This window comes from Nicotiana tomentosiformis, chromosome 8 (genome assembly GCF_000390325.3).
Source record: "Nicotiana tomentosiformis chromosome 8, ASM39032v3, whole genome shotgun sequence".
Classification (NCBI taxonomy): Eukaryota; Viridiplantae; Streptophyta; class Magnoliopsida; order Solanales; family Solanaceae; genus Nicotiana; species Nicotiana tomentosiformis.
This window is the reverse complement of record NC_090819.1, coordinates 64837619-64909707: the sequence shown is the minus strand read 5'-3', so window position 1 is coordinate 64909707 and position 72089 is coordinate 64837619. Positions and strand designations below refer to the sequence as shown.

General features: G+C 40.7%; 1 non-coding gene across 1 annotated transcript; it reads right to left on the bottom strand.

The window, feature by feature from the left end:
• Window positions 1-28555: 28555 nt before the first annotated feature.
• Window positions 28556-28661, bottom strand: LOC117273818 (small nucleolar RNA R71). The gene has a single exon (XR_004503850.1). It is a non-coding gene; the product is annotated as a small nucleolar RNA R71 (small nucleolar RNA).
• Window positions 28662-72089: the final 43428 nt, after the last annotated feature.

Here is a 72089-nt window from a genome sequence, read left to right as displayed (position 1 = left end):
TTTTACTAGTCTAAATTCCTTAATATGAATTGCTTTACTATTTTTGTTGAATGATGTTATTAACAATATGTTTATGTTTCTTTAATTTTCTTATATGTGTATTAATGACTGTTAAGTAGTTTCTGCGATCATGAACTTCTTTAAGTTATTGAAATTAGACTTACATGCTGACATTGATATGCATCCGATGATTCATGATTACTGTTAACTTTGAAAGTGACTAAATAACTTCTTAATGTTCCTAATACCTAGTTTCAGACCACTTTAATAATTCTATTAGCACTATTCTGACTGTTATACTAATCTGCTTTGAATGTTGTTATTGAGATTCCCTTAATACTCCAAATGTAAATAAAGTATGAATCATTTAGTGTTGAGAACCAACTTGTTACCTTAGTTTAGAAATACTAACTCATGATCTTTAAGCTCGTTTTATCTCTTTATTATGCTCATGTGATTCTGTTAATTACTTGCTTTAACTCATGATTGTTTATGTAAACCTGTCCTAAGCTAGTTGGATCCTTGTATCACTTTTGTGTATGTTATGAGATTACTTTACGCTTAGTTTAAGCCATGAAGTAAGGATAAGATGTGTTTAACTTATGATGACATATATTTCTTTAGCTCAAATACCGCTGCTAAGTTCCATTATACCTGAAACCCTATCCCCGAGATGCTTAACATGTTTTCCCAATATGATGATACTCTTATCCTTTTCCTGAAGCTTATATGGTGAAACCATTAGTAATACTTTTATAATATGACCTCTGCTAGTTGTCCTTTGTGTGTGTTCTTGTGATCCTACACTCATTTTTGTTCTTCAGTGCTTCTGTTTGTCCTTCCTAATTTCACACATGCCCATATTATTTTGAAACTTCATTAAGCTCTCTTAAATGGATTAAACTCACCTGGTGAACTCTAAAAAGAGTCTCTTGGTTCTACTGCTTGGATGTAACAACATGGTCTGTTCTCAATGAGATTAGTGTGAAGTTGAAACTCTCAAAAAGAAGTGATTATGTCATTGATTTTAAAGTTAAGCAAGACTGATAGCTTAGAATTCTATTAATACTCTTATAAGTCCTAAGTGAAGCTGTGAATCTGTGATTTTGCTAATATCTTTTAGAAGTCCTAATTGCATTCTATTGATTTGTAATCCTGCTAACACCACCAGGAGTGCAAATTAAGGTTGTGAATCTTTGACCTTGTTAGTACTTTTAGAAGTTCTGTTTGTAGTTTGGTATCTCTGATAATAGCAGTGGAAGCTCTAATCACGGTTACTACTCTGAACCTCTGTTAACACTTTCTGAATGTTCTAATTGAAGTCATCAACTTGTGCCTCTTAATTAAGGTTATTGATATGTATCTCTATGTGAAACTGCTGACCTGTATTTGTATTGGCACTCTTTAGAAAGCATAAGTTATAGTAATTAACCTGTATTGCTTTTAATACTCTTCAGAAGTCTTACCTATAATTGTTAATCTGCCCTCTCCTAATCCCCCTTATAAGTTAATTGAGGCTGTTGGTCTATAATCTTTGTTAATACTTTTTTAGGAGTTTTAATTGGAATTGTTAACCTATGTGTGTACTGGAGAACAAGACCTAAGTTAAAACCAATCTATGATTAGTCTGATTGAATGTTGTTAAGGCACATGTGTTTGTGTTCATAATTATTGCAGACTTGGACTATATGATCTTTCTATCCTTAAGATATATGATCTCAGGTATTTGATTCTTTGATAGTAATGTGATAATGTTCCTGCCTCTATGTGTGTTTAAAGCTGATTTCTTTTGAACATGCTTAACATGTTACTCATAGTGAATCGTCCATTTTGCTTTGAAACATGGTTATAACAACGTGGATAGGTTGTCTTGTAGTCTTATAATGTTTTGCTTTAGCCATCATGGGAAGGGTAAATACTTTTGTGGTATGGTACCACTATGGTGTTGGGATTTATATTGAGAGTGCCTCATTGGCACTTAAACATGTGGGGAAGAGTGAATGTGAGTGGTTAGGGGTATTTGGGAGTAGAGTTTAGTTCTTGGTTGGGCTTTTCTCCCTGGCACAAGCACTGCCCTAGACCTTGAGACCCTTGGGAACTTTGAATGGTCAGGGATCCAAAGAGAGCCTTGACATTGAATAGAACTCTACCCTTAGCCTCTAATCTATTGACATTTATTACTCCTTTTAGGTTTAGTGTTTAATGACAACGAAAGATTTTAAATGTGGATCACTTTATCATATGTGACCCCACAGTAGTATAACTTTCATAACTCAAATTACTATTGGTTATTATAATTTGTTCAATTTATTTACTTATATTTTTCATGTATGATGGTACGTATAGAGTATTATATCTAATGACTTTTTTTTACAAGTACAACCACTGGGCCTGCCGAGTTCCTAAAAGAACTCAGGCCCAACTGTACCAGTGCGTTCTAGGAAGTTTGAAGCCAACCACTATCCGTTTTCTGCTATCTGTTGGGCCTGCCTATTTGAGGCCCAAAACCAGAGTCCATACTCTCCCTTTACTCCTCTATTATTTACTGCTTCACTGCCTTTGCTGCATATTTGTTGTTTTTATCTCACATGTATACAACAATTATCATATTGAATTGAATGTATTAGTTTACCTCTTAAATTATGTAAACAACTTAGGCAAGCCTTAAAAGTACATAGGATTAAAAGAAATATTAGGTTTAATAGTAGTTAGTTTTCATTCATTAATCATATGCTACTCACGCTATAAATCTCTTATGTTTCACTAACATTTTATGAAGATTTTGAAGCCAAAAATAGCTTAGCAAGGACGACAGTCCCTATTTTCAAAATCCAGAAATGGAATCCAAAATGGGCCTTCTAAAAAAAAGCGAATCTTAGTGCTGCCACCAACAAAAGGTTCTTAAAAGTTTCTTCAAAAATTAAGAATTGAAAGCTAAGGTACATCTTGGACTTATTTTCTTACAACACCCTTATTTCATTAGAGTTACACAAATAGCCACATCCTTTAAACATAAAGCGTTTTATAACTTAGCCATTTCTCACATGTTTCATAAATACAAACATCATGCACATATTTTTTTAAAACTCTTTCAATCCTATAAACCAACATTATTTTCTAAGCTCCTTTATAAACTCATATCCTTTTAAAACTACACATCCTCTTTGTAAATATCATGTTCTATTATATAGTAAGTCGTACCCCTTTAGCACTAGTTAAGCAGAATACAAACAACTAATCCTTTAACTTAGTCTAAGTCCTATAGATCTACCTAAGGTATCTTTTAAGGGGTACCAAACACCTTCCCCTAAGAACAACAATAACCCTTACCCACAATCTCACCGGTTAGCAGACCAATAAAGAGTATGACTTTAATAATCAAATAGGTACCCTAGTATACCTTTAAATATTAGGTGGCGACTGTCTTTCATCAACAACAAAGAAAGCAGAAGTTGAATCTTTTTTTGACTAGTGCAAAATAGGTGCAACAACATGGCGACTCTGATAGAGACTCACACTTAGGTTCTGACCTTAGCAGACTTAGACTAGACTTGGAACATAGATTTTGTTTGTACAATGCTTTAACTGTATTTAACTTGCAATTACCTGTTTACCTGCCTTACTTGCTCCTTATGCTTGCTTATTATCATGCTTGTTATTGTTACACTCATGTCAGTTACCACTTTATATATACTATCATCACACTTCTTCCTATCGACTTTTGGCCGTACACTATTACACCCAATGGCATGTGAGGGTTGTGTTTTACACCCCTCCGAACCTTCGTTTCAAAACTATTTAGTTTCAAAGAATGGCTTTGTTAGGTCAACTGACATAACTTCTCTTCAGTCCAATTCAAAAGTAGGAAACACTCTACTCTAGAAAACATAGGTCATATTGCATAAACCTTAGGCTATTCGGTCCTTGGCATCGACACACAATTAGGAAAGCCACCCTAATGTCAACGGGTCATGCACCCAATGACATGACTTCTGTGGAAAGACGAACGAACCTGATGAGACACCTAAAGATCCGAAGCAAACACTTACCAAATCCTTTCTTTACCCACTTTAGAAATGGAAATCAACCAAAATATCCCCGAGATCAATATGGTGATGGGAGCACCACACAAGTTGAACCAATGGTGGAAGAATATCCGCCAAGAGCACGGAGATGAAATTCGCACACACCTGGGGGAACTGACCGCTTTGCTAAACATCCGAGCAGACAAGGTGCTTACTCGCCTACTGATAGAATTCTGGGACACGGCCAAGATGGTGTTCAAGTTTGCTGATTGTGAGTTAGTGTCGACATTGGAAGAAGCTACCAGTTTCATGGAGCTGGCATTTATAGGAAGGAAACTGATATTACCAATCACCATGCCTGGTTATAGGTTTCTTGATGCTCTGGGTCTGGCAAATAGTCGAGGTTTGAGAAACATCGAGGACGGATGGGTGATCCTTGATCAACTGTTCGATAGGTTTGGACATTGTGAAAGCTATGAATGGTATTTGGGAGAATTTTAGTGTGATCAAGCAACGTGGGAGAGTCTCAGGTCCAACTTGTTACCCGTGGTTCTGGCAACATTCCGTGGCAACCTTCAAGATACTCTGGCACTGATGGTGTTAGTTGAGATTCTAAGGGCATTGTCTACATGTGCACGAGGGTATGATTTCTTTAAGAACTCTAATATTCTACTTCAGATCTGGGCCACATAGAATTTCTTCCAGAGAGAGGCCACAATTGACTACTTTGTGGGCATCAGCAACATGATCCGCAACCACAACGAGAGGATGAGACATTGGGTCTCCCCACATAGATGAGAAAAGTGGAGAGAAATGCTGACTAATCTAAGTGGAGAATGGGTCAATTGGAAGCTATCATGGTTAGGTGGGAGGGAAATCCTAAGGACTCCTCGGAAATACTTCATTAAGTTGATAGGACTTGAGGGCATCCAACCATACTCGCCCCTACCAGTTCTCAGACAGTTCGGGTTGATCCAGGATGTGCCTCTATGGACGTGGACAACGCTATATGGGGATGAGTACAACGGACAATTTCCAATACCGAGGATAAGAAGGCTCCAAGAAGAGTGGAATGATCTGGTCACAATGCCAATGGGTCAAAACTCGTGGTGCACTCTGGAGTATTATAGTTGGATCAACGAGGAAGACGAGCTTGCCCGACCAAGCAGATATGATATAGCATGCATGGAGGACGCAATGGATGCTTTGCAAATCTATTATGAGATCCTGCCATATTACCTTGTGACTACCTTGATTCACCATCAAGTGGTCCTAGGGTCCATTGATCACATGCTGCCACCTACTGAAGATGATAATCGAGTAGTAGAGTGCATCCAGATAGAATCCGATACAGAGATGGAGGAAGATCCAAAGGAAGAATCTGAGTTCAATGACGATAGAGAGCAATTTGAAGAAGATCCGAAGGAAGATCCGGAAGAGGAAGGGGAGATAGGGAATGATTCCGGGGATGGTTACTAGAAGTTGGTTGATTTCTCCTACTTCCCCACTTTGTATCTTTATCCCAGTTTTCTTATTTTTCCCTAAGGGCAAGTTGTTCAAGCCCATGTAGTTCTATGAATGCCATAAACAATGATGTAACCTCTGCTCCCACTTATCTCAATCCAAACATTGTCAATAAAAACAAAACTTGTTACGGATCTAAATTTGTTAAATTTGAATGTTTGTCAAATATTCGCGATTTAGGCTTACCTCCGGCAATGATTGGTCCCATGAATTCTACGAAAACGTGCTTGCCTAAATATGTGAACTAACTGCTCTGTGTGACCTTTTACTCGTATAAATGAAGAAAATGACTTTTGTTTCTTTTTCTTTTCTTTCGTTTCTTTCTTTATTATTATTCCCCCAAAAGAAATGTTGGTTTGTGTCGACCCAAAACCGGCAGAACCACCGTACAACCTAAGATCAAAGGGGAAGATGTCTTTTATAAATAACCTGACCAAACATGCTTTGGTAATAATCGATAACACGGGGTGCTCGGGAGAGAAGAACGATAAAAGGAATAATGAACATGTGGAAAGGATGTCCCAGGAGATGGAATCTTTAAGGGAGGAGGTATAACAGATCAACGAACTAGCAAATCTGGCCATGACAACGCTTTCACAACCACCTCATTTTCCCTCTCAAGATTCAATCTCTGGCCACTTTCCTTCTACCTCTCACCAGGCTAACAACACCCTGATTTCAGTCCCCACCACTCAAATCATACCTCAAGTAACCCATACAAACCCACCAAATCCTCCCATCCACATTCCCTACGTCCCACATTACATTCAAACGCCACAAAACCCACTTGTTACCGCCAACACAATTCACACCCCTCCTCATGACGGGGTCACTTTTACCACTCACCGAAATCAGCACATATATGTGGCACATATTGCTGCACATGAGCGATATGTTCCTCATATATTTGACATTTCTGAACCTATCATTACAATGCCTGTCACGGTCAGGGTGCCTTATGAGATTAACCAGTACACCGAGATGGAAAGGGAAGCTATGCATAAAGAGGAGAAGTCAGTGTCTGAGCAGTTACAAATCTTGAGAAAACAAATAAAAAACCTCCAAGTCACTCAAGGAAGTGAAAGTCTGGACTATGAGGATCTGTGTATCCATCCGGATATGGATATGCCAGTAGGGTACAAGCCTCCAAAGATTGATATCATTGATGGGACGGGTGATCCTCGTGCATATTTGAGGGCATATTGTGACAAGTTAGTTGGAGTAGGAAGAAACGAGAAGCTGAGGATGAAGTTGTTCATAAGAAGCCTAATAGGAGAAGCACTTACCTGATATACTTGACAAGATCCGCGAAACTGGAGGACATGGCAGGATATGGCAGAAGATTTCATGAATCGCTTTCGATTCAACACAGATATCACTCCCAGCAAGTTCGCATTGTTAAACTTGCAGAAGAAGCCGTCTGAGTCATTCCAAGAATTTGCACATCGATGGAGATCCGAAGCCTCCAAGGCACAACCTCCGTTGGACGATAGTGAATTGACTAAATGTTTCATCAGGGCCCAGGAAGGGATATACTTTGAGAAAATGATGGGTATGATGGGATAAAAATTCCCCAAACTGGTCAAAATGGGGGATTTCTTAGAAGAAGGTATAAAATTCGGTAAAGTACAATCCATGACTGCACTGCAAGCAGCTAGCAAGGTAATCTAATCAGGGTTAATCGGTAGCGGAAAGAAGAAAAAGGAAGAAGTATCGACAGTCGTCCCTTACTATCAACCCAACCCACATCATGGAAACACCTCATATTCCCCAAACAACCATTCACCACCACCCGTATATACTCCAGTCTACAACATACAGCCATATTACCTCCCACAACCTCAATATAACCCGCCTCGAGCCCATAATAACCCGAACCCATAATGACCATATGCTCCTATCCAAACCACCACTCATCAAAACCGATCCACTTATGTACCACGCCCTCGCCCGAATTTTGAAGAGGGTGTCCAAGAAATTATACCCCGATTGCTGAACCGATTGCTAAACCGCTAGCTCAACTATTTGAAAGATTGAGGAGAGCAGGTTTGATACATCCACTGGAAGAAAGGGTTCCTGAGTATCCCTCAAAGTATTTTGATGCAACTAAAACGTGCGTGTACCATTCAAACGTTCCTGCGATTGATATTGAAGATTGTTTCAAGATGAAAAATGAAATTAAAACATTGATCAAAAGTGGAGCCATTTAGTGCACTCTGGCTATGCCCAATATAAATCGCAATCCGTTGCCAAATCATCAGAATCGGGGGGGTCAACATGATCACCCTAGATTTAGAATACAATTTGAAAGGAACCATTGTCACGATAGGAAATGCAGAGGCTGCAAGGGCCCCACCTCAAAAGACTCCAATGATCACGGTACAACCGAGACCTACAGTGATAGTTCAGACTTACCGGCGACAACCTGCCATTTAAACAAGGGACGAAGAGGATCGGGAATACAAAACTGTCCCATGGACATTTCAGCAAAAGGGAAAAGCCATGATGATATATTCAGTGGCAGCCCACGGTATGACTAGGTCAGGGAGATGCTACACTCCTGAGGACGCAAATCGAGGGAATTTTGGAAGAGAGCAGATTCAAAGAAGAAATATAACAGACCCTGAGGCAACAGAATTCTGGAAGAGGATGTCAACCAAAGAATACTTCGTGGAGGAACAACTGAAGAAAGCTCCGGCACAAATATCAATCATGGATTTACTGATGAGTTCCGACAGTCATAAGGATGCCCAGATGAAAGTGCTATGTGGGGTAAGTTTTCCAAGTAATACCACTAGTGGGGCGCTGGCTGCAACTATTAGAAAAATGGTCGAAGAAAATATGATCACTTTCTGAAGGGAGGAGCTTCCTATCGAAGGCATGAGTCACAACAAAGCTCTACACATCACTTTCAAATGTGGAGACAAGGTAGTGTCTTGAGTACTGGTTGATGGAGGATCAGGAGTCAACATCTGCCCACTCTCTACCCTACAAGAGTTGGGTATCCACCTAAGGGAAGTCAAGGAAAGTCATGTGAGGGTAAGAGCTTTTGATGGGTCACAAAAGCACGTCATTGGAGAAATTTATTTGGCTTTGCAGATCGGACCTGTTGAATTTACCCTACTATTTCAACTAATGGATATTTCCTCTTCATACAACTTACTGCTAGGAAGACCCTAGATACACATGGCAGAGGCTGTCCCATCCACCCTACACCAGTGCATGAAATTTGAGTGGGGTTGCCAAGAGATTGTGGTCCATGAAGAATGGGGCCAATCAACGTATCTGGAACATGCAGTCACGTTCATTTAAGGGCTAGGCGAAGTTCCTTTCCATGTAGTAGAGATCATGCAGACCATCGAAATAGAAGAGACTAAGCAAAACATTGGAATGCAATCTCCGTATAGATCCAAGATGGCCATGAGGGGAATAGTGAAATATGGATATAGACCAGGAATCTGGCTGGGAGCCCGATCAAACAGGATTACAGAATCGATTGAACAAAATAGGCAGAAAGGAAGAGCCGGCATAGGGTATCATCCTCTGATGGGGAAGACTTGTACCAGTAGCTCCAGGAAAAAGGCTTTTGTGCTAGAGCATGTTTCGGGTATGGGCCAGAGCAGTGCCAGAAGATGATATCATCGATGGGATAGGAATGTTGTTCGTGACTATGATTGAAGAATGTTGTGAAGGAAGTGACATCAAGACACCGACCATTCAGAATGCCGAACCAGGAGAGGAACTGTGGAATTGGACCGCCAGCCCATCTTTGGTTTGCCGGGAGTCTTGGTAGTGTGAAATTGTAAAGTTTTCTTTTGAAAAGCGTACGGTCAATTGAGGCTTGCACCGTGTCTGCACCTATTTTTCATTTGCCTCTTTGAACGCTTAGACGTTCCTCTTTAGATGAAATAAAAAGAATAGCTTTCTTAAAATATTACAACTTTATTTACCGCTTCATTTATACTTAATTTTTCTTTTCAGTAATCAAAACGATAAAAACCCGCATTCTTTGATTGTGACATGTAACCAAACCCTCAAGTTAAATGACCCATATTACAAGGAATACAATGAGAGTACGATGCCAGACAATCTCCCACAAGATATCGAACAGCTAGAAAGCCAGAAAAATCCCAACCTTAAAGAAACAGAAGTGGTCAATCTCTGAAGCCATGAAGACATGAAAGAAACTTGAATCAACATCCATCTAGAAGCGGAGAGGAAGGAAGATCTGGTTGAGCTCCTCCGAAAATACATCGATTTGTTCGCATGGTCATATGAAGAGATGTCTGGATTAAGTACTGATATCGTCTCGCATTGATAGCGTGTTGATCTCGCTAGACCACCGGTTAAGCAAAAACCTAAAAAATTCAAGCATTTCCTGAGTTTGAGGATAAAGGAAGAAGTAACCAAGAAGATAAAGGCGAATGTAGTAAAGGTCACCAATTATCCCAGTTGGTTAGCAAATATCGTCTCAGTACCCAAGAAATATGGGAAGATCAGGATATGTGTGGATTACCGAGAACTCAACAAAGCTAGCCCAAAGAATGACTTCCCTTTACTAAGTATCCATATCCTCATCGACAACTGCGTGAAGCATGAACTGCAGTAGTTCGTGGATTGTTTCGCTGGATACCACCAGATCCTGATGCACGAAGAAGACGTAGAAAAGACAATCTTCACCACACCTTGGGGAGTTTACTGCTACAGAGTCATGCCATTCAGTCTCAAAAACGCTGGTGCCACTTACATAAGGGCCATGACGACCCTCTTTCACGACATGAACCACAAAGAGATCGAGGTGTATATGGATGATGTCATTATCAAGCCTCGAAAAAGTTCAAAACATTTGGACGACTTGAAGAAATGTTTTGAGTGCTTGCTGAGCTGCAACTTGTAATTGAACCGGGGAAAAAGCGCGTTCGGAGTCCTTGCTAGAAAATTGTTAGGTTTTATCGTAAGCAGAAAAAGGATAGAATTTGATCCATCAAAAATCAAAACCATTCTGGAGTTGCCACCGCCCAAGAGTAAGAAAGATGTGATGAGTTTCCTAGGTAGACAGAATTAAATCCATCAGTTCATAGCCAGTCTTGGATAACGCCTTCAGATGTGTGTTGGGACAGCATGACAAAACCGGAAGAAACGAGCAGGCCATCTACTATTTGAGTAAGAAGTTCATATTGTGCTATGACTTAGGACAGCACGACGAAACCGGGAGAAACTGTACCCTAACTTGGATCACCCAAAAATTAAGGCATTACAAGTCATCATACTCGACCCGCTCAAGTATATCTCTCTGAATCCGATGCCTACCGGATAGCTAGCTAAATGGCAAATTCTCCTCAGAGAATTTGACATTGTGTACATAACCCAAAAGGCTATCAAGGGACAAGTGTTAGCCGACCACCTTGTAGAGAATCCAGTGGATAGGGATTACAAGCTTCTTACTACGTACTTTCGTGATGAGGAGGTATTATTCGCCGGAGAAGATATCGCAGAGTCATACCCTGGATGGAGAATGTTTTTCGACGGAGCAGTGAATTTCAAAGGAGTAGGAAATAGGGCAGTCTTAATTTCGAAATTTTGTTCGCATTATCCAGCATAAGCAAAGATAAGATTCGCATGTACCAATAATATGGCTGAATACAAAGCGTGCATTCTTGGGATCAAGATGGATGTTGACATGAATATCAAAGAAATTTTGGTCATAGGGGATTTTTATCTATTGATACACCAAGCCCAAGGGGAGTGGTCTACCAAAAATGTCAAGATCATTCCGTACCTGCACTGTGTAAAAGAGTTACGCAAGAAGTTCATGAAGATTGAGTTCAAGCACATTCCGAGTTTCTAAAACGAGCTTGATGGCACCCTTGCAACTTTATCGTCCCTGATTCAGCACCCAGACAAGAACTATATCGACCCTATCGAGGTAGAGATTAGGGATCAACACGCCTACTCTTTTCATGTAGACAAAGATCTAGATGCAAAACTGTGTTATCACAATATCAAGAGACTCCTCAGGACAAGAGAGTACTCTGAGAATGCTACTAATAGTCAGAAGCAAGCAATCAGGAAGTTGGCAAATCAGGTTTTCCTTAACGGGGAAGTCATGTATAAAAGGACCCCAAACTTGGGTTTGTTGAGATGTATAGATGTAGCTGAGGCAACCAGATTAATGGAAGAAATACATGTAGGAATGTGCAGACCCCACATGAATGGTTTCACATTAGCCAAGAATATCTTGAGAGCCGGATACTTTTGGAGGACCATGGAAATCGATAGTATCCGCTATGTGCAGAAGTGTCACCAAAGCCAGATCCATGGAGATTTTATCCCAGTTCCGACTAATGAGTTGAATGTGACGGGTTCGCCTAGGTCGTTCGCCACTTAGGGCATGGACGTGATTTGACCTATAGAGCCTGCTGCATCAAATGGTCACCGCTTCATCTTGGTAGCGATCGACTAATTCACCAAATGGTCACCGCTATAGAGCCCGCTACATCAAAGGTAGCAGCGGATTTGGTCCGAAACAACATCGTATGGTGATTTGGAATACCCGAGTTTATCATCTCTAACAACACAACTAACCTCAACAGTGAACTCATGAGGGAAATCTACAAGAAGTTCAGAATTGTCCACCGCTACTCCACGGCCTACAAACCACAAATGAATGGACCAGTTGAGGCAGCCAACAAGAATATCAAAAGAATTCTGTGACAGATAGTGGACAATCATAGGAAATGGCACGAGAAACTATCCTTCGCCTTACTAGGTTATCGGACCACCATAAGAACATACACTGGGGCAACGTCGTAGATGTTGTTCTATGGAACCGAAGCTGTGATACCCGCAGAGGTTGAGATAACATCTTTAAGAGTCATCCAAGAGACCAAGTTAGATGATGCAGAGTGAATGCGGGTCAGATAGGATAAACTCATGCTCATTGACGAAAAGAGAATGGATGCAGTATTCCATGGTCAGCTATATCAGAATAGGATGGCTACTGCATTTAACAAATAGGTTAATCCTTGCCAGTTCACAGCAGGGACTAAGCCAAAGGGAAGTTCGCACCGAATTGGGAAGGTCCTTACGTGGTTCACCGAGTGTTGTCGGGTGGAGCTCTAATCTTGGCAGAAATGGATGGAAGAGTCAACACGAAGCCCATCAACTCAGTCGCAATCAAGAGATACTATGTTTGAAGGCGATAGAGTTAGGTTGTACTATAACAGAACTACATTCAACCTGACTTCCCACGGAGGGATACGAAGGCAACCCACATAGGGTTCGGTTTCTCTCTCCCCCCCTTTATTTTGTAATAGAAAATCCAAATATCATTTTGGATAACGCCTTCAGATGTGTGTTGGGATAGCACGACGAAACCGGGAGAAAGGAGCAGGCCATCTACTGCTTCAGTAATAAGTTCACACCATGTCAGGCTAAATACACTTTGATAGAGCGCACTTGTTGTGCTCTGACTTGGATCACCCAGAAATTAAGGCATTACAAGTCAGCATACACTACGCATTTGATATCTCGACTCGACTCGACTCGCTCAAGTATATCCTTCAGAATCCGGTTCCTACCGTACTGCAAGCTAAATGGCAAATTATCCTCAGAGAATTTCACATTGTGTACATAAACCAAAAGGCTATCAAGGGACAAGATTTAGCCGACCACCTTGCAGAGAATCCAGTGGACAGGGATTACGAGCCACTTACTACTTACTTTCCTGATGATAAGGTATTGTTCACCGAGAAGATATCGTAGAGTCATACCCTAGATGAAGAATGTTTTTCGACTGAGCAGGTAATTTCAAAGGAGTAGAAAATGGGGCAATCCTAATTTCAGAATCTGGATAGCACTATCCAGCATCAGCAAAGATAAGATTCACTTGTACCAATAATATGGTTGAATATGAAGCGTGCATCCTTGGGATCAGGATGGCAGTCAACATGAACATCAAAGAACTTTTGGTCATAGGGGATTTTTATCTATTGATACACCAAGCCCAAGGGGAGTGGTCTACCAAAAAAGTCAAGATCATTTTGTACCTGCACTGTGTAAAAGAGTTATGCAAGAAGTTCATGAAGATTGAGTTCAAGCACATTCCTAAGATCCAGAACGAGTTCGCCGATGCCCTTGCAACTCTATCGTCCATGATTCAGCACCTAGACAAGAACTAAATCGACCCTATCGAGGTAGAGATCAGGGATCAACATGCCTACTATTTTCATGTAGATGAAGAGCCAGACGGTAAACCGTGGTACCACAATATCAAGAGACTCCTCGAGATAAGAGAGTACTCGGAGAATGCTATTAACAGTCAGAAGCAAGCACTCAGGAGGTTGGCAAATCACTTTTTCCTTAACAGGAAGTCCTGTACAAGAGGACCCCAGACTTGGGTTTGTTGAGATGTGTAGATGTCGCTGAGGCAACCAAATTATTGGAAGAAATACATGCAGGAATGTGCAGACCCCACATGAATGGTTTCACATTAGCCAAGAAGATCTTGAGAACTAGATACTTTTGGATGACCATGGAAAGCGATAGTATCCTCTACGTGCAGAAGTGCCACCAATTCCATATCCATGGGAATCTTATCCGGGTTCCGCCTAATGAGTTGAATATCATGGGTTCTCTTTTGCGGTTCGCCACTTGGGTCATGGACATGATTGGACCTATAGAACCTGCTGCATCAAATGGGCACAGCTTCATCTTGGTAGCCATTGACTAATTCACCAAAAGGGTCAAAGCATCTACCTACAAGGCCGTCAAAACGATGGTAGCGGCAGATTTCATCCGAATCAACATCGTATGTCGATTTGGAATACCCGAGTCAATCATCACTAACAACACATCTAACCTCAACAGTGATCTCATTAGGGAAATCTACGAGAAGTTTAGAATTGTCCACTGGTACTCCACAGCCTACAAACCACAAATGAATGGAGAAGTTGAGGCTGCAAACAAGAATATCAAGAGAATTCTGCGAAAGATAGTGGACAATCATAGGCAATGGCACGAGAAACTATCCTTCGCCTTACTGGTTTAATGGACCACCATGAGATTATACACTGGGGCAACGTCGTACATATTTGTTTAATGGATGCAGTATTCCATGGTCAGCTATATCAGAATAGGATGGCTAGTGAATTTAACAAAAGGGTGAAGCCTCGCCAGTTCACACTAGGGAAATTGGTTCTGAAGAAAATATTCCCCCTAATGGGAAGAAGCCAAAGGGAAGTTTGCTCCGAATTGGGAAGGTCCTTAAGTGGTTCACCGAGTGTTGTCGGGTGGAACTCTAATCTTGGAAAAAATGTATGGAAGAGTCAACACGAAGCCCATCAACTCAGATGCAATCAAGGGATACTATGTTTGAATGTGATAGAGATAGGTTTTACTATAACAGAAATGTGTTTAACCTGACTTCCCATGGAGGGATACGTAGGCAACCCACATAGGGTTCGGTTTCTCTTTCCTCCCCCCCTCCCCCACCCCTTCTTTTGTAATAGAAAATCCAAATATCATTTTGTATGTTACTCTGGAACTATGCCACGACTTGATTTCCTCGGGAAGGAATACGTAGGCAATCCTCATCGGATTCAGTCATCTTTTGTAATTGAACTACGTTTTGGCCTAATTCCATTCGGATACGTAGGTAGTCTGAGTTAGACTCGGCTATTTCATTCTTAATCTCATTATTTTGCATATATTGTAATCGAACTATGCTTTAACCTGATTTGGTTTGGATAATGCCTTCGGTTGTGTGTTGGGACAGCACGACGAAACCGGGAGAAAGGAGTAGGCCATCTACTACTTAAGTAAGAAGTTCACATAATGCGAGGCCAAATACATTTGATAGACTACACTTGTTGTGCTCTAACTTTGATCACCTAGAAATTAAGGCATTACAAGTTAGCATACACTATGCATTTGATATATCGGCTCGACCCGCTCAAGTATATCCTTAAGAATCCGATGCCTACCGAAAATCTAGCTAAAAAGAAAATTCTCCTCAGAGAATTTGACATTGTGTACATAACCCAAAAGGCTATCAAGGGACAAGCTTTAGCCGACCACCTTGCAGAGAATCCAGTGGACATGGATTGCGAGCTGCTTACTACCTACTTTCCTGATGAGGAGGTATTGTTTGCCGGAGAAGATATCGCAGAGTCATACCCTGGATGGATAATTTTTTTCGACGGAGCAGCGAATTTCAAAAGAGTAGGAAATGGGGCAGTCCTAATTTCAGAATCTGGATAGCACTATCTAGAATTAGCAATGATAAGATTTGCTTGTACCAATAATATGGCTGAATACGAAGCGTGCATCCTTGGGATCAGGATGGCAGTCGACATGAACATCAAAGAACTTTTGGTCATAGGGGATTCTGATCTATTGATACACCAAGCCCAAGGGGAGTGGTCTATCAAAAATGTGAAGATCCTTCTGTACATGCACTGTGTAAAAGAGTTATGCAAGATGTTCACGAAGACTGAGTTCAAGCATGTTCCCAGGATCCAGAACGAGTTCGTTGATGCCCTTGAAACTCTATCGCCCATGATTCAGCACCCAGACAGGAGCTATATCGACCCTATCGAGGTAGAGATCAGGGATCAACATGCCTACTGTTTTCATGTAAATGAAGAGCCAGACAGTAAACCGTGGTACCACAATATCAAAAAACTCCTCGAGACAAGAGAGTACTCGGAGAATGCTACTAATAGTCAGAAGCAAGCACTCATGAGGTTGACAAATCACTCTTTCCTTAACGGGGAAGTCCTGTACAAGAGGGCCACTTACTTGGGTTTGTTGAGATGTGTAGATGTCGCTGAGGCAAATAGATTATTGGAAGAAATACATGCAGGAATGTGCGGACCCCACATGAATGGATTCACATTAGCCAAGAATACCTTGAGAGCTGGATACTTTTGGATGACCATGGAAAATGATAGTATCTGCTACTTGCAGAAGTGTCACCAATGCCAGATCCATGGGGATTTTATCCGGGTTCCGCCTAATGAGTTGAATGTGATTGTTTCATCTTGGTTGTTCATTACTTGGGGCATGGACGTGATTGGACCTATAGAGCCCATTGCATCAAATGGGCACCACTTCATCTTGGTAGCCATCGACTAATTCACCAAATGGGTCGAAGCATCGACCTACAAGGCCGTTACAAAGAAGGTAGTGGCGCATTTCGTCCGAAACATCATCGTATGTCGATTTGGAATACCCGAGCCAATTATCACTAACAACACACCTAACCTCAACAGTGATCTTATGAGGGAAATCTACGAGAAGTTCAGAATTGTCCACCGCTAATTCACGACCTACAAACCACAAATGAATAGAGCAGTTGAGGCAGCCAACAAGAATATCAAGAGAATTCTATGAAAGATAGTGGACAATCATAGGCAATGGCACGAGAAACTATCCTTCGCCTTACTGGGTTATCGGACCACCACGAGAACATCCACTGGGGCAATGCCGTACATGTTGGTCTATGGCACCGAAGTTGTGATACCCGCAGAGGTTGAGATGCCATCTTTACGTGTCATCCAAGAGATGCCATCTTTAAGGGTCAGACAGGATCAACTCATTCTCATTGACGAAAAAAGAATGGATGCAGTATTCCATGGTTAGCTATATCAGAATAGGATGGCTAGTGCATTTAACAAAAGGGTAAAGCCTCGCCAGTTCACACCAGGGCAATTTGTTCTGAAGAACATCATCCCCACCGGGAAGAAGCCAAAGGGAAGTTCGTACTGAATTGGGAAAGTCCTTACGTGGTTCACTAAGTGTTGTCGGGTGGAGCTCTAATCTTGGCAGAAATGGATGGAAGAGTCACCATGAAGCCCGTCAACTCAGTCGCAATCAAGAGATACTATGTTTGAAGGCGATAGAGTTAGGTTGTACTATAACAGAACTACGTTCAACCTGACTTCCCATGGAGGGATACGAAGGCAACCCACATAGGGTTCGATTTCTCTCCCCCCTTTGTATGTTGCTCTGGAACTACACCACAACTTGATTTCATTGGGAAGGAATACGTAGTCAATCCTCATCGGATTCAGTCATATTTTGAAATTGCACTATGTTTTGGCTTTATTCCATTCGGATACGTTGGTAGTCTGAGTCAGACTCGTCCATTTAATTCTTAATATCATCATTTTGCATCTATTGTAATCGAACTACACCTTAACTTGATTCTGGTTGGATACGTAGGGTGCCTAAGTCAGGCTCGGTCATATTTATCATATTTTTGTCGTCCAAGAACTACGTTCAGACCTGATTCCATTTTGGATACGTAGGCAACCTGAAAGGGTTCGATCATAACCCTAGGAAACCTTTCTAATCCATTAGTTTCAATTAGGACGCAGTTTCAATGGCAAGTAGCCGCATCGTCGAAGATCGACATCAACAAGGTAGAGTTTTCAAGAAGCAACGCTCGCGTTCAGAAACCCTTTCGAAGCATATCATAATCCTGAACAATAGCATTCTCCATAAAACAAAGATTTTCAAAACAAATTCTGAAATATAGTGATTTGTTCCACCTACTGAACTTCATGGCATAACCATATCAAAGGTTGGGGCAAAACCAATGCTGTAGTCGACACAAACAACCCCCCCTCCCCTTCCCGCTGAAAATTTTTCTTTGAGTGCAGGGCCAACAGGGCGCAAGGAAATGTTGAGAATACACTGGGGTAAATGATGGATCTGCCACTCTCTCAGGATTATCAACCCTTTTCCTTCATCGAAATATTTTCTGGTATATCTTAAAATAATTCCTGAATCCTTTACAGGTATATTGGAAACGAGCCACTGGCTTCGCCAATTGGAGCCTTGTATATAGCAAACTGTTTGTTCAACCAATCGGAGTGCGTTGTACAAAACGAGCTGCCAGCTTCACCAATTGGAGCCATATATATAGCAAACTGTCCGCTCAACCAATCGGAGAACCTTGTACAAAACGAGTTGCCGACTTCACTAATTTGAGCCTTGTATATAGAAAACCGTCTGCTCAACCAATCAGAGTACCTTGTACAAAATGAGCTACCGGCTTCACCAATTGTAGCCCTGTATATATGAAATCATCAGCTCAATCGATTGGAGCGTTCTGTACAAATCAAACGTCGGTTTCGCTAATTGAAGCCTTGTATATGGCAAATTGTTCATCTGTCAACGGAACAATCCGCACCGCCCTCCATCACATCGGAGGCCAGAATAGACAGTCGTAAACCTCGTCACTGATGTTCTGCCGATCGATGGCCGCAACTTAGCTTCGCAGTCAAGAGTATCTCTTGGGAATGCTTTTCTTTTCCTTTATTATTATCTTGAACGTTTTGACGTTTTGCTTGTGCAGCTTCAAGCATGATTACATTTTTTTTACAAGTCAATCGCTCTCAAGCGGAGATTACTTTACATTTTTAGTGCAAAGCTCTCCCAACAAGTGGAGACATACTCTACAAGTCAATCTCTCCCAACAAGCGGAGACACTTTTCAGTACAAAGCTCTCCCAACAAGCGGAGACGCACTCTACAAGTCAAGCTCTCCCAACAAGCGGAGACACTTTTTAATGAAAAACTCTCCCAACAAGTGGAGATGCATTCTGCAACAACTCCTGACACAAGGAGACTCAATGCTCTGACAGCTGCGGAACGACACACAGCCTGGCTAATAATCGAGTCAAGTTCAAGTATCCCATTATTCTGATCCCAAAAAATGGCTCACCGACAGCCAGGCATCATCATTCCTATATTGTTTACATAACATCTTAACATATTTTGCATTGCCATATATGGGTATGTGTGTGTTTCATTTTTGCAAGAACGAATATTACAATAAGGAACTCTTTTTAAGCAGCAGACCAAACTACAACGCTATGAGTGATATCAAACTCATTAGCGGGCCAAGAATCCGAGCTCAAGTTCGAAATGATCAGTAGGACTCTAATTTTTCAAATTTTTCAAGTCAAGCCGCAAATGTAAAGCTTTCATGAGTATCGAATCTTCCATCTCGCAATATCGTCAATACAATACTGGGGCAATTCCTGCGCGAATCGCTTCCTCAAGGTCTTCACTCCAGAACTACATGAGGCTTGATCCTATTTAAGCCTGAGGTAAGCAATTCAAAGCCAGAATTCGGCCCAACTCCCCAAAATTCTCTCGGAATCTCCCATCCCATAATCTCCATGCCATTCCTGCAATGTATGCCTAAAGTCTTGACAAAATTGGCTTTGGTTCAATTTGTTTGCCCAAAAACTCTTTTATCATCTCCAGTCAAAGAGGGCAGCTGTTGACGGCCAATTTTGACCCTCCCTTTTAAAATTAATTTATTTATACTTAATAATTTACAATGTATATTTTGAAAATATTTCCAATCAATAAACACATATCTTTGTTAATAACTTTGAAAATTGATAAATCAATGTTATAATTATAATTATACATTGCTTACTATTTGGATATTATTAAAATAGTTTTATATATGTCACATAGGATTTATAATTAATTTAATAAATTATTCCTTAATTCCTAATTGATTAGATTACTATTTTAATAATTCGAAATTAGTGCTGCAATTTAGAAAATAAAGTATTTTATAATTAATTAATAACAATAGTTAGTAGTATATTTGATAATTATAATTTTACCATATTTATTGAAAATAATTAAGTTTATGTAATTTAATTTCAAAAGGGATTAAAAGGGCTAAAGGCTATAATTGTAACTTTTTAATTAAACATAGGTGGTCCATCTTTTAAATTAATTTCAGCCCAATGTGCAAGCCCATGTCCGAAAATACCCAGTCCAAATAACCCCTCCCTCTCCACTTTGGCAATTGGTGTCATTCCCATTGGACCAATCACTGATTGCCACATCACAGCTCCCACACCACAAAATAAATACAACTAATATGAGTCGTTTATTGTAATCGAACTACGCTGATTCACTCTAATTTTACCCTCTCCGCTATCATCATCTATCTTTCATCATCTTCCACTATTGATTTTGAATCTAAAACCCTAGGGCTTCACAACCACTATAAATTGGGGCTTTGAATGCCCTCACCTAACACACAGAAAATATACACCAACTACACCTATCATTTTTGAAGAAATTAAGATACATTAATATGATACTTAGGTCTTTTTTGTTTGAAATTTTGAGTTTTCACTCAACCTTTGCTTCTCTCTTTCTTTTGGTTCTGAATTGGTCACTGGTTAAGAGCTGGGCTTTTGGTTTCCTAAACGGCTAACTTGAACACTCGTTTGGTTTGCTGCCACAAAGGAGGTCGGTAAAACCTCTACCTTGTCCTCTTTTACTAGTCTAAATTCCTTAATATTAATTACTTTACTATTTCTATTGAATGATGTTATTAACAATGTGTTTATGTTTCTTGAGCTGTCTTATATGTGTTTTAATGACTATTAAGTAGTTTCTGTGATCATGAACTTCTTTAAGTTATTGAAATTAGAATTACATGCTGACCTTAATATGCATTTGATGATTCATGTTCACTGTTAACTTTGAAAGTGACTTCTTAATGTTCCTAATACCTAGTTTCAGACCACTTTAATGATTCTATTAATACTATTCTGACCGTTATGCTAGTCTGCTTTGAATGTTACTTTTGAGGTTCCCTTAATAGTCCAGATTTAAACAAAGTATGAATCATTTAGTGATGAGAACCAGCTTGTTACCTTAGTTTAGAAATACTAACTCATGATTTTTAAGTTTGTTTTATATCTTTAATATGCTCATGTGATTCTGTTAATTACTTTCTTTAACTCATGACTGTTTATGTAAACCTGTCCTAAGCTAGTTGGATCCTTTTATCACTTTTATGTATGTTCTAAGATTACTTTACAATTAGTTTAAGCCATGAAATAAGGATGATATGTATTTAAGTTATGATGACACACATTTGTTTATCTTAAATATTGCTGCTAAGTTCCATTATACTTGAAACCCTATTACAGACATGCTTAACATGTTTTCCCAATGTGATGATACCCATATCCTTTTTCTGAAGCTCATATGGTGATATTGTTAGTAATAGTTTCATAATATGACCTCTGCTAGTTGTCCTTTGTGTGTGTACTTGAGATCCTGCACTCATTTTTCTTCTTCAGTGCCTCTGTTTATCCTTCATCATTCCACACATGCCCACACTATTTTGAAACTTCATTAAGCTCTCTTAAATGGATTAAACTCAGCTTGTGAACTCTAAATAGAGTCTCTTATTGCTACTGCTTGGATATAACAACATGATTTGTTCTCAATGAGATTAGTGTTAAGTTGAAACTCTCAGAAAGAAGTGATTATGTCATTGATTTTAAAGTTCAGCAAGACTGATAGCTTAGGATTCTATTAATACTCTTAGAAGTCGTAAGTGAAGTTGTGAATCTGTGATTTAACTAATATCTTTTAGAAGTCCTAATTGCATTCTATTGATTTATAATCGTGCTAACACCTCCAGGAGAGCTAATTAAGGTTGTGAATCTTTGACCCTGTTAGTACTTTTAGAAGTTCTGATTGTAGTTGGGTATCTCTGATAGTACTAGTGGAATCTCTAATCACGGTTACTGCTTTGAACCTCTGTTAACACTCTCTTAATGTTCTAATTGAAGTCATCAACATGTGCCTCTTAACTAAGGTTATTGATCTATATCTCTATGTGAAGTTGCTGACCTGTATCTGTATTAGCACTTTTTAGAGAGCATCATTTATATTAATTAACCTGTAGTGTTGGTAATACTCTTTAGGATTCTTAACTATAATTGTTAATCTATCCTCTCCTAATCCCCCTTAGAAGTTAATTGAAGTTGTTGGTCTATATCTTTGTTAATACCTTTTTAGGAGTTTCAATTGGAGTTGTTAACCTATGTGTGTACTAGAGAACAAGACATAAGTTAAAACTAATCTGTGATTAGTCTAATTGAAGATTATTAAGGCCCATGTGTTTGTGTTTATAATTGTTGCAGACTTGGACTATATGCTCTTTCTATCCTTAAGATATATGATCTCAGGTGTTTGATTTTTTGACAGTAATGTGATAATGTTCTTGCCTTTATGTGTGTTTGAAGCTTACTTCTTTTGAACCTGCTTAGCACGTTACTCATAGTGAATCATCCATTTATCTTTGAAACATGGCTATAACAACGTGGATAGGTTGACGTGTAGTCTTACAATATTTTTATTTAGCCATCATGGGAAGGGTATATACTTATGTAGTATGGTACCACTGTGGTGTTAGGATTTACGTTGAGGGTGCCTCATTGACACTTAAACCTATGGGAAAGAGTGAATGTGAGTGGTTAGAGGTATTTGGAAGTAGAGTTTAGTTCTTGGTTTGGCTACTCTCCCTGACACAAGCACTGCCATGGGCCTTGATACCTTTGGGAACTTTAAAGTGTTAGGGATCCAAAGAGAGCTTTGACCTTGAATGGAACTCTACCATTAGCCTCTAATATATTGACATTCATTACTCCTTTTAGGTTTAGTCTTTAATGATAATAAAAGGTTATCAATGTGGATCACTTTACCCTGTGTGACCCCATACTAGTATAACTTTCATAACTCAAATTACTATTGGTTATTATAATTTGTTCAATTCATTTACTTATATTTTTCATGTATGATGGTACATATAAAGTATTATATCTAATGACCTTCTATTCTTTTTACATGTACAACCATTGGGCCTGCCGAGTTCCTAAAAGAACTCAGGCCCAAATTCTGTACCAGAGCGTTCTAGGAAGTTTGAAGTCAATCGTTATCCGTTTTCTTCTATTTGTTGGGCCTCTCTCTTTGAGGCCCAAAACCAGAGTCCATCATCTCCCTTTACTCCTTTACTATTTATTGCTTCACTACTTTACAGCTTTACTACTTCACTGCCTTTGCTGCGTTTTTGTTGTTTTATCTCTCACATGTATACAACAATTATCATATTGGATTGAATGCATTACTTTACCTCTTAAATTATATAAACAACTTAGGCAAGCCTTAAAAGAACATAGGATTAAAAGAAACATTAGGCTTAATAGTAATTAATTTTCATTAATTAATCATATGTTACTCATGCTATTAATCTCTTATGTTTCACTAACATTTTTTGAAGATTTTGAAGCCAAAAATAGCTTAGCAAGGACGGCAGTGCCTCTTTTCAAAAAATAGAAATGGAATCCAAAATTTGGATTTCTAATAAAAGTGAATCTTAGTGCTGCCACCAGCAAAAGGTTCTTAAACATTTCTTTAAACATTGAGATTCGAAAGCTAAGGTACATCGTGGACTCATTTTCTTACAACACCCTTATTTCGTTAGAGTTACACAAATAGCCACATCCTTTAAACACAAAGCATTTTATAACTTATCCCTTTCACACATTTTTCATAAATACAAACATCATGCACATATTTTTTTAAACTCTTTCAATCATATAAACCAACATTATTTTCTAAGACTCCTTTATAAACTCATATCCATTTAAAACTACACACCCTCTTTGTAAATATCATGTTCTAATATATAATAAGTCGTACCCCTTTAGCACTAGTTAAGCAGAATACAAACAACTAATCCTTTAACTTAGTCTAAGTCCTATGGAGCTACCTCAGGTAGATTTTAAGGGATGCCTAACACCTTCCCCTTAGAAGAACAAGAACCCTTACCCACAATCTCACCGGTTAGAAGACCAATAAAGAATATGACTTTAGTAATCAAATAGGTACCCCAGTATACCTTTAAATATTAGGTGGCGACTCTTTTTCATAAACAATAGAGAAACCACAAGTTGAATCTTGTTTTGACTAGTGCAAAGTAGGGTGCAACGACACCTGGGTGAATGGAATAGCGTGAGCTATGAGCCTCCTTAAGTATCAAATCTCTCAACCCATCAACATTTGGAACACAAATCCGGCCTTAAAGCTACATAAAACCATCATCACCAATTACAACCTCTTTAGCATCACTCCGCTGAACCGTGTCCCTCAACACCATCAAGTGAGGATCATAAAACTAGCAAGCCTTTATATGCTTCAACAATGATGACTGAGCCACAATGCAAGCAAGAACCTGGTTGGGCTCCGAAACACCTAATATCACAAACTGATTGGCCAAACCTGAACATCCATGGCTAGAGGCCTCTTTGCTACCGGTAAATATGCCAAACTTCCCATACTCTCAACCTTCCTACTCAATGCATCGGCCACTACATTGGCCTTCCTTGGATGATATAATATAGTGATATCATAGTCTTTCAGCTACACTAACCATCTCTATTGTTGCAAATTAAGGTCCTTCTGCTTGAACAGGTGCTGGAGACTCCGATGGTCAGTATAGACCTCACATGGAACGCCGTACAGATAATGCCTCCAAATATTCAATGTGTGAGCAATGGATTCCAACTCTAGATCATGCACAGGGTAATTTTTCTCATGAACCTTCAATTGTCGAGACGCGTATACAATCACACTACCATCCTGTATCAACACTGCGCCAAGCCCAATACGTGATGCATCACAATACATAGTGTAAGATCCCGAACTCGTTGGCAATAACAACACAGGGGATATAGTCAATGCAGTCTTGAGCTTCTGAAAGCTTTCCTCACACTCCTCAGACCATCTGAAAGGAGCACCCTTCTGGGTCAATATAGTGAAAAGTGCAGCAATGGATCCACCTTCTTCGGACTGCCAAACCCAAGAAGCTCTGAATCTCTGTAGCTGAAGACGGTCTAGGCCAACTCTGGACTGCCTCACTCTTCTTCGGATCCACCTTGATCCCCTCACTAGACACCATGTGGCCCAAGAACGCCACAGAATGAAGTCAAAACTCACACTTAGAGAATTTAGCATACAACTTCTTCTCCTTCAAAGTCTAGAGTACGATCCTGAGATGCTGCTCATGGTTTCCTTGGTTGTGTGAGTACACAAATATATCATCAATGAATACTATAATGAAATAATCAAGATATGGCCAGAACACACTATTCATCAAGTGCATAAAGTCTACTGGGGCATTGGTCAGCCCAAAAGACATCACCAGGAACTCGTAGTGACTATAGTGGGTCCTGAAAGACGTCTTCGGAATTTCTAAATCTCGAATCTTCAACTGATGATACCCAGACCTCAAATCAATCTTCGAGAACACTCAAACACCCTGAAGCTGATCAAACCAGTCATCAATGTGCGATAGTAGGTACATGTTCTTAATAGTAACCTTGTTCAGCTGCAGGTAGTCAATGCATATCCTCATAGTACCAACCTTCCTTTCACAAATAGAATCGGTACACCCCAAGGCGACACACTAAACCTGATAAAGCCTTTATCAAACAAATCTTGTAACTGTTCTTTTAATTTCTTCAACTCCGATTGTGACATGCGATACAGTGAAATAGAGATGGGCTGAGTGTCCGACACCAGGTCAATATCAAAACCAATGTCCCTGTCGGATGGCATGCCCGGTAGGTCTACAAAAACACATCTGGGAAGTCTCTTAGTACCGGAATTGACTCACCTGTAGGAGTATCAGCACCAACATCCCTCACAAAGGCCAAATATGCTAGACATCCCCTTTCAACCATCCTTTGCACCTTCAATTATGAAATAACTCTACTAGGAACATGATCTAGGGAACCTCTCCATTTGAGCCTAGACAACCCCGGCATCACCAATGTCACTGTTTTAACGTGACAATCCAGAATAGCATGAAATGACAACAACCAATCCATGCCCAATATCAGGTCAAAATCAACCATGCTAAGCATTAACAGATCAACTCTTGTCTTGTCTCATAACCCCCAATAGTCACCACATATGGCCAATACACATGGTTCACAATAATAGAATCACCCACCGGCATAAATACATGAACATGCATAACTAAAGAATCACGAGGCATATCCAAATAACGAGCAAAGTTTGATGACACATATGAATAAAGTGGAACCATGATCAAATAATACTGAAGCATCCCTATGCCACACTGAAACAATATTTGTGATTACTACGTCTCGAGTTATTTCCTCTGGCCTGGCAGCAAAAGCATAGCATCGAGCCTGACCACCACTGATATTCAGCTTAAAGTATGTATATTTATATGCATATTGCCTCGCATTTTACTCATGTTTCATAGATTTCTGATGCGTAATGTAATAATTTGTGCTAATTCATGGTATTTTTATGTGTAGGAGTCATCCGGAGGCAATGTGGGACGAAAGTGCATTATTTGAAAAAAAAAAGAGAACAAAACAAAAAATGGGCCAGTGTAGCACCCTAGGTAGCGCCCCACGCTACCCGTGGTACAGTTTACAGATGCACAAAATTCCGGCACCAAGGCTAGCACCCCACGCTACCCTGGGCACTAGGTGATGGGAACTTGTCCTATTTCGCTCGGGACTTGGTTATTTCGACCCAAGATCCCCCCAACTCATATAAAAGCAAGTCTAAACCTATTTTTGAGGGAAAGACGCCACTTTAAGAGAAAAATACAAGCATGAAACACTCGGGGTCATGGAACGCTCGGGAGCACGGAATTCATCAATTTTTCCATCCTTCATCTAATATTCATAGTTTTTATGTTTAAAAACAATATATTGATTATTGTTATGAACATGAGTGGCTAAGAACCTCATTATTCTGGGGTTATGGGTCGTTCTTAACTATTGTAAATTGACGGTTAATTAGTTTGCTTGACATTATCATATTATTTTGTTCATTCAATCTTGCAGTTAATTATTCTATTATGTAGCTAACAATAGAGTGCCATCTAAGATTTATAGTTGAACTCGAAAGTAGGAAATATAAATTGCATATAGGATTGAATAGAGTAAGTTCTTGAATTCGAGCATCAGAGAATAGATTCGTGATTAGGATAGACATATTCTAGTTGCCTTACTTGGTTATTTTTGCAGGAAATATACATACGTTCTTGTCAAGTTTTATTCTATAGACATATAGTCTTAGGTTGGCTTGAATAGGCGATCGAAGTGTTGAAAGAACTTCACGAGCATAATAAACCCTGCTAATCAACAAATTAGATAAGTCAAGTGATTACATCAACCCGAAAAAAGCAATAGGAGAGACGTTAATCCCATAACCCTGGAATATCCTCATCTCATTGAATTCTCTCCAAGTGTTTGTTTGCTCTACTTATCTTATTTTCTTGCTTGTTTATTAGTTCGTAATAATTTAATTACAAAAATCACAATCATCTACTTTGCACTCACTTGAGCATTAAATATATAAATAGCTTAGATTGGAAATAGTTGATCATAAATTCTCGTGGGAACGATACTTTCTTATCACTTTATTACTTGTCGACCGCGTATACTTGCGTGTGCATTTGGACCCAACAAGTTTTTGGGCCCGTTGCCGGGGATTTAGAAATTAATTACTTTTCTGAAATAAGCTTTTATTTGTTTTTGTTTGAGATTTAATTTGTTTTGAAGTTTCTTACTCTACAAGTGTTCATATTGAATGCTAAGAAGAAGTAACAATTTGAACAATCTTCCGCCTTTTGATCCGGAACCCGAAAGACTCCTCCACGGGTTAAGGAGGGAGGCGGAAGCAAGAGCTAGAACTGCAGAGTTGGGCGTTGTAGTCCAACCACAGCCAATCGAAATGGCAGAGAATGATGAGAGACCGGTGATTAAGGCCTCAAGGCCTAGTCTCGCAAACATAACTCAGGTTATCGTGAAGCCTAACATAATTGGGCACTTTGAGTTGAAACACTATATGGTGCAACTAATCCAATCCACGGGGCAATTTGTGGGTATACCGAGTGAAGATCCGCAGAGGCACATACAGAATATTTTGGAGATTACGGATACATACAACTATCTGAACGTCCCCAAGGACTATGTCAGACTGACCTTGTTTCCCTTTTCTCTATTGGGGGAAGCAAAGGAGTGGTTGAACAAAGAGCCAGCAAACTAAATTTGAACATGGGATGATCTAGCATGGAAATTCCTTATCAAATTATTTTCCACAAAGAAAATAAAGTCATTGAGAATCCAAATTCTGGGTTTCAACAAAAATATGGTGAGACTCTATGTCAATCCTGGGAGAGATATAAAATGCTACTCAAAGATTGCCCACATCACTATCAGACTAATAAAGTCATGGGCCATACTTTTGTTGATGGGTTAGATGAAGCATCCAAGATGAACTTGAGTTGGCATATGGAGGTAGTTGTATAGCTAGGCCGTACACTGAAATCCAAATCCTGCTGAACAATTTTACGGCTAACGATAACAATTAGCAAGGAGACGCGGAACCATGGAGAGCACTTAAATAAAAGGCAGCATGTGTTATTGAGCTTGATGATTTCTCAGCCATGAGAGCAGATATAGCAAAGTTAGCCAATCGGGAAAATAAGATGACGATGCAACAAGCGCAGCAGATACAACAAATTTAACAAATGTCTACATGTTGTGAGATATGTGAAGAAAGCCACACGAGTAACCATTGTCCATTGAATCCTGAATCCATATGTGGGGCAGCAAAACATGGGTCCGATGAACCAGAATACTCAGTATGGGAACATTTACAATCCAAACTGGAGAAACCATCCCAACATTTCTTGGGGCGGTAATCAGAATAGTGACAAACCTCAAGGAAATTTCAATGTACCACAGACTCCACCACAACATGCAGAGGATACTACTAATGAGTTGTTAAAGAAGCTCTTGCTTGATAATCAACAACTCCGTCTAGATAATCAGCAACTTCGGAAAGAATTCAATAATTTGGATGACAAGTTGGGCAAGTCGCCTCCACTCTGAATTTACACCTAATGGGGAACTCCCAAGTGATACTGAGAAGACTCCCATTGAGCAAGTGTAAGAAATTAATCTAAGAAGTGGGAAAGTATTGGAGGAGGTGCCACCTAAAAAGTATGTGTCTAAAGAAGTTTTTGAAAGATTGGTACCTCAACCAGAGGTAGAAGCTGAAAAGAAAGATGATAAACATAGGCAGGAGATAGAGGTAAGGCCACCACCGCCTTTCCTCACAGGTTCCAAAAATCGAAAGATGAATCCAGGTACAAAAATTTCTTAGATATATTGAGACAGGTGCAGGTGAATCTACCTTTAATAGAAGTGCTGCAAGAAGTTCCTGAATATACCAAGTACTTGAGAGACATCATGGCCAATAACAAAAGGTTGACAGAGTTTGAAATGGTTGCACTTACTGAGGAGTGCAGTGCTAGAGTACAGAGTAAGCTCCCGCCTAAGTTGAAGGATCTCGGTTGTTTTACAATCCCCTTGGTGATTGGAAAACACAAGGTTGGTAGAGCCTTATGCAATCTGGGAGCAAGCATTCATTTGAATCCACTATCAGTGTTCAAGAAGGTCGATCTTAGAGCCCCCGGGCCTAGTATTATAACTCTATAGCTAGCGGATCGGTCATTAGCGGTGCCTGAAGGAATGATTGAAGATGTGCTAGTGCGAGTGGGGAAGTTCATCTTTCCCACCAATTTTATTATTCTTGTCTACATGGCCAATGAGGAGGTTCCAATTATTTTGGGGTGACCATTCCTAGCTACTGGTGGAGCACTTATTGATGTGAGGGAGGGTACACTAAAGATGAGAGTGCATGATGAAGAAATCACATTTAATGTGTATAAGACGCTTAACCTTCCTAAGCATTATGAGGATTTGTGCATGATCTTTGTGGTAAAATCAAAGTTGATAGAGCAAGGTCCTTATGTGGAGCCTAGTGGCATGGAAAAGAAAAGCGAGTTAGAAGAAGTGGTGTTGCGAGCTGAATGTGTAAAGGTAAAAGAGAAAAGGGTCAGAGAGGAAAGAGGAGATCCTCCTAGAGCGCGCAAGAAGGAAAAACTCCATGGAAAGAGGAGGAAACGAAAGCGCCCAGCCTGAGCAGAGTAGCACAGTCGTGCCACGACTATAAATAAGACGCTTGTTGGGAGGCAACCCAGCATGTATTTTATTTATTCTCATTTTTATTTTTTTAGTATTACATTTTGTTTGTTTTTATTTTACAGATTAGGGAAAGTCTGAGTACCCGAAGTTGAAGCTAGGAGCATGTTTGAGCTTAAGTGTGGGGTCGTACCAGCCCTTAATATTGAGGATCATGTTCTAGCTAGGCCCTAGAGGGTCTCTGGGAGTATTTTTTATCCTTGTTTTAATAATTTTCTCTATGATCATGCCTCGAGGACTATGCATGTCATAAGTATGGGGTGGGGGAATTACTTTCTAAGTGTAATTATATGAAAATCTTTTCTCATTAGTTTTTATATAACCCATAGTTAGAAGTAGTCTAGTTTAGAGTAGTAGACTTAAAAAAACAAAAATAGAAAAAAAAACAGAAAAAGCACGGACTTTTCCCGACGATAGATCTCTTGGATTGTTTTCTAGAAGGATTAAAGTCTGATTAAAAACACCAAAAATATTTTATTTTGTTTTTTTAGGATAGTTAGGTAGTATCCCTTGATTTTTCTTTGGACGCTGGTTGTTTTCCAAGGGTGTAACTTGAACTGGGTATTTTGCTTTTATTTTTTTAGGAGTAGGATAGGAAGAAAATTGAGTTGCTCTGAGATACCTGTTGACATATTTGGTGCGGACACATTATGCTATGGCATGCGCTCTGTCTTCCTGTATATTTTATTTGAATTGTAATGCCTAAATAAAATAAGTAGCCTACTCTGTGACGCCTTTTTCTCAGTTGTTTGACTTGTATGTCACCTAGTGCATTACTACTTAAAATTTCTCAACTATATGTGCTTGCTTGACTTGAGAGTTGAACAAAACCGTCGTCATTGAGTCATGTGCAATGTGTGTTAGGATTTGTGGTATTCTGTGCTATCATGTGTAGTCCAGAACTTGCCACTTGTGTTAATCGAAGCGAAATCATTAAATTGTGCTAGTATAGGAGATGACGTAGGCGTTGCTTACTTGATCATAGAGGTGCTTGTCACTCACAAATAAAATTTTCTTTTTGCTAGCCCCTTTGAGCCTATAGACCTTTTCCTTAGCACCCACATTACAAGTTGTATCCCTATTTTGTTCTTAACTTGATCTTGTTGAACCTTTACCTCCGAAGGCACTTAGGCACTAAAAGAAGTAAGGTGAGAGATTGGGAAGTAGCTTTCGAGTGAACCATGGAAGGGCCCATAAGGTGCACTAAAGTTGTTAAACATACCACTAGCCGATGAACCTTAATGTATGGAGTGTGTGTAAAAAAAAGAGAAAGAAAAGAAAAATGCAAAGAAAAAAATTATAATAATGTGATAGTCAAGAAGAAAAGAAAAAAACACGCACCTCCTAATCTTACTAATTCGTGCTAGTGGGAACATAGAAATGTTTAATTGAAGAAAAAGCTATATTGTGTATGGTTTGTGGCAAGTGAATTGATTGAGAAGAATATGTGCTCGATTCCTGAGTGTCGTGTATTAAAGTACTTAGGAGGGTTAGTCACTATTCCTAAATGTATCCTACCCGTCCCTTAGCCTACATTACAACCCATAAAGTCTTAATTGATCCTAGACTTGGCTAGCTTAGATTAGTAGAGATGTACACTACGGGCAACTTTATGGTACGACCACGGAATGCACATGAAATTCTTTGTGAGAGTGAGCGACTTTTGTTCAATTGTGTGATGTCCTTAATTTATGTTCAAAATCATATTTGAATGTTTGGACTATTTCTATATTCACTCTCTTATTTGTTGGTGAGGGCACATGATATCATGACGGATTGGTAATGTGGTTAACTTCTCTTGTTGGGTGAGTGCGCGAGTTAAGAGTGCTTAGTGGTAACGAGTCATCTCTTGAGGTAGGGTAGTTGTGGATAGGTTATTTGAATTGGTTGAATTGAAATGTTTATACTTGGGCATGTGTAAAACGGGAAGAACGTGAAATTCGTATGTTCATGCTGTATTGCCGGTATCGACCATAGTCAAAGGTAGAGTGTATGGTTGAAAAATTGAATTTCTCTTCCCTAGTTGAGATATACGTTGTTGGAGTGTAGTTATAGTTACATTGCTCGAGGGCGAGCAAGAGTCTAAGTATGGGGTGTTGATATTCGGCTTAAAGTATGTGTATTTATATGCATATTGCCTCGCATTTTACTCATGTTTCATAGATTTCAGATGTGTAATATAATAACTTGTGCAAATTTGTGGTATTTTTATGTGTAGGAGTCATCCGGAGGCAATGTGGGATGAAAGTGCACGATTTGAAGCAAAAAGGGAACAAAATGAAAAATGGGCCAGTGTAGCGCCCTGGGTAGTGCCCCACGCTACCCGTGGTGCAGTTTATAGATGCACAAAATTCCCAGCTCCAAGGCTAGCTCCCCAAACTACCCTGGGCGCTGGGTGATGGGAACTTGTCCTATTTCACCCCGGGACTTGGTTATTTCAACCCAAGATGCCCCCAACTCGTATAAAAGCAAGTCTAAACCTATTTTGGAGGGGGAGGCGCCACTTTGAGAGAAAAACACAAGCACAAAATGCTCGGGAGCACGAAATTCATCAATTCTTCCATCCTTCATCTAGTATCCATAGCTTTTATGTTTAAAAATAATATATTGATTATTGTTATGAACAGGAGTGGCTAAGAACCTCATTATTCTCGGGTTATGGGTCGTTCTTGACTATTGTAAATTGATGACTGATTGTTTTTCTTGACTTTATCATATTAATTTATTTATTCAATCTTGCACTTAATTATTCTATTGTGTAGCTAACAATAGAATACTATCTACGAATTTATAGTTGAACTCAAAAGTAGGAACTATAAATTGCATATAGGATTGAATAGAGTAAGTTCTTGAATTCGGGCATCGGGGAATAGATTCGTGGTTAGGATAGACATATTCTAGTTGCCTCGCTTGGTTATTTTTGGAGGAAATATACATGTGTTCTTGTCAAGTTTGATTCTATAGACATATAGTCTTAGGTTGGCTTGAATAGGCGAGCGAAGCATCGAATGAACTTCGCGAGCATAACCCTGCTAATCAACAAATTAGATAAGTCAAGTGATTACATCAACCCGAAAAATGCAATAGGAAATACGTTAATCCCACAACCCTGGAATATCCCCATCTCATTGAATTCTCTCTAAGTGTTTGTTTGCTCTACTTATGATATTATTTTCTTGCTTGTTTATAGTTCATAGTAATATAGTTACATCAATCACAATCATCTTTTTCACACTCACTTTCGAATTAAATATATAAATAGCTTAGATTGGAAAATTGTTGATCATCAATTCTCGAGGGAACGATACTTTCATATCACTTTATTACTCATTGACCGCATATACTTGCGTGTGCGTTTGGACCCAACAACCACCTGACTGACCTCCCTCTCTGGGGTGACCTCGACCCGCACGACCTCCTCCCCGAGCGAGCTAAGCGGGTGGTGTAGCTACTGGTACAAGAGTCATAGTCTGGCCTCTCTACTGTACTGGACCTCTATAGTGACAGGGACAATACTTCCTCACATGCCCCAAGTATCCACAATCCTATCAACCTCGAACTGGAATGACTGTGGGGCCTACATTAGACCCGGGGAACTAGAATAACCACTGGAATAACCCGGTACTGACGAACCTTGAACTGATGGAGCATGGTATGATGTCTGAGCTTGAAGTGCACTAAAAGATTATTGAACTAGACGAATGCTATAAGGACCGTGGCTAGCTGAAGAACCGCGGGGAACCTGACGAGCCATCTGAGCGGGCCTTAAAGGAGACCTCTGTTGTGACGTAAATGACCTTCAAATGAGCTACCACTAAAACCACCTGAACCGCGGGGCCTCTTTCCCTCTCTCTCCTCGTGCTCAAGCTTGTGAACCTGCTCTAAGCACATATTAATCTCGACCACCTGGTCAAACGTAGCATCTGTCACACCCTCTCGAGCCAAACTGCAATGTACACCATAGTTGAGGTCATTAATGAACCTCATAATCCTCTCTCTCTCTCTGAGGGAACCAAGAATATAGCATGACAGGCCAGATCTGCGAATCTCATATCGTACTGAGTCATAGTCATACCCCCCTGAAGTAGCTGCTTAAAATCTCTATGCAGCTCCGCTCCGTGAGTATGTGGGACAAATTTCTCTAAGAAAAGAACTCATAACTCATGCCATATAAGTGGCGTTGTGCCAATTGTCCTGCTTTGCTCATAGGCCTGCACCATCTGTAAGTTGCTCTAGTCAGCTGAAAAGTAGTAAATGCAACTCCACTGGTCTCCAAAATACCCGATGTACGAAGAATCCACTTACACTGGTATAGAAAATCCTGAGCATCCTTTGACTCCTCCCCGCTGAACTCTAGAGGCTTTAGCCTCCCAATCGCTCCAATCTCTTCTGCTCACCATCACTCATAGGTGGACCAACCTCGGCCCAAGCAGCAATAGCCGGCTGAAATGGTAGTACCTTCGGTGTTTGATGGCCCGGAGCTAGCTGCTTTGGAGTAAGGCCAGCGGGAGTTTGGGCACCTTCCCCAGCCTGTGATATAGTTGGTTCAACTGGAATGGAAACCGCCTGAGCCAAGTTCGTGCACATAGTCAAAATTCGGGCCAAAGCATCCTGAAGGCTAGGTATAGCAATGGGCACTGTTGGTGCCTGAGCTGGTCCAGCCCGCTTAATTACATCTGGTACTTGCTCCTCAGCTGGAGAAATTGGTGGATCCACAGGTGTTGCTCCGGTTGTAGTACAAGCCACACCTCGGCCTCTACTGCAGCCCCGGCCTCTTGCGGCCCAGCTGGTGGTACTGGCTGTTGTCCGCCTAATCCGGTTGTACTTGTCCTCACCATCTGTGAGAGAATAAAAGAGTCAAGGTTCAAACTTCGAAAATAACAAATTTGCATGACAAGAATGCAAGAAAGTGAAGTTTCCTAATAGTTCGGTAGCCTCTCGAAGATAAGTACAGACGTCTCCTTACCAATCCGCAAGACTCTACCAAACTTGCTCATGACTCGTAGGGCTAAGCAACCTAGTGCTCTAATACCAACTTGTCAGGACCCAAAATCCACTAGTTGTGATGGCACCTAACCTAACCAGCTAGGTAAGCCAACATTCACATAATAACTATGAAATCGAATAACATCGTTTAATAACTCAACAATGGAAAAATATCATGAAATGTTTGAGATTATAACCATAATACTACTACAACCATCCCCAAAATTTGGCGCCAACAAGTACACGAGCACTACTGAATAACAAGGTACAAGAAAAATCCTCTGATACAACTGTCTGAACAATAGAATAGTAAAGATCGAAATAACGAAAAGAGAACTTCAAGGACTGAGGATGACATAGCAGCTACCTCGTAGTCTCCCAACAGATAATAGCAACTCAACTCTAGAAATCGCCTCGACCGGATGCACCTAGATCTGCACATGAAGTGCTGAGTGTAGTATGAGCACAATCGACCCCATGTACTCAATAAGTAACAACACTGACCTTGGGCTGAAATCAGTGACAAGCTCAGAAATAATAGTCAGATGCCAAAATCAATAACCAGTAACAGTTCAAAATATAAAAGGGAAACAATAGAAACAGGTAGCTCAATGATACTAGGTTCAGCTTGTTCAAATTTCAGAAGTTTAGGCATGCTTTCAAGTATAACAGTTAAAGCCCAACACAGATAAGGCATTTCATTTATCAGCTAGAATGAGGAAGGTACATCTTTATGCCTACATGTCAAGGATACATGTCAAATCAACAATATCACAGTGGATCCATCAAAATATTCACACTTAGCACTGTTCGAGTGCCTGGCATAATAGTCCATCATCAAGCATGTGTATAAAACATTGTGCCTGCTCCCACTGCTGGCATGTCAGACTTCAGAGGGGCGCATGCTAACCAAGCGCTAATCATAATCATTTATCCCAATAGTGAGGTCTGGTGCACGCGTCGCCCCAAAACAATAACGCTTATCCCAATATGGGTCTGGCGTACGCATCACCTCAAAAGCAATACCAAATCGGCTCTATGGCCCAATCTCGGTCATTTACCATTCAAGTCTCAGATAAACACATCTCGCAATACTCAGTTTAACAGTGTTACATATAGGAGGCATCAACAACCTGTGAGGAATCAAATAAGAAGTACTGAGATAGAGATATCATACACGGATATAACATCATGATTGAGAATATCTGTACAAATAAGGCATATAGTTCAGAAACAACAAGAATAGCTCTATCAAGTCTCAAACAAATAGCACTTAGCCTAGACATGATGCCTAACATGAATCACAGTTCAAATAATCAAACAACTAGGGAAAACGCTGGTATAACAAGGTATGATAGCAAAACAAGCCCGGTAATAGCCTAAAGGCCTACCCAAACCATGAACACGACGGTGCACGTACACACGTCCACCACCTACCGCATACGTCACACCAATACCTTTCATATAACGTAGTTTCTATGGTTAAATACCCTCAAATCCAAGTTTAGATGTGTTACATACCTCAAAATGCGCAAATCAATACTTCAAAAATCCCTTCCATTGCGAATCGACCTCCGAATGACTCGAATCTAATCACAAATAACTTAATATCAACAAAGAAGGCCGTAGGAAACAACTTCAAACAATAAAGATTCGAACTTTATCAAAATCAAAAAGTCAACCGCAGGCCCGTACCCCAAAATCTGGTCAAACTCACAAATTCTGAATACCCATTCAATTACGAGTCCAACCATACCAAAATCATCCAATTTTGCGAAATCCCCAATTTTTCTAATTCAAATCACCAATTAAATGATAAAAACAAAGATGAAATCATGAATAATGAACAAATCCATATCAAAAACACTTAACCCGATCCAAATCATGAAAATCCCCTCCAAAATCACCCAAAATCGAGCTCTACAATTCAAAATATGTTAAACTGAACCAAATAGTCTACCCATGTATTATACATCGCGATCGCGGGACCTACGTCGCGATCACGAAGAACAAATAATCACTACCCTCAAAATAGCCTACGCGAATGTGAAGAGCTAATCACAAACGCGATGCTCACCAATCCTGCCCCTTCGCGAACGCGAGCTCCTCTTCGCAATCGCATAAGGTTAACGCCTAATGCCCCAGCTGAACACCTCCTCTATGCGAACACGTGACCTTACTCGTGATCGCACTGACCTGCCTCTCACAACTTCGCGAATGCAAGCTCCTTATCGCGAACGTATTGAACAAAGTTCCCCTGCCAGAAAAATGCCTTTCGCGATCGCAACATCCTCTTTGCGATCGTAAAGAAGGAAACCAGAACCTCAGGAACAGCAGTGCAATAATAAAGAAAAAGGCCCGAAACCCATATGAAACATACCCGAGACCCCGGGGACCTCTTCCACCCACACAAACCGATTCCAAAACAAAATATAAACTTACTCAAAGCCTTAAATCACATCAAACAACACCACATGAATCGCACCCCAATTCAAGCCTAAAGAAATTAATGAACTTCCAACTTCTAAAACTAACGTCGAACCATATCAAATCAACTCCGAATGACCTCAAATTTTGCATGCAAGTCCCAAATAACACAATGGACCTATTCCAACTCTTGTAACCGAAATCCTACACCGATATCAATAAATTCAACTCTCAGTCAAACCTCTCAACTTTTTAGCTTTCCTCAAACCAACCTACGGACTCCAAAAGAATATCTGAACATATGCCTAAGTTCAAAATCATCATACAAAGCTATTGGAACCATCAAAACACTATTTCGGAGTCGTCTACACAAAAGTCAAACTATGGTCAACTGTTTCAACTTCAGCCATTAACCTTGGGACTAAGTGTCCCGATTCACTCTAAAATATTTCCGAAACCAATCCAACTACCCCGACGAGTCACATAACCATAAATAAACATTGAAGAAGTAATAAATAGAGGAACGGGAATATAATACACAAAATGACCAGTCGAGTCGTTATACTAATGCTCTTAAAACTTCAACACAACATATGATGAATACTATTGTAAAGCTTTATTGTAAGCCCTATTTTATGTTAAATGATAGAAGAATTCTCACCTATGAGCCTAAAAGTATGTATGTTTCCAAAAGCAAAACCAATCATTGCACCTCTTGCAGAAGCTCTCTGCCAAACACAAGAAATGAAGTTAATCATCATCATACTTTATCTGGTACAACTCTTTGCAATATTAAAATCATGGAGGATCCATACATCTTTCAGCATTATCTTTCCAAGATTTTTGTAGTTTAGTAATCTTATACTATATATGCCAACAATACTTCAAGGAACCAAACTATTTAGTCTTCACTTTTAAGTATGTATTCTTTCATTCAACTTTTTATGATGTTGTTGATTATGTTTTGAGATAAACCTTGATAGTGTCCCACTTTCATGAAAACATATAGAAAACTAAAGAAGGCAAAAATCAAAGAAGCCAAAACAAAACTTTGGATCACATACCTTCTTTATGCTGCAAAATTGAAAGATGCAACATACATTAAAAATAATAGATTTACGTCTGTAACTTATAACTTTATGACTTCTTTAAATCTGGTTGAATCAATTCTTATTTTACCTTTGCAAATCTAACAATATTTGACCAAGTCGTTTACCTTCATTTCAAAAGATACTGCTTTCTTTCAAATTTTCATGATAAAAGTAGAGGCAGAGGGATTATGTCCTTGTTCATGTGGTATTTCACTCTTTACCAACATTTTTCCTTTGTTGCTCATCTAACCCTCTTTCTGCAAACTTGAAAAATAAGTTTTGCCACTCTAGCTACCAAATTTGCTTTGTTTCAGGGAACGGGTGGCAAGCATCCTCTAAATGTTATTACCTGTTTCATGTACCTGCATGAACCTTTAATGATTTATTCAATTTTTGAAACTCTCAAAATTTTATGTGAAAACATGAACAATTCAACATAAAATTATATTTCGTTGATATTACTATAAATGGGTGATATTTGCTAGCCAGTGAACATCCAAAGCCACGGGTTTTCACAAATGCACATAAAATAGATTTCAAAATGTGAAAAAAAGAGAATCGATTTAAATATCCTATTGTAAGGACCTGATCAATCGTTTTGAGCTCTAGCATGTCGTTCAGCCTTTTGAGACCTTGAGTAGGTTCACTTTATGTATTATAATTTTCACGTGTAGTCGGTTTTGATTTTCGGGAAGTTTAGAGTTGATTTGGAAGAATAATTATCAAATTGGAAGCTTAAAGTTGGAAGAATTGACCAAGGTTTGACTTTTACGTAAACGACCTTGAAACCAGGATTTGAAGGTTCCTATATATTTTTAAGGTAGATTCGGACTTGGGCGTATGTTCGGGTTGAGTATCGGATGGTCCGAGAGCGTTTCAGCGCTTATTGTCGGAAGTTTGCAATTTGAAAGTTTGGAAACTTGCTAAGTTTGACTTAGAGTGGATTTGGGTATTATCGAGCTCCGGGTTGTGTTCTGGGACCTTGGATAGGTTCCTTTTATTGGTTGGAACTTGTGCGTGAAGTTTGGTCGTGATCCAGAATGTCTAAGTGTGGTTCGGATGCGTTCAGCGAACTTTGAAGGTTGGAAAGTTAAGAGAAGGATTTTGATCACCGATTTGTGGTTTTGATATTATTCGTGGCGTTTCGAGCTTTTGGACAAGTTTGGATAAGGTATTGGAACTGGTAGGTATGATTGGACGGGGCCTCGGGTGTGTTTTGGGGTGGTTTTAGACCAAGTTGGTGAGTTTTTCTGGTGCTAGTTTTGTTCTTCATGAATGTGGTGGGAAGAACACGTTCGTGAAGAAGGATTTGAGCAGGAGGTCGTTTGTGCTTCGCATTTGCGATTGGAGAGAGGCGTTCGCGAAGGTTTGGTCAGGGTTCTCCGCGTTTTCGATGGCCAGGTCGCGTTCGCGAAAGAGAAGTTGGGCCTGGAGACTTGACCTTCACGTTCACGGAGGCATGGTCGCGTTCGCGTAAGGCTGGTCTGGTAAGGCATCACGTTCATGGGCTTAGCCTTGCGATCACGAAGAGGATTTTGAAGCAAGAGCTACGTTGTGCTTCGCGAATGCAAGGCACATGCCGCGTTCACGAAGAGTAATGCCTGGGCAGACATTATAAGTTGTAGTTTTGGGATTTCATTTCATTTTTCATTTGGGATCAATTGGAACCGACTTTGGGGGAGATTTTGAAGGGCCATTTCACCCACCTATTGAGGGTAAATATTTCTAACCCACTTTTGATTATATTTCATGAATATGTATGAATTTAGGCTTGTAAATTCAAGATTTGAGGTGGAAAATGTGAAATTTTTGGAAGATGACCTAGAATGATATTTTTGGATTTTGACCATAAAATTAGACATGAAATAGAGAATAAATTATATATTTGAGTTCGTAGTACTATAAGTAACGTTTATCTTCGAGCAATTTCGGAATCCGGGCACATGGGGTCGAGGGTTGACTTTGTTGACTTTTCGTATGGAGTTGGGTATTGTTTCAAATTGTTAAATTACGAGTCTTTGAGTATGTTTTGATTGGTTTGCACGTTTTTTGACTAGTTTCGGATCGTTTGGCATTGGTTGGAGGTGTTAGAGAGGCGTTGAAGCTAGTTATCGGATTTCAAAGCGAGGTAAGTCTCATGTCTAACCTTGTGATAGGAAAATTACCCCATAGATACTATATTTATTATGTGCTATGTATTTTGGGAGCAAAGCACCTATGAGGTGATGAGTGTCTGTGCGCGTGCTAGAATTTCTGATTATGTCCGAGTAGACTTAGACTCACGACATGCTTTAAATTATATTATTTGAGTCATTCTTGCCTGTTAAAATGCTTTAATTTATATTTTTACCTCAGACTAGACTCGCATAAACTATCGGACTTGCTATTTTAGATACTTGGCGAACTACTTGATTAGTAATGAAAATTATAATTCCCTTGTATGATTTTTTTCGTGTTGTACGAATTTGTCCGGAAGTCTCTTAAATTTCATAACTCACACATATATTCATGAGTGGGGCCAGTGACCCATCAAGTTTTACTATTCCTATGGGATCTGGCTGAACGCCTCAGCAATACCATTATGGGATCAGGTCATTCACCTCGGCACTATTATAAAATTTATCTACGATCGGGTCGTACGACCTCGGCAGTATACACTACTCTTATGGGATCGGGTCATATGCCACGGCAGGATATTGTGCCATTACTCTTATGGGATCGGGCTATTCACCTCGGCAGAATCGTGCGTGGCATTCGATAAGGATTCAGTGTACCTATGAGTATTCCTGACTTGATATGTGATATTTTATCTGGTATTGACCATTATGTATTGCATTCGAGGTAGTATCTGATCATTGAGGACTTCGTGTTTACTCTTTAGTTGAGGATCGTATTATGTACATATATCTGTTTTTACTGTTTTACTTGCCACTTTATACTTGTCTACTTTTCTTGTAATTGAATTATTGGACCACTAGTAAGTGTCGATGTTGACCCCTTGTTACTACTTCTTTGGGGTTAGGCTAGATATTTACTGGGTACGAGTTGATTTACGTACTCTTACTACACTTTTGCACTAATTGTGGAGGTACTGAGACAGCGTAGGCGCAGTTGCTGAGGAGACTTTATGGTGAGCTTCTCTATATGTTACAATCCACAGCACACGAAGTCCCCGTTTTATCCATTTATTATATTCTGTCTATTTTCTATTCCAAACAGTTGTTATAGCAGTACTATATACTCTAGTAGATGCTCATGCACTTGTGATATCGGAATTTGGGGATTCAGATATTGTTATTAGTTGTATTCTGTTATGATATCCTAGTTTATATTTTAACCATGTTCTTACAACTAAATTAATAACATCGATACTTTCTTATGAAATTGAATGATTTCAGTTATTTATGCAATTATTTATTTTGAGATGCATTTTAGATTATATATTTGTGTGTTGATTTCATCGTTGGTTTGCCTAACGGTAGTGTTGGGTGCTATCACGGCCTACGGTGGGTTTTGGATCGTGACAGCTTGGTATCAGAGCACTAGGTTCACTTAGGTTTCACGAGTCATGAACAAGTTTAGTAGAGTCTTGCAGATCGGTACGGAGATATATGTACTTATATTCGAGAGGTTGCGGTGTTGTTAGGAGAACTCCCTTTTCTTGATTCTTCATTGTGCGATTTGATTTCATTGAAGCTTATGTCTTTAGTTCCTTCCTTCTCATTCGTATGCGATGTCGAGTATCCGATATCAATTGCGCACCAACGGATTGTGGAGATGCTACAAACGTGGTGCAGGATATTTTTCCCTGTGTATACGGGCGGTCTATTATCGTCGCCTTGTGAAGGAGTGTTCTGTCTCTTCAGCCTAGTGTTAGTGATGCCTTATGTTTTTGAGGCTATACACAGTATATTGAGATGTTCACGCATTGTTATTGTGCAGCATTGGTGTAAATTGTAGGGTGCTTACTTATGTATTGCAGCAGTGAATGATTTAGAAGGAGGATTATTCGATTCATGACTGGGAGATTTAGCATTTAATTCCAGCGAAGGAAAGGCGAGTGGACTATAGACATTCAAGTTTTGGTTGATGAAGTAGCGAGACTTGATATTTCCGAGCTTGGTAGAATTCTTGTTTGTGTTGTGGTGTCGTCGTTTTTATTTGAGTGCACCAAGGCTTATCACTATGGTGGTCATCATTTGTTTGCCTCTGGGGGAACAGTGTTGCGGAGTGGTACCTAAGAAGAGGTTATTAGAGATAATGGTGTGTTGCGACTTTAGGGGCGAATCGGTGTTTTCTAGTTTTGGTGATTCGAGGGAGGTGGTCCCTGAGGAGTCTTAGAGTTGATGAAGTTCTATTTATTTCGGGGCAATGGATATAGATCATGAATTGGGCGGCCTTATTGGTGGTGGAGGATGAGAAATGACATGGTGGGATATGTCTCGAGGTGGTTGAATTGTTAGCAAGCCAAGTATGAGCATCAGAGATTGAGTACTTTGCTTTGGGAGATAGATAGACCGGAGTGGGAGCGGTAGCGGTAGCGTATCGTATGGATTTGGTGGTAGGGTAACCGCATTGTTACACCCTATATTTTCGTACGTAAAAATGCATCGTAAGCAAACTAATGTAGGACCAAAAATGAGATAATATTTAAAAGTATATAAAGTAATTTAATCATGTTACCTCTGAGGTTACAAATATTGAAGATCATGAACAACAAGTACAAAGAGGGTTGGACGGTTCAGAAGCTAAAGCAATTGAAGAAAATAATGTTTCGTCGAAAGTCGACAAGTTGGGAATGTTATAACATATACCTTTGGGGTGAGACTAGGGTGCTTAACATGATAAGGAGATTATGTTATGATTTATATTAGTCGTATGACATCCGTGTGTTATGTTTTGAAGTCAAGCGAGTTGTGGAACAAAAGTCGATGAAAGTCATCACAAGTTACATTCATAAGTTTTACTGAAACTTTGGGTCAAATGTAACTGCAATTTTCTCCCAATATACTTAGAGTTATGGGGTGTTCCACCCATCAAATTAAAGATCTATGAGTCTATTTTCCAACGCATTAAACCATTTGTCAATACGACATCGGAGTAGAGAGATATGTGCATTTTTGCGATACTGCGCAAGCTGCTAGGTGACAAGTAGGTGTGTCACCTACTTGCTTAAATGAAAGCCCAAAAATGGGCCATTTCGGGTCGTCCAAAGAGGCCTTTTAAGGGCCTATTTTCTTCATATATTAGACTTAAAATAGAGCATAATAACCAGACATAAGCTCTGCAAAGAATCCTCCCAAAAATTTCCCACAAACCCTAATTGATTTTCTCTCCCTTTCAAGTTCTAATTGGAGGTAAAACCTAGAGTTTGAAGAACCAAGATAAGAGCTGAGTTATCCAACAAATAAGGTGAGTTTACTGCTCTCTTTCATCCAATTTTTCTTCTGTAAATTCATGGTAAGTCGTTCTATACTTGTAAGAACTCACGGGACGGTGATCGGAAGCCGTGAGTTCGAGTTATTCACTTGTAGCGGACTGTTTTGTGGACTGTTTTGTGTTGCTGTTGGGCTGCGTGTTTTACTACTGTTTTGTGGAGTTTTGGAGGAGGAAGGGGGTTTATAAACACCATATAAATGTAGGGTGGTTGGCTGGTCGTTCGTCATAACATTTTCGGGTCGTTTGACACTACTACGGTGGTCGTTTTGTGTATGAAGAGATTGGGGTGTGTTGGGCTGTTTTGTAGTATTTGATAGTGTATATAGGGCTGGAAAATGATGTATATATGTTGTTATTGTTCTGTTCTTGTATTGTTGGTGTTATCTTGAATTTGGAGGAAGTAAGGATTATAGGGGAGATGCTGCCCGTTTTAATACAAAATAAGTTTGTCGTTCATTGTGCGATAATTGTATCTTTCGTAACTTAACGATAGTATTATTATCATTCTTGTAGATTAAGGTGCGAAGAGGTGAGTTCAACTTGGTAATTGGAAAGATTGTGATAAGGTATGTTAAGGCTAAGCCTTCCTTCATTTTGGCATGATCTCGTAGCTACATGTGTTAGTAATGAGACAAAAGAGAAGTTCATATTCATGAATTTATTCACACTATTCTAGTCTCATAAGTTACAATATTAATCCTTATCGAGACTCTATATTCAATTTAGTATTGTCTTCTTCCAGTCAAGAGAGCAGCAAGCCTATATATACAGTATTACAGTATTTTCATTACCATCGAGCTATAATCGATGGGCAGGCCCCTATTGGGCAACCTCTGATCAGATGGAAAGTTATATACCGAGCCTACTGTGGCTGAGCGCCTATGAGCGAGCCCAGCATGGTCGAGATACATAGCCTAGTATGGCCGAGTGCCTTTAAGCGAGCCTACTACGGCAGAGCAGTTATATATACCAAGCCTTATAAGGCCGTACAATTATTTTACTTACTATATTGAAGGAGTTGAGTCAGTATCAACAGGTAAGTATATCTCCAGATCATCTTTGACTCCCAATTATTTTCAGTTATTATATTATCAGTTCAGTTTTAACTTTCAGTTATGTTATCGCCTTATATACTTGGTACATTATTTTGTACTGACATCCCTTTTCTGGGGACGCTGCATTTCATGCATGCAGGTTCAGATAGACAGACGGGTATACCTCCTCAGTAGGTGTTTCCAGAGTTCAACCTGATCGATAAGCTCCACATCCTTCGGAGTTATCGGGTCTAGGTTTCCGTGTACATCTTTTGTGTGTATGTATATATATTATGGGTAGGTCGGGGCCCTGTTCCGATCACAATATATCTATTAGTAGAGGCTTGTAGACATATCCTGTTGGTTAGTGCAGTATGTTGGGTTTGTAGGCCTGGTATGTATAATTTGGTGGTTTGTCAGCTGTAGTAGCTATGACGGCCTTTTCGGCCTAGCTTTATATTGATGTTTAGTTAGCACTAGTTTCCATTCAGTTTTATATTTTGCTTCGCAAATTGTCTTGCAAGGTGGCCCCATGGCCAAAGTATGACATTATATGTTCAGAGTCCCTTAGTCGCAATTTGGTATGCCAGGTTAGGTGAGGCACCGGGTGCTTGTCTCGCTCCTAGGTTCGGGGCGTGACAAACTTGGTATCAGAGCAGCTCTGTCTTAGGGAGTCTACAAGCCATGTCTAGTAGGGTCTTGTTTATAGATGTGTTGTGCACCACATTATATAAGCAGGGAACTACAGGGCATTTAGGAGTTGGTTACCCTTCTTTGAAATCTAAATCGTGCCATAGAACTGAGTTATAGGAAATTTGAATTAAACTTATGTTTTGGTATTTGCATGCACAGATAACGGTGACTAGGAAGACTACGGCTAGCCAGAGGAGAGATACAACAGCAGGTGAGGGGACCAACAGGGTACCCCCAGTAGATGGGGCCCAGTCTGAGGCTCAAGGCGAGACCCCTACTCAGCCATTACCGGCTCCTCCACCAACTACGGAGATTCCTAGGGAAACCGCACATCCAGTTCCCCCTCCACTTCCATCAGATCAGGACTTGAGAAGTGCGGTGCATTTGTTGACACAGTTGGTAGCTACCCAGCAACAGGCTAGGGCATCAGCTAGTGCAGGAACTTCTGAGGGGTCTGGGAGTTCAAGGGTCCGAGAGTTTATTGCTTTGAGTCCCCCAGAGTTCACGGGGACAGATCAGAGGGAGGACCCGCAGGATTTCATAGATCAGCTTCACAGGATCTTTCGTGTTATGCATGCCACGGAGAAAGAGGCAGTTGAGCTAGCAGCTTTTCGACTCCGAGATATAGCCATCCTTTGGTACGAGGGATGGGAGAGGTCCAGGGGACGTGATGCACCTCCAGCTATTTGGGAGAATTTTTCAGATGCCTTCCTTGACCAGTACTTACCACGGGAGATCCGACAGGCTCGAGTCGATCAGTTTCTAGCCCTCAAGCAGGGTAATATGAGTGTTCGAGAGTATAGTCTCCGTTTTGACTCATTGGCCAGATATGCACCATCCATAGTTGCTACTATGCGGGACAGGATTCACAGGTTTATAGCAGGGTTAGCCCCAGAGTTAACCGAGGCATGTGCCACCGCTGCATTGCAGGATAGTATGGATATCTCCCGGATTCAGGCATTCGCCCAGAATATAGAAAGGGGTAGGCGTCGGCAGCAGGGTACAGAGAGGGCTGAGCAAGGGCAACGTAAGAGGATGAGATTTCCCAGGTCTCAGGAGCAATCTCAGGGTAGTTATAGGACCCAGTACTTCGGACGGCCACCTAGGCCTCCGCCACCTCAGTTACAGGGTTACGGGTATGACCGCTATACTCAGTCAGGACCAGGTGAGAGCTCACGGGCGTCGGGTTTGCAGCGACAACGAGGTTCTGCGCAGACATGGTCATTTCCTCCGCGGTGTGACATCTGTGGTAGAGGACACTTGGGTCAATGCCGAGCAGGTTCTGATGCTTGTTATACATGTGGGCGTCCGGGGCATATGATGCGAGATTGCCCAAATAGAGATTCTGGGGGAATGGCACAACCAGCGAGTTCAGCAACAGGATCGTCTATGTCCGTGCATCCTTCAAGGCGTGAGTCTCAGTCTTCGGTTGGTAGAGGTCGAGGAAGAGGTAGAGGTTCCAGTTCAGGTGGTAATCAGAACCGTATCTATGCTTTAGCGGGTCGACAGGACCAGGAGTCTTCACCAGACGTTGTGACAGGTATATTAACCATTTGCTCTCACGATGCTTATGCTTTGATAGACCTAGGATCTACTTTATCGTATATTACCCCATTTGTCGCGAGGAAGTTTGGTATAGTGCCTGAAATACTAAGTGATCCTTTTGCGGTATCTACACCTGTCGGAGAATCAATTATTGCTAGACGGGTTCACCGAGGTTGTACGGTGACAATTTGTAGTCGTCATACCTCAGCTGACCTAGTTGAGCTAGAGATGATGGATTTTGATGCTATCATGGGCATGGACTGGTTGGCAGCTTGCTATGCCACAGTTGATTGTCGAGCAAAGGCAGCCAGATTTCATTTTCCGGGTGAGCCAGTCCTTGAATGGGTAGGTAATACACCAACACCCAGAGGTAGGTTTATTTCCTATCTGAAGGCGAGGAAAATGATCACAAAAGGGTGCATTTATCATATTGTGCGAGTTAGAGATGCAGATGCTGAGATACCTACACTTCAGTCTATTCCCGTAGTCAAAGAGTATGCAGATGTGTTTCCAGATGAGCTTCCAGGTATTCCTCCAGAGCGAGAGATTGATTTTAGCATCGATTTGCTTCCAGGAACTCAACCAATATCCGTCCCTCCGTATAGAATGGCACTCTGGCGAATTGAAGGAGTTGAAGGAGCAGTTAAAAGATTTGCTGGAGAAAGGTTACATCAGGCCCAGTACCTCACCTTGGGGTGCACCAGTACTATTTGTGCAGAAGAAAGACGGCTCGCTGAGGATGTGTATCGATTATAGGCAGCTGAACAAGGTAACTATTAAGAATAAGTATCCACTTCCAAGGATCGATGACTTGTTTGATCAGTTGCAGGGGGCTAGATGCTTTTCAAAGATAGATTTGAGGTCGAGGTACCACCAGGTCAGAGTTCGGGAAAAAGATATTCCGAAGACAGCCTTCAGGACCCGATATGGCCACTTCGAGTTCCTTGTCATGTCCTTCGGGTTGACTAATGCACCCGCTATATTTATGGACTTGATGAATAGCCTATTCCGGCCATTTTTAGATCTGTTCGTGATAGTATTTATTGATGATATTCTAGTTTATTCCCGTTCAGAGGATGAGCATGCGGACCACCTGCGAGCGGTACTCCAAACCCTCCGTGATCGTAAGTTGTATGCTAAGTTTTCTAAATGTGAGTTCTGGTTGAAGTCTGTAGCATTCTTGGGGCATATTGTATCAGATGAAGGGATAAAGGTGGACACTCAGAAGATTGAGGCCGTGAAATCTTGGCCTAGACCTACCACTCCGACAGAGGTTCGTAGCTTTCTAGGCTTAGCAGGATACTATCGGAGGTTCGTAGAGGGTTTTTCTTCCCTTTCAGCACCATTGACGAAGTTGACACAGAAATCAACTAAGTTTCAGTGGACGGAGTCTTGCGAGCGGAGTTTCCAAGAGCTTAAGAACAGGTTGACCTCAGCGCCAGTTCTAACACTTCCAGAGGGTCCAGAGGGTTATGTCGTGTATTGTGATGCCTCAGGTGTTGGGTTAGGATGTGTCCTGATGCAACATGGGAAGGTAAATGCTTATGCTTCAAGGCAGTTAAGGAAGCACGAGAAGAATTATCCAACCCACGATCTCGAGTTAGCTGCGGTTGTCCATGCACTTAAGATATGGCGGCATTATTTATATGGTGTTCATGTTGATGTATTTACCGATCATAAAAGTCTGCAATATATATTCAAGCAAAAAGAGTTGAATTTGCGACAGAGGCGATGGCTTGAGTTATTGAAAGATTATGATGTTAATATTCTCTACCATCCAGGGAAAGCTAATGTTGTAGCAGACGCCTTAAGTCGCCGATCTATGGGTAGCTTAGCACATGTAAAGGCCAAGAAAAGACAATTAACTAGAGAGATTTATCAATTGGCTTGTTTGGGGGTTCGGTTAGTAGATTTCGAAGATGGTGAAGTTGTACTCCAAAACACTGCAAAATCATCTCTCATAGCTGAAGTCAAGGAAAGGCAGTACGATGACCCAGAGTTGGTCGAGTTGAGAGAGCGAGTTCCGCAGCAGAAGAATCCATTGTTAGAGCTCAAGGGAGATGGAGTTCTCAGATATAGGGGTCGAATGTGTGTTCCAGATGTAGCAAGGCTACGAGACAGGATTATGTCAGAGGCACATTATTCGTGGTACTCCATTCATCCTGGGTCGACGAAGATGTATCATGACATTAAGGATGTGTACTGGTGGAACGATATGAAGAAGAACATTGCTGAGTTTGTCACCAAGTGTCCTAGTTGCCAGCAGGTGAAAATAGAGCATCAGAAGCCCGGAGGGCTTATGCAGACTATAGAGATCCCGACATGGAAATGGGAGGCGATAAACATGGACTTTGTTACGGGTTTACCTTGTTCTCATCGTAAGTTCGATTCTATATGGGTGATAGTCGATAGGCTCACTAAATCAGCTCATTTTCTACCTGTCAGATCTACATATACAGCAGAAGATTATGCAAAGTTATATATTAAGGAGATAGTGCGGCTACACGGAGTACCAGTATCTATTATATCTGACCGTGGGGCTCAATTTACAGCACATTTTTGGAGGTCATTTCAGAGAGGTCTAGGGACTCAGGTGAATCTCAGCACAGCTTTTCATCCACAGACTGATGGACAAGCCGAGCGCACAATTCAGACGCTCGAGGATATGTTACGAGCATGTGTGTTGGATTTTAAAAGAAGTTGGGATGAACATCTACCTCTTGTCGAGTTTGCATATAATAACAGTTACCACTCCAGTATTCAGATGGCTCCGTACGAGGCTTTGTATGGGCGTAAGTGCAGATCTCCTATAGGGTGGTTTGATGTTGGGGAATCTGGGTTATATGGGCCAGACCTGGTTCAACAGGCCATAGAGAAAGTAAAGCTTATCCGGGAGCGACTGTTGACAGCTCAGAGTCGTCAGAAGTCATATTCTGACGTGCGGCGACGAGACTTAGAGTTCAGGATTAATGACTGGGTATTCTTAAAGGTATCACCTATGAAGGGCGTGATGAGGTTTGGCAAGAAAGGCAAGCTTAGCCCACGGTATATTGGGCCTTATAGGATCATTCGGAGAGTTGGCCAAGTAGCTTATGAGTTAGAGTTGCCCTGAGAATTGGAGTCTGTCCATCCAGTTTTTCACGTATCTATGCTACGGAAGTGCATTGGCGATCCTACCCGAGTGATGACCACGGATGATGTGCAGATTACAGAGGACTTGTCATACGAGGAAATTCCAGTTGCCATCCTAGACCGACAAATCCGCAATCTACGAAATAAGGAGGTAGCTTCCGTAAAGGTTTTATGGAAGAGCAAGAATGTAGAAGAGATGACGTGGGAATCGGAGGAAGAAATGAAGTCTAAATACCCCCACCTATTTCAAACTGAAGATATGGCTCGAGATGGGATGCTACAACACAGCTCTATTCAGGCTAGCAGGTCATCAGGTAAGCTTTTATTTTTTACTTTTAGTATTTATAATTTACGGTTGGTGAGGCAAAGTGTTGCTATTTATAAACATTGGCCATGTATGGCATGCATAGTATGTTTTCTGGCTACGTGCAGGTTGGTTTTAACCTAGTGTATGAAGGATACTCTGGCAAAAGTTTCCAAAGTCTCTAAGAGTAAACATTCGAGGACGAATGTTCCCAAGGGGGGAATGATGTTACATCCTATATTTTCGTACGTAAAAATGCATCGTAAGCAAACTAATGTAGGACCAAAAATGAGATAATATTTAAAAGTATATAAAGTAATTTAATCATGTTACCTCTGAGGTTACAAATATTGAAGATCATGAACAACAAGTACAAAGAGGGTTGGACGGTTCAGAAGCTAAAGCAATTGAAGAAAATAATGTTTCGTCGAAAGTCGACAAGTTGGGAATGTTATAACATATACCTTTAGGGTGAGACTAGGGTGCTTAACATGATAAGGAGATTATGTTATGATTTATATTAGTCGTATGACATCCGTGTGTTATGTTTTGAAGTCAAGCGAGTTGTGGAACAAAAGTCGATGAAAGTCATCACAAGTTACATTCATAAGTTTTACTGAAACTTTGGGTCAAATGTAACTGCGATTTTCTCCCAATATACTTAGAGTTATGGGGTGTTCCACCCATCAAATTAAAGATCTATGAGTCTATTTTCCAACGCATTAAACCGTTTGTAATACAACATTGGAGTAGAAAGATATGGGCATTTGTGCGATACTGCGCAAGTTGCTAGGTGACAAGTAGGTGTGTCACCTACTTGCTTAAATGAGAGCCCAAAAAATGGGCCATTTCGGGTCGTCCAAAGAGGCCTTTTAAAGGCCTATTTTCTTCATATATTAGACTTAAAATAGAGCATAATAACCAGACATAAGCTCTGCAAAAAAAAATCCTCCCAAAAATTTCCCACAAACCCTAATTGATTTTCTCTCCCTTTCAAGTTCTAATTGGAGGTAAAACCTAGAGTTTGAAGAACCAAGATAGGAGCTGAGTTATCCAACAAATAAGGTGAGTTTACTTCTCTCTTTCATCCAATTTTTCTTCTGTAAATTCATGGTAAGTCGTTCTATACTTGTAAGAACTCACGGGACGGTGATCGGAAGCCGTGAGTTCGAGTTATTCACTTGTAGCGGACTGTTTTGTGGACTGTTTTGTGTTGCTGTTGGGCTGCGTGTTTTACTACTATTTTGTGGAGTTTTGGAGGAGGAAGTGGGTTTATAAACACCATATAAATGTAGGGTGGTTGGCTGGTCGTTCGTCATAACATTTTCGGGTCGTTTGACACTACTACGGTGGTCGTTTTGTGTATGAAAAGATTGGGGTGTGTTGGGCTGTTTTATAGTATTTGATGGTGTATATAGGGCTGGAAAATGATGTATATATGTTGTTATTGTTCTGTTCTTGTATTGTTGGTGTTATCTTGAATTTGGAGGAAGTAAGGATTATAGGGGAGATGCTGCCCGTTTTAATACAAAATAAGTTTGTCGTTCGTTGTGCGATAGTTGTACCTTTCGTAACTTAACGATAGTATTATTATCATTCTTGTAGATTAAGGTGCGAAGAGGTGAGTTCAACTTGGTGATTGGAAAGATTGTGATAAGGTATGTTAAGGCTAAGCCTTCCTTCATTTTGGCATGATCTCGTAGCTACATGTGTTAGTAATGAGACAAAAAGAGAAGTTCATATTCATGAATTTATTCACACTATTCTAGTCTCATAAGTTACAATATTATTCCTTATCGAGACTCTATATTCAATTTAGTATTGTCTTCTTCCAGTCAAGAGAGCAGCAAGCCTATATATACAGTATTACAGTATTTTCATTACCATCGAGCTATAATCGATGGGCAGGCCCCTATTGGGCAACCTCTGATCAGATGGAAAGTTATATACCGAGCCTACTGTGGCCGAGCGCCTATGAGCGAGCCCAGCATGGTCGAGATACATAGCCTAGTATGGCTGAGCGCCTATGAGCGAGCCTACTACGGCAGAGCAGTTATATATACCGAGCCTTATAAGGCCGTACAATTATTTTACTTACTATATTGAAGCAGTTGAGTCAGTATCAACAGGTAAGTTTATCTTCAGATCATCTTTGACTCCCAATTATTTTCAGTTATTATATTATCAGTTCAGTTTTAACTTTCAATTATGTTATCGCCTTATATACTCGGTACATTATTTTGTATTGACATCCCTTTTCTGGGGACGCTGCATTTCATGCATGCAGGTTCAGATAGACAGACGGGTATACCTCCTCAGTAGGTGTTTCCAGAGTTCAACCTGATCAGTAAGCTCCACGTCCTTCGGAGTTATCGGATCTAGGTTTTCGTGTACATCTTCTGTGTGTATGTATATATATTATGGGTAGGTCGGGGCCCTGTTCCGATCACAAATATATCTATCAGTAGAGGCTTGTAGACATATCCTGTTGGTTAGTGCAGTATGTTGGGTTTGTAGGCCTGGTATGTATAATTTGGTGGTTTGTCAGCTGTAGTAGCTATGACGGCCTTTTCGGCCTAGCTTTATATTGATGTTTAGTTAGCGCTAGTTTCCATTCAGTTTTATATTTTGCTTCGCAAATTGTCTTGCAAGGTGGCCCCATGGCCAAAGTATGACATTATATGTTCAGAGTCCCTTAGTCGCAATTTGGTATGCCAGGTTAGGTGAGGCACCGGGTGCTTGTCTCGCTCCTAGGTTCGGGGCGTGACAAACTTGGTATTAGAGCAGTTCTGTCCTAGGGAGTCTACAAGCCATGTCTAGTAGGGTCTTGTTTATAGATGTGTTGTGCACCACATTATATAAGCAGGGAACTACAGGGCATTTCGGAGTTGGTTACCATTCTTTGAAATCTAAATCGTGCCATAGAACTGAGTTATAGGAAATTTGAATTAAACTTATGTGTTGGTATTTGCATGCACAGATGACGGTGACTAGGAAGACTACGGCTAGCCAGAGGAGAGATACAGCAGTAGGTGAGGGGACCAGCAGGGTACCCCCAGTAGATGGGGCCCAGTCTGAGGCTCAAGGTGAGACCCCTACTCAGCCATTACCGGCTCCTCCACCAACTACGGAGATTCCTAGGGAAACCGCACATCCAGTTCCCCCTCCACTTCCATCAGATCAGGACTTGAGGAGTGCGGTGCATTTGTTGACACAGTTGGTAGCTACCCAGCAACAGGCTAGGGCATCAGCTAGTGCAGGAACTTCTGAGGGGTCTGGGAGTTCAAGGGTCCGAGAGTTTATTGCTTTGAGTCCCCCAGAGTTCACGGGGACAGATCAGAGGGAGGACCCGCAGGATTTCATAGATCAGCTTCACAGGATCTTTCGTGTTATGCATGCCACGGAGAAAGAGGCAGTTGAGCTAGCAGCTTTTCGACTCCGAGATATAGCCATCCTTTGGTACGAGGGATGGGAGAGGTCCAGGGGACGTGATGCACCTCCAGCTATTTGGGAGAATTTTTCAGATGCCTTCCTTGACCAGTACTTACCACGGGAGATCCGACAGGCTCGAGTCGATCAGTTTCTAGCCCTCAAGCAGGGTAATATGAGTGTTCGAGAGTATAGTCTCCGTTTTGACTCATTGGCCAGATATGCACCATCCATAGTTGCTACTATGCGGGACAGGATTCACAGGTTTATAGCAGGGTTAGCCCCAGAGTTAACCGAGGCATGTGCCACCGCTGCATTGCAGGATAGTATGGATATCTCCCGGATTCAGGCATTCGCCTAGAATATAGAAAGGGGTAGGCGTCGGCAGCAGGGTACAGAGAGGGCTGAGCAAGGGCAACGTAAGAGGATGAGATTTCCCAGGTCTCAGGAGCAATCTCAGGGTAGTTATAGGACCCAGTACTTCGGACGGCCACCTAGGCCTCCGCCACCTCAGTTACAGGGTTACAGGTATGACCGCTATACTCAGTCAGGACCAGGTGAGAGCTCACGGGCATCGGGTTTGCAGCGACAGCGAGGTTCTGCGCAGACATGGTCATTTCCTCCGCGGTGTGACATATGTGGTAGAGGACACTTGGGCCAATGTCGAGCAGGTTCTGATGCTTGTTATACATGTGGGCGTCCGGGGCATATGATGCGAGATTGCCCAAATAGAGATTCTGGGGGAATGGCACAACCAGCTAGTTCAGCAATAGGATCATCTATGTCCGTGCATCCTTCAAGGCGCGAGTCTCAGTCTTCGGCTGGTAGAGGTCGAGGCAGAGGTAGAGGTTCCAGTTCAAGTGGTAATCAGAACCGTATCTATGCTTTAGCGGGTCGACAGGACCAGGAGTCTTCACCAGACGTTGTGACAGGTATATTAACCATTTGCTCTCACGATGCTTATGCTTTGATAGACCCAGGATCTACTTTATCGTATATTACCCCATTTGTCGCGAGGAAGTTTGGTATAGTGCCTGAAATACTAAGTGATCCTTTTGCGGTATCTACACCGGTCGGAGAATCGATTATTGCTAGACGGGTTTACCGAGGTTGTACGGTGACAATTTGTAGTCGTCAGACCTCAGCTGACCTAGTTGAGCTAGAGATGATGGATTTTGATGCTATCATGGGCATGGACTGGTTGGCAGCTTGCTATGCCACAGTTGATTGCCGAGCAAAGGCAGCCAGATTTCATTTTCCGGGTGAGCCAGTCCTTGAATGGGTAGGTAATACACCAACACCCAGAGGTAGGTTTATTTCCTATCTGAAGGCGAGGAAAATGATCGCAAAAGGGTGCATTTATCATATTGTGCGAGTTAGAGATGCAGATGCTGAGATACCTACACTTCAGTCTATTCCCATTTCGAGTTCCTTGTCATGTCCTTCGGGTTGACTAATGCACCCGCTGTATTTATGGACTTGATGAATAGCCTATTCCGGCCATTTTTAGATCTGTTCGTGATAGTATTTATTGATGATATTCTGGTTTATTCCCGTTCAGAGGATGAGCATGCGGACCACCTGCGAGCGGTACTCCAAACCCTCCGTGATCGTAAGTTGTATGCTAAGTTTTCTAAATGTGAGTTCTGGTTGAAGTCTGTAGCATTCTTGGGGCATATTGTATCAGATGAAGGGATAAAGGTGGACACTCAGAAGATTGAGGCCGTGAAATCTTGGCCTAGACCTACCACTCCGACAGAGGTTCGTAGCTTTCTAGGCTTAGCAGGATACTATCGGAGGTTCGTAGAGGGTTTTTCTTCCCTTTCGGCACCATTGACAAAGTTGACGCAGAAATCAACTAAGTTTCAGTGGACGGAGTCTTGCGAGCGGAGTTTCTAAGAGCTTAAGAACAGGTTGACCTCAGCGCCAGTTCTAACACTTCCAGAGGGTCCAGAGGGTTATGTCGTGTATTGTGATGCCTCAGGTGTTGGGTTAGGATGTGTCCTGATGCAACATGGGAAGGTAATTGCTTATGCTTCAAGGCAGTTAAGGAAGCACGAGAAGAATTATCCAACCCACGATCTCGAGTTAGCTGCGGTTGTCCATGCACTTAAGATATGGCGGCATTATTTATATGGTGTTCATGTTGATGTATTTACCGATCATAAAAGTCTGCAATATATATTCAAGCAAAAAGAGTTGAATTTGCGACAGAGGCGATGGCTTGAGTTATTGAAAGATTATGATGTTAATATTCTCTACCATTCAGGGAAAGCTAATGTTGTAGCAGACGCCTTAAGTCGCCGATCTATGGGTAGCTTAGCACATGTAAAGGCCGAGAAAAGACAATTAACTAGAGAGATTCATCAATTGGCTTATTTGGGGGTTCGGTTAGTAGATTTTGACGATGGTGAAGTTGTACTCCAAAACACTGCAAAATCATCTCTCATAGCTGAAGTCAAGGAAAGGCAGTATGATGACCCAGAGTTGGTCGAGTTGAGAGAGCGAGTTCCGCAGCAGAAGAATCCATTGTTAGAGCTCAAGGGAGATGGAGTTCTCAGATATAGGGGTCGTTTGTGTGTTCCAGATGTAGCAGGGCTACGAGACAGGATTATGTCAGAGGCATATTATTCGTGGTACTCCATTCATCGTGGGTCGACGAAGATGTATCATGACATTAAGGATGTGTACTGGTGGAACGATATGAAGAAGAACATTGCTGAGTTTGTCGCCAAGTGTCCTAGTTGCCAGCATCAACAGGTAAGTATATCTCCAGATCATCTTTGACTCCCAATTATTTTCAGTTATTATATTATCAGTTCAGTTTCAACTTTCAGTTATGTTATCGCCTTATATACTCTGTACATTATTTTGTACTGACGTCCCTTTTCTGGGGATGCTGCTTTTCATGCATGCAGGTTTAGATAGACAGACGGGTATACCTCCTCAGTAGGTGTTTCCAGAGTTCAGCCTGATCGGTAAGCTCCACATCCTTCGGAGTTATTGGGTCTAGGTTTTCGTGTACATCTTCTGTGTATATGTATATATATTATGGGTAGGTCGGGGCCCTGTTCCGATCACAATATATCTATCAATATAGGCTTGTAGACATATCCTGTTGGTTAGTGCAGTATGTTGGGTTTGTAGGCCTGGTATGTATAATTTGGTGGTTTGTCATCAGTAGTAGCTATGACGGCCTTTTCGGCCTAGCTTTATATTGATGTTTAGTTAGCGCTAGTTTCCATTCAGTTTTATATTTTGCTTTGCAAATTGTCTTGCAAGGTGGCCCCATGGCCAAAGTATGACATTATATGTTCAGAGTCCCTTAGTCGCAATTTGGTATGCCAGGTTAGGTGAGGCACCGGGTGCTTGTCTCGCTCCTAGGTTCGGGGCATGACATGCATGCTTTGAGGAGTCTTAGTATGATTTGGGTCAAGTGGATAAATGACTAAGTCTATGTATTTCATTTGAGATGGTGGCTTCTGTACTTAGGAAGTTCGTATGTGACGTAAGGAGTTTGCTTGGAATATAGAGGAATGGGAATGCTTGATTGTTGTTTTGGGACTCAATATAGCTTCGAGTTTTAAACGTATTGTTGGACCTTCAGTTGATGATTAACGAGATGAACTGATTCTTATGGCTGGCGGATGAGTGTGGAACCAAGAGGATTAACTGATTTCGGAGTAGCTATAACCATGGCAATATCGTTGGAAGATGTAGATATGAGGTTACACCGGTGGGCTATCTCCTGTGAGGAAGTTAGGGGTTACATGATTTCTGATGAAGCTTCCATGAAAAGTTTTACCTTCTATCTAACGAAAGGCACGGACTGCGACGTGAATCTGGATTGCCTGAGGAAGATAGCACAATCTTCATGAAGTTGAGTATGCGATTAGGACTGATAATTCGCGGTAGGTTACGATTAGTGCAACAAGAGCTTGCGAGAAATTTGGTTGAGTAACGGTATGAAATCATGGTAGCTAGGAGGGGAAGTTATTGTGGGTCTTTGAATTTTACGATTATGGCTTAAAGCTAAGTGGGGGAGCCTACCGTCGAGATTGGATCACGTGGTCATGTGACTTTGCAGTTTCTGGTTATCGGTATGTTGATAGATTAGTTATGACTGAGGAAGAGAACATCAGTGGTAATTCCAGCAAAGAATTTGGTGGATGTATTCTATGTTTCACCTCATTGATATGTGAAGGTTGTGGAATGACTCAGACTTGATATCTCTTTGTGAATGTAATGTGCAAGGTAAAGGATTCATTCAGTTGATTCTTTGGAGTATCTGTGTGCTAATGGAGCACTAGTTGTTTGGTTATGTATTCGGGGCTAGCTTAGAGTGGGCGACTCTCAACAATGTTTATAGTGGGATCAAGATTTACAGTGTGATGCCTAAGGATTTTCGGGTTCGCAGAAGGTCTCCTTGGAACGGGTGTAACAGTTGGAGGTACTATTGAGTGCATGAGAGGGTATAAAATAGCTTATGAGTATTGAGACGACGTGGTCTTGTGATTTGTGGTCACTCGGGATGAGTGTCGATTGAGGTCTATTGTGTGCTGGAAAAGTGAGGTATTAATTTTGGAGGTAAGTCAAGAGAAAACAGAGGAGTTGAGTTAGTTTATCAGTGGTTTGGATCGGCATGGTAAAGAAAATAATATATTCCTTCGGTGTGATAAGGTTATACAATTGTTTCGTGTCTACTTGCGGGTTTGGTAGTCTTCGTAATTTGGTTGAATTGGAGGGATTCAATCTTGATGATTAGTTATGTGCAGATGGGTCCCAAAAACGTTGGGCGGTTTAGGCCATGACTTGAGGTTTGTGTCTTCTGCGGTTATGGGAAGTTGGTTATGTGTTGCGATTTTCCTTCCGAAATCAGTTATGTGAAAGGTTTCAAGCCGATGAAGTATTTGTTCTACTGGTTGTTCAGGGTTATGATGAAATTCTTGCACTCTCATGTAATCGCATGATAGGTGCAGCGAGCGGTGTGGAATTGGAATTGAAGGATCAAGGTTGCGGTTCAGTTTTGGTAGGGATGTCAAGAGCTCGGTGGAGCGGGGGAAGATTTTAGATGCTTAGAGTATACTGGTTTTATACTAATGTCGCCTAAGAATGGTGTGTTGAAGAAGCATTGTATATTGATTTGCGGATGCTTGACTAGCACTACAGAAATAGCATGGTCGGTGGACATTGACGTTTAGATTTTGTTACTTGGTGCGGAAGGTTGTGGGAGTATCTCTCATTGGATGATTGTGTAGGCGTGACGTGTCAGACATTTAAGTGAGAGAGATTGAGGTCAGGTATGGAGATTTTTGTACAGTCGCAGATTAGAGAGTTTATGTCTGAGCGACGCACTATTCCTTTGGTTGCAGACTGTGGAAGTTTGTTCTGAATTTGACTGTTGATTGTATGTGTCATGGATAGGGTTATTGTGGATCTTTGGAAGGATATTGACCTATTCTGGGATGATTGGAATTGGTTTAGAGGCCAATTTGTGGACCTAATATGAATGTATGTTCTACACCAGATCAAATATGTTTATTCAGTACAACATTGTCTATGGATGAGTCTTCTGCCATGTTGGATGTTGTTCCTGTCATCATCTACTTTCTGTGTTACTTTTATGCTATGTGGATTGTGAGGCGGCTTGATTATTCACATGTGTGTTGTGATCTTGTGTAGTTTTTTGGTGTTATGTGAGCGAGATGGCTCTCAACATTTGTTTATATCACCTTAGTCGTGCTTGGGCCTTTGTAACACATGATGTTATCCATATCTCCAGATTTATGTTTATGCACTTGGCGTGCTTGTAGTTGATATGTGTGTGTCCAGTGAGTATGAGTATTTTGGCTCGATATGTATTCCCAATGCAGATGACTATGTGTGGATCGGGTGGCATGCCGCCACTGATATGATATTTGGATCGGGTTGCAAGCTGCAACAGTATCATATGTGGATAGGGTCGAACGCAACAACGGTGAGATTTTAGGTACGGTTCCTTAAACTTATTTTGTGTGTTTTATTTCTCATTTGTAGGATACGTTCATAACATTTTTTTGGTTGTTTTATTAGTTACACGGGCTGGATAGTTCTGTACTCGGATTCGCTTTCCTTATTGGTCATATTTGAGTTATGGCTTGTAAGCGCATTATGACGTCGTAAGAGATTTTAGATGGTGTTCGATGTGGCTTATTACCGAGCAGCCTGTACTGGGTCATACGAGTCTATTGGACCTGGAATCAGCACAAACGGATTTGTATTATGTATGCTTGGAGGGAGTATGCCGCTAGTCAGTTCAGAATGCGGCAATGGTTCTTGTCGAATGGAAGAACCCATGATTTATTGATTTGACGGGTGGTTATGAGAGTATGCACCTCACTTTCTTCATTGCAGTATTGTGAGGTTTGGAACAGGATTTTCTTTATGTGTCATGGGGTATACTACGATATCGAGTTCGAAAATTTGTAGGTATTGCGGTTGGATGATATTACTATGGGCATATGAGCGATATGGTACATCGTTTGGTTACGACTTGGGTGTATATGTATGTTTTAGTAAATCTTGTGGAGATTGTTGCCATGTATGTATGCAAGAATAGGACCTCTTAGTAAATTCCAGATGTTGGAGTTTGGTTTTTAAGACTTGTGGACTAAGGTAGCAGGAAGTATCTTCCGTATGGGTTGAGCTAATGTGCTCATGTGGATTGTGATGGCACTGGTAGGTGCACGAGGAATTATATAGTGATTTTGGCAACTTTGGAACGGTCCATGGCACGTTCGAGGATGAACACATATTTTAGTAGGGGAGAATGTAATGACCCGACCGGTCGTTTTGAGCTCTATCATATCGTTCAGTGGTTTGACATCTTAAGTAGTTTCACTTTATGTATTATGACTTGCGCGTGTAGTCGGTTTTGATTTTTGGGAAGTTCGGAGTTGATTTGGAAGAATAACTCTCAAATTGGAAGCTTTAAGTTGGAAGAATTGACCAAGATTTAATTTTTGAGTAAACGACCTCAAAACCGGGATTTGAAGGTTAATATAGTTTTGTAAGGTGATTTCAGACTTGGGCATATGTTCGGGTTGAGTATCAGATGGTCCGGGAGTGTTTCGGTGCTCATTGTCGGAAGATTGCATTTTGAAGGTTTGGAAAATTGCTAAGTTTGACTTAGAGTAGAATTTGGTGTTATCGAGCTCCGAGCGGTGTTTCAGGACCTTGGATAGGTTCATTTTATTTGTTGGAACTTGTGCGTGAAGTTTGGTTGCGGTCCGGAATATCTAAGTGTGGTTCAGACGCGGTCGGTGACGTTTGAATATTTGAAAGTTAAGAGAAGGATTTTGATCATTGATTCATGGTTTTGATGTTATTCGTGGAGTTTCGAGCCTTTGGACTAGGGCTGGGCATTCGGTATTTCGGTTCGGTATTTAAGAATTTCGGTTCAGTATTTGGTTTATCAATTGTGTATACCAAATACCGTACCAAATTATTTCGGTACGGTTCGGTATTTTTTATTTTGGTTCGGTACGGTTTCGGTTTAATAATCGCTAATAAGTTTATGACACCTGACAGCCCTCTCCGTGCACAATTAACTGATTTAGTGATTCAATGAATTCACAATTCACTAAATGAACTCACGATTCACTGACAGCCCTCTCCTAGCGGTTTGTCTCCTTTGCCAAGAACTTGAAGCAGGATGTTAAATGTATGAAAATCGGGTGAAAATCCATTTCGACCCATTTCATCTAACAATCTATGAAATTGATTCAGTGGTTCACAATGCATTCACAATTCAGTTTAAAACCATAAACACAACATTCAGAGATCTTTGATGCCACACATTGATGATCGACTTTTCTGTCAAGTGCAAAACCATAAACACAACATTTAAGACAGATTTAAGACATGCAAAACCATAAACACAGTCAAGAAAAGAAAGCAGCATACTAATTTAAGACACTACATGCATAAGCTCAGAGAACACAACAGTAGCAGCAGAATTAAACACAGTGCAACAAAATAACAGAGAGGGCATCCCTCAATTCAAGTTTATACTAATAGTCTCGAATCAACTTAGTTTAATTCTTAAATACGGATTTCAGGAAGACGCTCAAGACAACACCTAATATGCTTCCTTAAACTATATGTTCCATCCCTCTTTGGATGAACATTATAGACTCGACCACAATGCTTGCACTCTACTTTGCGAACTTCTCTGTTATCTTCTTTCACCTCAAAATATTCCCAAATATGAGAGCGTACTTTAGGAGCACGGGGCATGATTGCACTTGAACCTAAAAAAAAAAAGATAAATCATAAGTTAGAATATTATTTTTTAATGATAATAAAACAAAACTACAAAAGTATATCACCAAACAAATAGAGTATTAAACTTACCACTCAAGTTGCAAGTTGCAACTATACTTCAAACAATGCTAGTACTGATTTCATTATTTTCCATATCTAAAGATAATTCGACCAAATATATCATATAAATAAACAAGTATGATATATTATTTTGAACTAAAATACACACAAAATATTAAAGCTTACCAAGCTCGAGTTCCTCAAGATACTCCAAGTCTTCTTCAACACTACTAGGATTCTTCCCTTCTCTAAGCCAATCTTGAACACTAACAAGAGCTTGCACACATTTAGGAGTCAATGAACTCCTAAATGATTCAAGAATACGGCCACCGGTGCTAAAATATCAAATTGGATATGACAATCAAATTGGATATTCAGAGACAGAAAGAAAAATCAAAGGAATGGATGGAGAGATTCTACCCACCTGCAGTTTATTTGGTTTTTCACATTTAACACTTTAGTTCAGTTAGCTACACGAACAAGACAGCCAGATACCATAAAACTATAGCATGTCCAGTTTGTTAAGGAACCAAGTAAATGTGTCTATTAAACCTGCAAGCAATCCCTCTCACGCCCTCCCTAATCAACAAACTTAGTTTATATACAAGTAGCATCAGTGGATAAACAGTAACAAACCTGTGATTCAATAAGCTCCAAAGAACAACTTGAGCCTTCAATCCCATTCACCAATTTCCTACAACCTACAGAAAAAGAAAACATATCAAAATCAGAGCTCAAGCAACGCCTTAGTCCCACATAAATCTGAACTTTCCAAAACCACCAGGAATCCTCATCACCTTTTTCACTTTTGCAGTATTTCCGTTTCTGACTTTTTGAAACTATCCCCCTTTCTAAATTCCCTAATGCTTAATCCCTAATTGAATGAAAGACTAGAGATAAGGTTTGGGCTGGGGCGCTGGGCCTTATTGGGTTGGGCTGGGGCGCTGGGCAGTATGCATAGATATAGGTCTAATTTAAAAGTCTTTAAACATTCGGTATTTCGGTATACCAAAATTTCAAGATCCTAATACTGAGGACCGTACCGTTATACCGAAATACCAAAAATGTAATACCGAATTAGACCGAAATACCGAAAAAACCGAAACCAAAATACCGAATTTATTCGGTCTGGTTCGGAATTCGGTTTTTCAGATTTTATGCCCACCCCTACTTTGGACAAGTTTGGAAAAGGTATTGGTACTGGTTAGTATGATTGGATGGGGTCCTAGGGGCCTCGAGTGTGTTTCAGGGTGGTTTCGGACCAAGTTGGTGACTTTTGTTGCTGCTGGTTGTTAGTACTAGTGTTCGTGCTAGTTTTATTCTTCGCGAACGTGGTGGGAAGCATGCATTTGTGAAGAAGGATTTGAGCAAGAGGTCGTTTGTTCTTCGCGTTCGCGATTGGAAAGACGCGTTCGCGAAGGTTTGGGCAGTGGTGCTCCACGTTTGCGATGGCCAGGTCGTGTTCGCGAAAAAGAAGCTGGACCTGGAGACTTGTCCTTCGCATTCGCAGAGGCATGGTCGCATTTGTGTAGGTCCGTCCTGGTAAGGCATTGCATTCGCGGGCCTAATCTCGCGATCGCAAAGTGGATTTTGGAGCAGGAGCTGAGTTGTGCTTCGCGAACGGGAGGCACATGCCGCGTTCGCGAAGAGTAATGCCTGGGCAGATCTTATAAGTTGGAGTTTCGGGATTTCTTCTCATTTTTCATTTGGGATCAATTGGATCCAACTTTGGGCCGATTTTGAAGGGCCATTTCACTCACCTATTGAGGGTAAGTGTTTCTAACTCACTTTTGATTATATTTTCATGAATATGTAAAAATTTAGGTTTGTAAATTAAAGATATGAGGTGGAAAATGTGGGATTTTTGGAAGATGACCTAGAATGATATTTTTAGATTTTGACCACAAAAATGGACATGAAATTGAGAATAAATTATATATTTGTATTTGTGGTGATATAGGTAACGTTTATCTTCGATAAATTTCGAAATTCGGGCACGTGGGCCCGGGGGTGGGCTTTGTTGACTTTTGGTGTGGAGTTGGGGATTATTTCTAATTGTTAGATTATGAGTCTTTGAGTATGTTTTGATTGGTTTGCATGTTCTTGGACTAGTTTCGAATCGTTTGGCATTGGTTGGAGGTGTTAGAGAGGCGTTGGAGCCGGTTATCAGATTTCGGAGCGAGGTAAGTCTCATGTCTAACTTTGTGATGGGAAAATTACCCCATAGGTTCTATATTTATTATGTGCTATGTGTTATTGGAGCTGCGCACGTAGGAGGTGACAAGTGTTCGTGCGCATGCTAGAATTTCTGATTATGTCCGGATAGACTTAGACTCATGCCATGCTTTAAATTGTATTATTTGAGTCATTCTTGCCTATTAAAATGCTTTAATTTATATATTTGCCTGAGACTAGACTTGCATAAAGCATCGGAATTGCTATTTTAGATACTTGGCGAACTACATAATTAGTAGTGGAAATTATACTTCCCTTGTACAGATTCCTCTCATGTTGTACGAATTTATCCGGAAGTCTCTTAAATTTCATAACTCACACATATATTCGTGAGTGGGGCCCGTGACCCATCAAGTTTCACTATTCCTATGGGATCGGACTGAACGCCTCAGCAGTACCATTATGGGATCGGACCGTTCGCCTAGACAATATTATAAGATACATTAATGGATCGGGTCGTATGATCTCGGCAGTGTACACTACTATTATGGGATCGGGCAATACTCCATGGTAGGATATCACGTCATTACCCTTATGGGATCGGACCGTTCGCCTCGGCAGAATCGTGCGTGACATTTGATAAGAAGTCAGTGTACCTATGAGTCTTCCTGACTTGAGATGTGACATTTTATTTGGTGTTGACCATTATGTATTCCATTCGAGGTGGTATCTGATTATTGAGGACTTCGTGTTTACTCTTCAGTTGAAGATCGTATTATGTGTATATATATATATATATATATATATATATATATATATATATATATATATATATATATATATATATATATATATATATATATATATTTATTTTTACTGTCTTACTTTCCATGCTTCATACTTGTCTACTTATATTGTACTTGAATTATTGGACCACTAGTAAGTGTCGATGTGGACCCCTCGTCACTACTTCTTCAGGGTTAGGCTAGATACTTCCTAGGTATACGTTGATTTACGTACGCATACTATACTTCTGCACTAATTATGCAGGTACTAAGACATGTACATTTGGTGATCATCTGGGCGGGTAGGCGCAGTTTCTGAGGAGACTTTGTGGTGAGATGCTCTCTATGTTACGATCCGCAGCACACGGAGTCCTCGCCTTATTCATTTATTGTATTCTGTCTATTTTATATTCCAGACAGTTGTTGTAGCAGTACTGTATACTCTACTAGATGCTCATGCACTTGTGACACCGGATTTTGGGGATTTAGATTTTGTTCTTGGTTGTATTCTGTTATGGTATCTTGGTTTATATTTTGACCATGTTCGAACAACTGAAGTAATAACATCAGTACTTTTTTATGAAATTGAACGATTTCAGTTATTTATTTCATTATTTATTTCGAGATGCATTTTAGATTAGGTATTAGTGTGTTGATTTCATCATTGGCTTACCTAACTGTAGTGTTGGGAGCCATCGCGGCCTACTATGGGTTTTGGGTCGTGACACTTATACTATTGAACAACATTAATTAGTACTAATTAAACAAATGTTCCACTAACAGAAGTAGCGAACCTGATTATGAACACAGCTTTTGATCACCAAGATGCCTTTCTATGGAATAGACCATTAGACTTGTAAATTGCATTAGAAAGGAACTATTTCTACTAATCAATTAGGTTTACAAAAATAAACCATAATTATCTGTCACGACCCGGAATCCCAACCTCGGGGTCGTGATGGCGCCTAACATCAACTTGATAGGCAAGCCGACGTGAGATAATTAAATAGCCAATTTTAACATTTAAAAACACAATAATGATATACAGCGAGAAATAGAAACTCAATCTAAGACAGTACTATTGTAATTCACGTGATAATATCTACTCCCAGAAATCCGGAGGCACGAGTACACGAACAACTAGAAATCAACAAACAAAGTCTGAAATAAATACAATCGTTTCGAAGGAAATGAACAGTAAAAGTGGGAAAAGGAAGGGGACTTCAAGGTCTGCGGACGCCAGCAGATCTACCTCGAGTCTCCGTATGCAATGATCCAAGCTGACGCACCTCATGCACCGCGGGGATCAATACCAGTATCTGCACAAGAAGTACAAAAGTGTAGAATGAGTACAACCGACCTAATGTACTTCGTAAGTATCGAGCCTAACCTTGACAAGGTAGTGACGAGGCTCTGACAGGACTCCTACGTAAATAAACTTGTACCAATATATATAAAGCAACAATATTAACAGAGAATGGTAATGTACAAACTAGGAAGGGACATGCAAGAAGTGGAAAAATATAACAACTACGACGGGTATGAAATCACGAAGTAACCAAGTAAATCACCAAACGGTAAATCAGTTAAACCACTGATATGAAAATGGCACGGCATCACCCTTCGTGCCTTTACTCTCATCCTTACCATGTAATAATGAATAAATGAGATGAATGGCTCGGCATCACCCTTCATGCTTTTACTCTCTTCCTAACTATGTAATAATGTATAAATTAGATAAATGGCACGGCATCACCCTTCGTGCTTTTACTCTCTTCCTCACTATGTAATTATGAATAAATGAGATAAATGGCACGGCACACCCTTCGTGATTTTACTCTCGTCCTCACCATGAAATAATAATAATGTAAACGCAATGTCACGGCATCACCCTTCGTGATTTTACTCTCTTCCTCGGCATGTAACAATGATAATATGAATTCGAGTAATAAATAGTGCGGAGAATATATTTAACGTCAAATATGATGCCAAGATGCCAAACTTCAACTTCCGTAAATATTTTGCTAATTATAAAAAGGGCAATAATTACGAAACGAATAATAAAAGAAATATTAATCTAACCTAAACATGGATATCATAATTAACAAAGTAATAAAATATAATAAAACAAGTTCCACCAGCATTCTTTAACCCAATAACAATGCGTAAGTACTCGTCAACTCACATGTACGTTGTTCACACACATAAAACACGTAGCAAATAGACTAACAAGTCATAATCCCTCAAGTCAAGGTTAACCACGACACTTACCTCACTCTTTAATCAAGTCAAAGCTCAATCGGGGCCTTTCCATTAATAATCGCCTCCAAACCAATCGAATCTAACCAAATATAGTTCAAACAATTTAAAATAAGCTTTAGAAACTACCCACGAGTGAAAAAGATTCAATCTTTAATGATTTTGGAAAAAGTCAACAAAAGTCAACCTCGAGCCCACTTGGTCAAAACCTAAGATTCGGACCAAAACCAAATTACCCATTCACCCCAAAGTTGGATTATATGATTAGTTTCGAAATCCGGCCTTAATTTGAGGTCTAAATCTCAATTTCTCAATATCCCTAATATCTATCTAAATCCCTTATTTCTACAATAAAAAAACATAGATTAAAGGTTAGAAATCAATGGGTGTTGATGGAAATGGAAGAAAACGAGTTAAAATCTACTAACCTATGAAGTTGGGATGAAAAGTTTCTTCCAAATCGCCTCTAGGCCGATCTCAAACTTGGAAATGGTGAAAAATGGGTTAAATCCCGACTTTGGGATATTTAAGTCAATGGGCGTCATGCCTTGTTTGTGTTCGTGATGCACATCAGCCAGAATGGCCTACGGTTCGCGATTTTCCTCACGCGTTCGCAAAGGCTTCACCCCCTGGCCTTCGCGTTCGCGTAGAGTAATGGTCAATTCCCTCCCTAGGTCCCCTTAACCCTACGCGTTCGCGAGAGGCTTGTCGCGTTCACGACCTAGCCATCGCATTCGCGATGAAGAAATCTGCCCCAGCCCAACTTCCCCTTTGCGATCGCGAAGCACAAAATATCAAACACCAGATATCAGCAAACCCTCTAAGTTCAAAATCAATCTGTAGCCTATCCGGAACTCACCCGAGCCTCTCGGGTTCCAACCAAACATGAACACGAGTGTAATAACATCATACAAATTCGCTTACATGATCAAAACACCAAAATAACACCTAGAACTAAGAATCGGACATCAAAATGCATGAAATTTTCAAAGAAACTTAAGAACATTCAAAAGCAACCGAACGTCTAAATCACGTCAAATCAATTCCGTTTTTCACCAAATTTTGCAGACAAGTCATAAATAGTGAAATGAACATATACCAAGTTCTAAAACCGAAATCCGAACTCGGTAGCAACAAAGTCAACCTACGGTCAAACTTAGGAATTCTTTAAGCCCTCAAATTACTAATTTTCAACAAATTACGTTGAATCAAGTTTGGGACTTCCGAATTCAAATCCTGGCATACGCCCAAGTCCCAAATCATGATACGGACCCACCGGGACCATCAAAATACTGATTCAGGTCCGTTTACACAAAATGTTGACTGTAGTCAACTCAAATCATTTTCAAGGCTAAAATTCATATTTTCTTCAATTTTTCACATAAAGTTTTTTGGAAAAGGAATCGAACTATGCACGCAAATCGAGGAACACTAAACGAAGCTATTTGAGGTCTCGAAACACAGAAATAAAGGCTAAATCTCAAAATGACCTATCGGGTCATCACATTCTCCACCTCTAAAACAAACGTTCGGCCTCGAACAGACATAGAAAGGTACCTAGACTGGTGAAAAGGTGTGGATATCTACTCTGCATGTCGGACTCGGACTCCCACGTGGCTGCCTCGATCGGTTGACCTCTCCACTGTACTCTAACTGAAGAATAACTCTTAGACCTCAACTTCCAGACCTGCCGGGCTAGAATAGCCACCGGCTTCTCAAAAGTCAAATCCTTGTCCAATTGGACGGAGCTGAAATCTAACACATGGGGCAGATCACCGTGATACTTCCAGAGTATGGAGACATAGAACACCGGGTGGACTACTGATAAACTAGGTGGTAATTCAAGCTTGTAGGACACCTCACCCACTCTCTCAAAAATCTCAAAGGGTCCGATATACCTAGGGCTCAACTTGCCTTCTTTCCGAACCTCATCACACCCTCCATGGGTGAAGCCCGAAACAATACCCTCTCTCCAACCATGAATGCAACATCACAAACTCTCCGATCGACATAACTCTTCTGCCTAGACTGAGTTGTGCGAAGTTGATCCTGAATCATCTTGACCTTTTCCAAGGCATCCTGAACCAAATCGGTACCCAACAATTGAGCCTCTCCCGACTCAAACCAACCAACTGGCGAATGACAGCGCCTCCTGTATAATGCCTCATACGGAGCCATCTGAATACTCGATTGGTAGTTGTTGTTGTAGACAAACTCCGCAAGCGGCAAGAACTGATCCTAAGAACCCCAGAAATCCATAACAAAGGCGCGAAGCATATCCTCCAAAATCTGAATGGTGCGCTCGGACTGACCATCCGTCTAGGGGTGAAATGTTGTATTCAACTCAACCCGTGTGCCTAACTCACGCTGTACGGTCCTCCAGAAGTGCGATGTGAACTGCGTACTCATAAATGATGGACACCGGCATACCGTGAAGACGAATGATCTCGCGGATATAGATCTCAGCCAACCGCTATGAAGAATAGGTAACTGCTACTGGAATGAAATGTGCCGACTTGGTCAACATGTCAACAATGACCCATACTGCGTCGAATTTCTTCGAAGTCCGTGGGAGACCAACAAAAACATCCATGGTAATATGCTCCCACTTTCACTCGGGAATCTCAAGCTTCTGAAGTAAACCGTCAGGCCTCTGATGCTCGTACTTTACTTGCTAACAATTCAAACACCGAGCCACATATGCAACTATATCCTTCTTCATTATTCTCCACCAATAATGCTACTGCAAATCTTGATACATCTTGGCGGCACCCGGATAAATGAAATACCATGAACTGTGAGCCTCCTCAAGAATTAACTCATGAAGCCCATCCACATTGGGCACAAAAATCTGACCTTGCATCCATAACACCCCATCATCTCCGATAATAACCTTCTTGGCACCACCATGCCTCACCGTGTCCTTAAGCACGAGCAAATAGGGGTCGTCATACTGACGCTCTCTGATGCGCTCATACAAAGAAGACCGAGAGACCATGCAAGCTAGAACACAACTGGGCTCTGAAACATCTAACCTCACGAACTGATTGGCCAAGGCCTGAACATCTTATGCAAACGGTCTGTCACCAACCGGAATATATGCAAGGCTACCCATACTCACAACCTTTCTACTCAAGGCATCGGCCACCATATTGGCCTTTCCGGGATGATACAAAATGGTTATATCATAGTCTTTCAATAGCTCCAACCACCTCCTCTGCCTCAAGTTGAGATCCTTTTCCTTTAACAAATACTGTAGACTCCGATGATCCGTGAACACCTGACACGATACGCCGTAGAGGTGATGCCTCCAAATCTTCAGTGCATAAATAATGGTTGCCAACTTTAGGTCATTAGCAGGGTAATTCTTCTCATGAACCTTCAACTACCACGACGTGTATGCAATCACCCTGCATCTTGCATTAATACTGCACCGAGCCCAATACGCAATGCATCACAATACACCGTGTAGCATCCTGAACCTGTGGGCAACACCAACACTGGTATCATAGTCAAAGAAGTCTTGAGCTTCTGAAAGCTCAACTCACACTCACCGGACCACCTGAACGGAGCACCCTTCTCGGTCAATCTAGTCAATGGGACTGTTATGGATGAAAACCCCTCCACGAACCGGCGATAATAACTCGCCAAACCTAGGAAACTTTGAATATTTGAAGCTGAAGTAGGTCGAGGCCAGTTCTGAACCGCCTCAATTTTCTTAGGATCCACTTTAATCTCCTCGGCCGATACAACATGCCCCAAAAAGGCAACCGAGTCCAACCAAAACTTATAATTTGAAAACTTCGCATATAACTGACTATCTCTCAGAGTTTAAAGTACAATCCAAAGATATTGCTCATGCTCCTCTCGACTACGAGAGTAGATCAAGATATCATCAATGAATACGATCACAAAAGAATCTAAATAGGGCTTA